The 71,692-nt window shown below is 46.6% G+C and overlaps 1 protein-coding gene across 1 annotated transcript; it reads left to right on the forward strand.

The window, feature by feature from the left end:
• Nucleotides 1–22,498: 22,498 nt before the first annotated feature.
• On the forward strand, nt 22,499–44,290 carry LOC116523550 (plexin-A4-like). Its single transcript, XM_032238662.1, has 2 exons — nt 22,499–23,680; nt 44,024–44,290. Exons 1-2 carry the CDS (start codon nt 22,499–22,501, stop codon nt 44,288–44,290), a joined length of 1,449 nt encoding a protein of 482 aa, XP_032094553.1.
• The last annotated feature ends 27,402 nt before the right edge of the window (nt 44,291–71,692 follow it).

Below are 71,692 nucleotides of genomic sequence, written 5' to 3' on the forward strand. Positions count from 1 at the left end.
AATTAAATGGGGAAACCTGGATTCACTTAATGGCCATAGATTCACCATCATGGAAAGAGAGATTCATTTGAGGGATGCCAGCAGTTGGAGGAGAAATGGGCACAGAATATGAACTTTTAACACAACGCTACAGACTTTGTTCTGTCTTGGAGAATGATGGGCACAGATGTCCATCATTAGATGCTTTGATCGGCAGAAACGTTCAAAGCCTTAGAGACCAGAAAACCTGGGGTAAATGAGACAAAGCGGCTTTTGTTGACAACATTTTCTTTGAAACAATCCCATGAGGACAAAGGGGGGGGGGGCAGAAATAGGAAAGAAAAATGCGCAGGAGAAGATTTTTTGGGAGGGAATCCTCCCCCATTTAAGTTTTTGACTTGCCACTTTTCATTTGGGATGAATCCAACGTTTCAACATCTGGTTCTTCAATTCGGGGAGGAACAAACTGTACCAGGGACTCTTCCATCCCTTGCATTGAGAGTCGAGCAAGAAGATGGTGAGGGACATGTTCTGCAGAACTTCTCAGGTCTTCTCCATTGAAGCTCACACCTACTGCTTCGGTGACTCCATCCAGCCTCCTCCTTCTCTTTCGTCCCCGTCTTCTTCTTTTGCCCTCCATCGTTCCCAGCACGAGGCTCTTCTCCAGGGAATCCTTCTTCCTTCTCCTTAGGTGGCCGAAGTCTTTGAGTTTCCTCTTCAGGATCTGGCCTTCTAAGGAGCAGCCAGGGTTGATCTCTTCTAGGACTGACCGGTTGGATGGCCTTGCAGTCCAAGGGACTCAATGCAGGAGTCTTTTTCTAAAGCACCAGAGTTCAAAGGCCTCCATTTAGGTCAGAGATGGTATTCAGGAGGTTCTGACCAGTTCTGGAGAACCGATAGTGGAAATTTTCAGGAGTTGGTAGAATTGGTAAATGCCACCTCTGGCTGGCCCTGCCCCCATCTATTATCTGCCTCCCGAGTCACAGCTGATCGGGAGGGAATGGGGATTTTGCAGTATCCTTCCCCTGCCACGCCCAACAAGCCACGCCCAACAAGCCACGCCCAACAAGCCACGCCCATCAATCCAGGCCCATCAAGGCATGCAGACAGAACCGGGAGAAGTTGTTTTTGAATCCTGACACTAGTCTATGTGCCAGTGGCCTGTGATAAATCGACAACCCTTTTCGACAGTGGGACATAACACTCTAAAGGACAGGTGGCTCTAGTAAGTGAGCCTAGTTGCAAGCCTAGAGGGGAAAGGGGCAACTTCCTTTGCAGCAGATGGGGAAGATTTCCCCCCTCCCCTCCACTGAAATAAAGGGAACAACAATTGGATTATCCCAAAATAGTTTGCAGTTTGCAAAAGGCAGTTTGGGATGTTTTTCCAGGCAATAATTCGTCCTCGTTTGCTGAAACAGACTGACTGACTCTAGCCAAGAATGCATTCCTTTCTGTTTTTTTAAACCATTGTTCCTTGCTCCCTGGTTGGCGATGAATGGAAATTGAAGGCTAATATATCTGGAATTTATTTGCAGAACACAAGTTAGAAGCACTGAGTAGCAGCATTGCTTGCTAATTTCTGGCTGTGGTTGATGGTTTAATAATGTTCTCCTCTCTTTTGGGAATAACAGCTTCCAGGAAAAGCTCTGGATCCACGTAGCCAGAGTTCGAAGGGGCCTTGGGAGGTCTTCTAGTCTAACCCCCCCTGCCTCAAGCAGCAGACGGGTAGTCTTCCACTTACAAGAAAAAACAGATGGAAATGAATCAAGGAGAGAAGCAAAATGGAATTGAGGAGAAACTTCCTAAGAGGGGAGGACAATTAACCAGTGGAACAGCCTGCCACCAGAGGTTGTGGCTGCTTCATCACTGGACATTTTTAAGAAGAGACTGGACAGTCACTTGTCTGAAATGGGATAGGATCTTCTGCTTGAACAGGGGACTGGACTAGAAGACCTCCAAGGTCCCTTCTAGCTCTGTTCCGATTCTGATGTAGCAACCGTTCAAAGTTTCAAAAAAGTGACTTAAAACCAGTCCTCCCTTAATGACCATGGATGGAAGTATCTCCACAGTTACGTGATCCAAATTCGGGCCAACATCTGGATCTTGGATCACGTGACCTTGGAGAAGTGTGAAAACGGTCATAAGTGACTTTTTTTTCACTCCCACTCTAACTTTTAATGGTCACTAAATGGTCACTGTTGTAAGTCGAGGACCACCTGTCTCTCCATGGCCATATGATCAAAATCCAGGCGCTTGCCCACTGACTCATATTTATGACCGTTGCAGTGTCCCCAGGGTTACACGATCCCCTTTTGCGGCCATCCGACAAGCGAGCTCAACGAAGCCAGGTTCGCTTAACAACCAGGTGACTGACTTGAACATCCACAGTGATTCACTTATCAACGGTGGCAAGCAAGGAAGGGGGCAAAAAGGGGGCAAAAGATCCCTTAACACATGTTTCATTTAGCCACATACATTTTGGGCTGATTTTGGTCATAAGTGGAGGACTACCTATTCGGGTGTTTCTTTTACTTCCAAGAAATCCCTTTTTTTTTATTGTCTAACTGCCTCCTTTATTTCTCTTGCAACAAAAGGGGAAGAATCTTGATTTAACTTGCTCCGAATCTCTTAGGGGGGCTTGAAGTTAAAAACTCTCAGGGTCTTCATGTTCATATGGCTTGATGTTACACTCCAGGAAAAACTCAGGAGACCGGATATATTTCACAAATTGGAAAAGGGAGGGTTTTTTTGTGCCATGACACCAAGATTCTAGGATTTCAGCCGGCTTTTGTTGTTGTTGTTCAGATATAATGGAGTTTTGCTTGATTTTGACTTGCGGAGTGGGAGAAGCCCATTGTGGTTTAGTTAACAAACTAGGGTGTTGTAAATCATGATTTAGCTGGGTGTGTGATCCTGGCCTGGGGTTCAGAATTGTTTCTTGTGGCTTACTGGCCCCGTTGAATATGGGACTGTTTTGGGACTGTTTGTTTGTTTATTTATTCATTCATTCATTTATTAGACTTATATACCGCTTCATAGGGCTTTCAGCCCTTTCTAAGCGGTTTACAGATTTTTTAGCAAATTGAGTCAGCAACTTGCCCCCACAGTCTGGGTCCTCATTTCACCCACCTCGGAAGGATGGAAGGCTGAGTCGACCTTGAGCCGGTGAGATTTGAACAGCCGAACTGCAGATAACAGTCAGCTGAAGTGGCCTGCAGTACTGCACCCTAACCACTGCGCCACCTCGGCTCCTGTCTGCCTTTTTCCCCTCCTTCCTCTCTTCCTTCCAACTTGCCTGCCTGCCTGCCTGCCTTCCTCCCTCCCTCCTTCCCATCCTTCCTGACCTTTCCTTTCTCATCAAAACCTTCCTTCCTTCCATGTTTTCCTTCCTTCCTTCCTTCCTTCCCAAGCAATAGCAATAGCAATAGCAGTTAGACTTATATACTGCTTCATAGGGCTTTCAGCCCTCTCTAAGCGGTTTACAGAGTCAGCATATAGCAATAGCAGTTAAGACTTATATACCGCTTCATAGGGCTTTCAGCCCTCTCTAAGCGGTTTACAGAGTCAGCATATTGCCCCCAACAACAATCCGGGTCCTCATTTCACCCACCTCGGAAGGATGGAAGGCTGAGTCAACCTTGAGCCGGTGAGATTTGAACAGCAGAACTGCAGATCACAGTCAGCTGAAGTGGCCTGCAGTACTGCACCCTAACCACTGCGCCACCTCGTCTCTTATGTTTGGTGCGATGTTTTGTTTTTAGGTGATTATGAAGTACAGGTAGTCCTCAACTTATAGCCATTCATTTAGTGACTGTTCGAAGTTACAACAGCCCTGAAAAGAGTAACATACAAACAGGCAGGGGGTTGGACTAGATGACCTACAAGGTCCCTTCTAATTCTGTTGTCCTGTCCTGTCCTGCTTTTGCATTACAGCATCCTGTGATTTGAGTGCTTGGAAATCGGTATGTATTTACAACAGTCTCACTTAGCAACATAAATTCTGGGCTCAGTTGTGGTTGTAAGTCGAGGACCGCCTGTAACTTTGAATGGTGAATAAACATATGGTGGTAAGATGCAGACTACATCTAGTGTTGGTTCACTAATATCATAATCTGAAATTAAAGCATGCTGGCTGGGGAATTCTGGGAGTTGAAATCCACCCATCTTAAAGCAGGCTGGCTGAGGAATTCTGGGAGTTGGAGTTCACCCATCTTAAAGCATGCTGGCTGGAGGAATTCTGGGAGTTGAAGTCCACCCATCTTAAAGCATGCTGGCTGGAGGAATTCTGGGAGTTGAAGTCCACCCATCTTAAAGCAGGCTGGCTGGAGGAATTCTGGGAGTTGAAGTCCACCCATCTTAAAGCAGGCTTGCTGGAGGAATTCTGGGAGTTGGAGTTCACCCATCTTAAAGCAGGCTGGCTGGAGGAATTCTGGGAGTTGAAGTCCACCCATCTTAAAGCATGCTGGCTGGGGAATTCTGGGAGTTGAAATCCACCCATCTTAAAGCATGCTGGCTGGAGGAATTCTGGGAGTTGAAGTCCACCCATCTTAAAGCAGGCTGGCTGGAGGAATTCTGGGAGTTGAAGTCCACCCATCTTAAAGCAGGCTGGCTGGAGGAATTCTGGGAGTTGGAGTTCACCCATCTTAAAGCAGGCTGGCTGGAGGAATTCTGGGAGTTGAAGTCCACCCATCTTAAAGCATGCTGGCTGGAGGAATTCTGGGAGTTGAAGTCCACCCATCTTAAAGCAGGCTGGCTGGAGGAATTCTGGGAGTTGAAGTCCACCCATCTTAAAGCATGCTGGCTGAGGAATTCTGGGAGTTTAAATCCGCCCATCTTAAAGCACCCTGGCTGGGGAATTCTGGGAGTTGTAACCCACCCGACTTAAAGCCTGCTGGCTGGAGAATTCTGGGAATTGAACTCCACACCTCATAAACTTGACAAGCTTAAGAGACACCGATGTGGTGAATATCTCCTGGCTGTCACTCAAGGTTGCCTTCAAGTTGAGTTCAGTCCACTGGGCCTTCAAGGACATCCTGATGTCACTTTCTTGGCAGACATCCAGAGTTGCCTCGCTATCAACTTCATCCAGGGGATGGTCCTTTTCCCCTCCAATTTTCGTATCTGGGTTTCCAGTTTCGAGGGTCCCAGTGGGTGGTCTCTCCCAGGCCGTCCGGCCGCCATTCTGAATCTGTCTCCTCCGTTTTATAGTTTTCAGCATCTCTCCTGTTGCCAAAGGAGGTAAAACAGCCGTGTCTCAGCATGACCAGGATATAACTTCCAAGCTGAGATTTGCTTGCGATGTGTGAACGGGCCCCAAGACTCGCAGGCTGACATTTACTCTTTTCCAAGGATTTGAACTCGTGACCCAGAGGAATAATTTTATTTTACTTTTTATTTTTTTTTATTTTTTTTTTTGCAGCCAGCCAATCTCAAGCTTGGCTGCTTGTAATTTCCCCTCTGGTCATCCTTAGCCATGAATTAGCCAGAAGTTGACAGGAATGCCTTGCTTTGCGCTGGGTGTTGTGGCGGTAATGCCGGGCATCTGGAATCAGTTTGCATATATATATATATATATGATGTATCCTTGCGTCTTACAGTCACAAAGCCACGCAGATTGGGTGCCTGAGAAGTGATTGTAAATCTTTTATGTTCTAAATTTGGGCGCCCTGATGCTCACAGCGGGGACTTGCATGCAAATATTTGCAAAATGCATTGGCTTGTGACATGGTTCCAAAGGAAAATAGACTTGGGGAGAAATGGTGTGCAAGTAGAATATAATATACACACACACACACACACCACACACACACAGACACACACACACACACGAACAACAAAATGCAACCTATCTTCCTTTTTCTAGTAAGAAATTGACTCAATTTCTAAATTCTATTCTGTTCCATTCCGTTCCAGCCTAGCTTTGCTCTATTTTATTCTATTTTATTCTATTCTACATACTCCTATTCTATTCTATTCTATTCTATTCTATTCTACATATTCCTATTCTATTCTATTCTATTCTGTTCTGTTCTACATACGTCTATTCTATTCTATTCTATTCTATTCTATTCTATTCTATTCTATTCTATTCTATTCTACATACTCCTACTCTTATTTTATTTTATTCTATTCTGTTCTGTTCTACATACCTCTATTCTATTCTATTCTATTCTATTATTTTATTCTATTCTCTATAGAGCCGAGGTGGCTACTTGAGCTGACTGCAGTTCTGCAGTTCGGCTGTTCAAATCTCACCGGCACAGGGTTGACTCAGCCTTCCATCCTTCCAAGGTGGGTAAAATGAGGATCCGGATTGTTGTTGGGGGCAATATGCTGACTCCGTAAACCGCTTAGAGAGGGCTGGAAGCCCTATGAAGCAGTATATAAGTCTAATTGCTATTGCTAAAAAATTGCTACATACTCCTATTTTATTCTAGTCTACATACTTCTATTCTATTCTATTCTATTCTATTCTATTCTATTCTATTCTATTCTATTCTATTCTACATACTCCTAATTTATTCTATTCTATTCTACATATTCCTACTCTTATTTTATTTTATTCTATTCTGTTCTGTTCTACATACTTCTATTCTATTCTATTCTATTCTATTCTATTCTATTCTATTCTACATACTTCTATTCTACTCTATTCTGTTCTGTCCTATTCTATTCTACATACTCCTATTCTATTCTGTTCTGTTCTGTTCCATTCCGTTCCGTTGCGTTCCATTCCATCCCCTCCCCTCCCCTCCCCTCCCCTCCCCTCAGTCTCCTGCAGAAGCACAAAGTTGGTCAATAGTTTTAAAACTATTTGATGGCTGAATTTGCAATTACTGGGTTCTTGCAGTGCGTGAGTCATAAATCAGGCTGTTCCTGCTCTTTGAACTTGTCAGCTGAGATCCACAGTCCTTGTAAATCAAGCATAAAAACTTCCGTCAGGCTGGTTTGTGGTAAGGGAGCCGCAAAGCTCCCGTGCAGGAGAGGAACCCCCAGGAATAAGAGCAGGAGGCATCCCAGGACTGGATGGCTGCTACCTCACTACCATCCTGGGCTATTTGGGGGGGACGGGGTAGGTTGGCATTTGCTATTTTCTCTTTCCCCGCGGAAGGGAAAGTTTGGAGGAGAAAACCCCTATAGGTCCCCAGGACAGGGAGTCCTTGAGTTAAAACAGTTCATTTAGTTACAACATCACTGAAAAAAGTGACTTATGGCTGTTTTTCACACCACCCCATGCAGAATCATAATGGTCACGTGATTAAAATTCAGACACTTCACAACTGACTATCCTATCCCATCCCATCCCATCCCATCCCATCCCATCCCATCCCATCCTACATCCTATCCTATCCTATCCTATCCTATCCTATCCTATCCCATCCTACATCCCATCTCACCCTATCCTACATCCTATCTTATCCCATCCCATCCCACATCCTATTCTATCCTATTCTATCCTATCCTATCGTATCCCATCCCACATCCTATCCTATTCTATCCTATCCTACATCCCATCCCATCCTATCCTACATCCTATCTTATCCTATTCCATCCCATCCCCTATCATATCTTATCCTACATCCTATCCCATCCCATTCCATCCTATCCTACATCCTATCCTATCCTATCCCATCCCACCCCCTATCATATCCTATCCTATCCTACATCCTATCCCATCCCATTCCATCCTATCCCCCCATCCCATTCCATCCTATCCTACATCCTATCCTATCCTACATCCCATCCCACCCTATCCTACATCCTATCCTATACTATCCTATCCCATCCCATTCCACAACCTATCCTATCCTATCCTACATCCTATCCCATCCCATCCCCTCCTATCCTACATCCTATCCCATGCTATCCTACATCCTATCCTATCCTACATCCCCTCCTCTCCTCTCCTACATCCTATCCTATCCTATATCCTCTCCTCTCCTCTCCTACATCCTATCCCATCCCATTCCATCCTATCCTACATCCTATCCTATCCTACATCCTATCCTATCCCATCCCATCCCACCCTATCCTACATCCTATCCTATCCTACACCTTATCCTATCCTATCCCATCCCACATCCCACCCTATCCTATCGTACATCTTATTCTATCCTATATTATCCTACATCCTACCCTATATCCTATCCGGCCCTGCCCTGCCCTGCCCTATCCTATCCTACCCTACATCCCATCCTATCCCATTTTCTGTGCTGTTATTATCAGTATTGTATGCCGCCGTAATCCGCCCCCCCCCCGAGCCTGTTGGCTGAGATCCATTGAGCAGCTACACGAGTTCATCTTTGAAATCCCTTTCAGAGAAAAGAGACATTCAGCTTTGTGTATTTTGTAAGAAACCATTTTCCAGGATTCCACATTTTTTCTGCTGTTATTAAAAAAAAAAAAACTTTTCAGGTTAATGCGGAAATAGGGTGGAATGAATGGTATATGGGAACTACCTGGGGAGCAGATTTGCTGTCTCTTCTTAGATTAGGAGCTCATCGCTGTATTTCTAAACGATTCAAGTACTCATTTCTATTTTGGAAAGATTTTCAGAGAAGGGTTGTCAATGAATAGAGCAGGCGTCCTTGGGAGTTCTCCACATTTAACTGGCGGAATTGTGAAGGCAAAAATGACATTTTCCTAGGGCCGGATTTTTCTACCCGCATCACTGAAATAAAATGTCGAGTAGAGCAACAGCTACCGATTTGGCTTGCATAGAATAATAGACCTGGAAGGGACCTTGGAGGTCATCTAGCCCAACCCGCTGCTCAAGCAGGAGACCCAGAGGTGAAATGCTACCAATTCGGTCCGATTCGCCCCCAAAAATGTAGTAAAAAATGCTTAACAAGGTAAAAAAAGAGTTCCGATGATCAGCTGGGCTGCGCGATGGTAGGGACTTTTTTTTAAAATTTTTTTAGCATTTGGTGTCCATTTTTGCTCCCAGGAGGCTTCCCTGAGGCCTGCTAGGCCAGAAACAGGGTGGGGTGTGTGTGTGGATGCTGAGAGAGAGAGACAGAGACAGAGACAGAGACAGAGACAGAGACAGAGACACAGAGAGAGAGCGGGAGGGGGAGGGAGGGAGGGAGGGGGAGGGAGGGAGGGAGAGAGAGAAAGGAAGGGAGAAAGAGAGAAGAGAGAGAGAGAGAGGAGAGAGAGGCGGAGCCTGGGCTGTCAATCAGGCCTCCGATGGAGAGTCAACAGCCCCCAGGTCTGGAGGTGACTGATGAGGAAGAGGAGGAACAGCTGAGTCCAGTGCCTGACTCACAGATGTGCAGAAGGCAGAGGAGAGGAGAGCAGTGGAAATCTATGGGCTGGTCCTTTGGACGGAAGACTCACCGCTGCTAGTGAAGCCACACCCTAGCTCTGGGGATCAAAGGCAGGGGGCAGAGATGAGTAGCTGTGCAGAAGACAGAGGGGAGAGGAGAGCAGTGGAAATCTATGGGCTGGTCCTTTGGTCGAAAGACCCACCGCTTCTAGTAAAGCCACACCCTAGTTCTGGAGATAAAAGGCAGGGGGTGGAGATCAATAGATGTGGCAGACAACTATTCATCTCCCTGCCAGATAGACTTGTTAACCTGGAGAGAGAGGGGGGGAGGGAGGGAGGGAGAGAGAGAGGGAGGGAGGGAGGGAGGGAGACTGTTGGTGCTCCTTTGTTGTGTTTGGGACGTGACCCGTCAAAACCGCGTTCCACAAAAGCGCGGTCGACGAAAGCGCGTATGTGACGTCATCACAGCGCGACGAAAAAGATCGAAAAATTGAAATAAAAATTAAATTACAGCAAGCCGATTCACATAAAGGTAAGGGTTAGGTTAAGGGTTAGGGTTAGGTTTAGAGCATTAGCGTTACCTTTAGCGTTAGGTTAAGGGTTAGCGTTAGGTTTTTCGTTAGGTTAAGGGTTAGGTTTAGGGTTAGGTTTAGGGTTAGGTTTGGGGGGGTTAGGGTAAGGTTTTCGCTTTATTTTTACATTTTTCGATCTTTTTCGTCGCGCTGTGATGACGTCACATACGCGCTTTCGTCGACCGCGCTTTTGTCTACCGCGGTTTTGTGGTGGAACCGTTTGGGAAGCTGGGTCAGGACACAACCACCCCCAAAGACAATGCATCACCTGGATCACACAATAGCTCTGGGACAACAGGAAGAGACTGTAATTGTTTTATCCGGCTTGTATGAGTCTAATGCTGGTTTACAGCAAGGAGAACTGAGGCCTATTCCAGGAACCGTCCTCCCTATGATGATTCATGGCATTCATGTAGTTGCCAGATGGATGAAGAAACCGGGGATGGCTTGAGTCAGACAAAGCACTTTCTCCCTGATTCTTTGACAGTGAGATCAAGGTTCACGCCCTTCGTTCTGACTCTGGTTGTCGGCATGCGTCAGTGATCCACCCAACAGCTGGATTTGGGGCTTAAAGTGTGATCGGAGCTGCTGTCTTTCTATAAATCTTGATGTGTGTGTGTGGAGTGCTGGCTTTGTTTCAGTAGGTGGAATGATTGGTTGTGCGGTTGTATCGTGATTGGTAGATTGGTGCTGATTGGTGCTGGCTGTGTGTCTATTGTGTGTGTGTGTGTATATATGTGTGTGTGTGTGTGTGTGTGTGTGTGTTGCAGTTGTGCTGATAAATAAATAAAGGGAGACTAGTATAGATCTATTTCAAGCTATTTAGCTCTCATCAGCTAGCCATACCCTTACTGGGAATCGAACCTGGGAATAAAACCTACCACAGTAAGGGTATGGCTAGCTGATGAGAGCTAAATAGCTTGAAATAGATCTATGCTAGTCTCCCTTTATTTATTTATCAGCACAATTGCAACACAAATGTAACAAAGGCAACATTAAAAAAAATGGCTTTCTGCCTGGATGGCTTCCAGAGTGAGCCGATAGACAGAAAAGGGAAGCAGTATGCTCCCTCCCATGTTTGGGCATACCAGGGGTTGTGACACACACACACACACACACACACACACACACACACACACACACACACACTATATATATATATATATATATATATATATATATATATATATATATACACACATACATACACACACACACACACACACATACATATAAAGATTTTTTCAAATGACCATCAAATCATCACTATTTGTTATACAGTATTATATTAACACATGTCGATGCTAAGGAGTTAGACGTTCTACTCCCCCTCCTCACCTGAAAGGAATTCTGTTCCAACTGCCAGGTGCCTTATATTAACACGCTCTGATGCTAAGGAGTTAACACATTCTACATTAACGTTCAAGCTTTATGTGTCAATGCATCAATCCCGATCCTAACTACTCCTTAATTTTCAAGCTTTTAAGTTTATCAAGACTGATTACATAGTTTCGTAGCGTGTATATATAGTGTAGTTTCGTATGTATATGTGTATTTCTTTGTCTCTCTTCACATGCAAGCTTTGTAAAGTTTACTTCTTCAGGTTGAGGTCCAAAGCAGGGTTGCAGGAGATCAAAAATGTTAGCTCAAAAATAGGAGGAGGGAGGACTTCAGGTAGCCCCTGACTTACGACAGTTTGTTTAGTGACCGTTTGAAGTTGCAACGGTAATGAAAAAAGCGACTTAGGACAATTTTTTCCACACTTACGACCATTGCAGCATTCGGATGCTTGACAACCGCTTCATATTTATGACGGTTGCAGTTTGCCAGGGTCGTGTGATTACCTTTCGCCACCTTCTGACAATGGGGAAGCCAGATTTACTTAAAACAACCATATTAATTTACTAATTTAACAAACTGCAGTATTTCACTTAATCGATGTGGCGAGAAAAATTGTAAAACGGGGAAAACTCACTTAGCAAATTTCAGTTGATCAATCAATCAGAATACAGCTGGAAGGGACCTTGGAGGTCTTCTAGTCCAGCCCCCTGCTCCAGCAAGATAACCCATACCACTTCAGACAAATAGCTGTCCCATCTCTTCTTAAAAACCTTCAGTGATGAAGCACCCACAACTTCTAGTTGCAAGCTGTTCCACTGGTTAATTGTCCTCACTCTTACGAAGTTTCTCCTTAATTCCAGCTTGCTTCCCTCCTTGTTTAGTTTCTTCTCACTTAGCAATGTAACTTCTGGCCTCTAGTGAGTTCTAGTCCCACTTTAGGCATGATAACCAACTAGGTGACTTTGGGTTGATTACTAGGAGCTGGTGAGTTCTAGTCCTGCCTTAGGCATGAAGGCCAACTCAATGACTTGGGGCCATTCACCAGGAGACGATGAGTTCAGGGGTGGGTTGCTGCCAGTTTTACTACTGGTTTGCAATCTGTACCGCAATGTGCATGCAATACGCATGCCAGACGCAGTGTGCTGTTCACCGTAAATTGTTCTTCGCGCATGCGCAGAACTATTTACGGTGAACAGCGCATGGGCAGTCACTAAAAATCAAAATGGCACCGGCCCAGCCGCCAGTGAGGGACCTGGTTCGGGGGCGGGGCGGGCATGAGTCGCTGCCGGTTCTGTGACCCAGGCCTAAATTCCACTATCGGTTTGGCAACCCACCTTTGGATGAGTTCTAGTTAGCCATGAAAGCTGGCTGGATGATTTGGGGCCAGTCCCTCTCCCTCCGCCGAACCCGCCTCACAGGGTTATTGTTGTGAGGAAAAAGAGGAGGAGAAAGTTGTGTTGGATACGTTGAGTTATTGAGTTATTGTAAAAATAATAAAGGCAGGATATGCCATATTTTTCAGAGTATAAGACGCACCAAGATTTTGAAGAGGCAATTTAAAAAAAAAAAAAAGTTTTTGCACTCTGGAGACCTCCCAAAAATGGCCCATTTTTTGCAGAAACGGGCGCTTTTTTGTAAAAACAGGCCCTTGTTGACAAAAAAGGGCATAAATAGCCTTTAGGAGCCGTGTAGAGTGGTCCTGGGGGCTGGGGGGGGGGCAAAAACGAGCAAATTACGGCCCCGTTTTTCACTCATTTCTGCCCTCCTCAGCCCCCAGGACAGTGGTGGGTTTCAAAAATTGTTCGAACCTACTCTGTGGGTGTGGCCTCCTTTGTGGGAGTGGCTTGCCACCCATGTGACCAGATGGGAGTGGCTTGCCGCCCATGTGACTGGATATGAAATTATGAATTAGTACTTAGGTCGGTCCAAGTAGCTATTCAGAAACTCTGGCATTGAAGCATGCAGGTTTTAAAGCTGTCAAGTTATACGATTCTTGCACCCCTAACCCTTTAGAAAAAAAAACCCCAGGGGTGTTCAAAGTTGACAGCTTTAAGACTTGTGGACTTCAACTCCCAGAATTCCTCCTCCAGTCACGTTGGCTCACGAACTCTGGCATTGAAGCATGCAAGTCTTAAAGCTGTCAAGTTACAAGATCCTTGCACTCTTCTGTAGGTGTGGCCTGCTTTCCGGGTCCACTGGTGGAACCTCTTCTAACCGGTCTGGTAGATTTGACGAACCGGTTCTACCGAATAGGTGCGAACTGGTAGGAACCCACCTCTGCCCCAGGAGCACTCTGTAAGCCTCCTAAAGGCTATGCATGGCCATTTTGCAAAGGGGGCAGGGTTTCGGGAGGCCACAAATGCTGTGTTCAGTGTATAAGACGCACCCAGATTTTCACCCTCTTTTTTGAGGGAAAAAGGTGCGTCTTATACTCCCAAAAATAAGGTAAACAAATTAGTAAGGGTGAAACGTAAACCAGTTTTGCTTACGTCCCATTGTCTTCCATGGGAATGTCCAACTGACGGAATTCATATTCAGTGACTTTTGCATCCCGGTGTTAGTCAGAGCCCAAACAAATGCGTCTGTTGTATCCCCCCCCCCCCCGGATACGGTGTGTGTGGGTGTGCTATAGAACTTGCCAGTTAAGGTTGTGGACAAAGCTGGCCCTAACCCCTGTTTTCCCCTTCTCTAGCGGTTAGCGATGCCAAAACCAGCAATGTCAACTTCGCTTCACCGCCTGCTAATTGTTGCCAATCAAACAGATGTTTGCAGCCTAGCTGAAGAGCTCTATGCCTGTTTACATGAGGTACAACAGCCGGAGCATCTGAGCTGTGGCGAGGAAGATTGATAGATCTCATCCTTCCCCAACCTAGCGCCCTCCAGCTGTGCTGGATGCCAGCTCCCCCAGTGCTGACCCAGCATTTTGGAGTAGTAGGTCGTGGTGGCGGGATGCAAGTTGCCGCCAACCAGGTAGATGTTCCAGGTGTGGCCAAAGAGCAGAGTAGACCCTTTATGTGCTCTGGGGAAGTGTCATAGTTTAGTTCAGTTCGGAAATGCATATGCCTCTCTTTGTGCATTTGGATCAGATTTTGCAACCAGCTTCTTTAGTTCTACTGTCTCCAGATGTTTCAGGCTTGCCCAAATCCCTTGATAGTACGATGTTTGGATCACAGGAGCTGAAGATAGAACATTTGAAGGGCATCAGTTGGAGGAAAGTTTGCTGAAGATAGTTTGATGCTTGTATCTCAGATTACTCCTACTACTACTACTACTACTACTACTACTACTACTACTACTACTACTACTACCACCACCACCACCTCCTCCTCCTCCTCCTCTTCTTCTTCTCCTCCTCCTCTTCCTCCAACTCTGTTACTGTTTAGTGTTCCTCCTCCTCCTCCTTCCTCCTCTCCTCCTTCCTCCCCTCCTCCTCCTCCTCTTCCTCCTCCTCCTCCTCCTCCTCCTCCTCCTCTTACCCTTCCCCTCCTCCCTCCTTCCCCTTCTCCATCAGCCAGAATTCATGGATTCCTGGTTACTAGTCTAGCATCTTCACCAGGGTCGAGAGAGATAAGACATCTCTTTTAACCTTGATCAACTAAACCAACTTTATAATCCCTCCTTCTTCTTACAACAATCTTTAATCCCTTGAAATAATCTCCAACAGGTAGAAGTTTATTTCTTTTCATTTCTCTTTGCTCCTTTTCTCAAAAATTTTCAAAATTTAAAAAGCGCCCTTTCGCCTATATGGAAGCATTTTCCAGGCCTTTATTTTGATTTATCATTTGTGTTTCCCTTTTCATTTTTAAACGTTGCCCGGTTTATTTTTGTCTTTTTATAGCCAGTAAGCCATTCTTTTCCAAATAATTCTTGTTTCCACTTTCGATATTTCTTCTGTCTTGTTAGATAAAATATGTTCCACATCTGTCATTCCTTCATTAAATCTTTGAGACATAACTGAGCCAGAGAATCAGACATCATTACTGTTAATATTGATATTGTAATTATTAATTTCTGGTTTCATTCTTCAAGGATCTCCTTTAATATTTCTGAGGTTTAAACACTTTATGTCATGTTGCAAATCTCAGTATTAATTGTCAAGAACAAGCTTATTTTTTTCTGCTTTGAATCTTCAGTGTCCAGTTTCTAAAATCATTGTTTTATGCCATCTTTGTTCTGACTTACAACAACCAAAATAAGCCTCTTTCCTACAACAAGCTGTTTAGTTTCTATAATTAATTTCAAAATCATACAGTAAATGTCAATATTCCAAATTTATCTGGACCCTTAATCCACTGTTAACTTTCTTAGATCAATATCCAAATGTAGGGTGTGTTTTTTTTTTTGCTGGTTATTTCATAGTCTTTACGTTCTTAAGCTTATAATTACTTTTTCTTTTGTTCAGCACTGAAGATAAATTCGCCTGACAAAAACTTTTCAAACTTGTCATTGTGAAGGTCGCTAATAGCTTCAAGATGAATTAAATTAAAAATTAAGATTCAATTAATTGGCAGTTTGTGAAGGTGATTAGAAAGTGAGGTATGCAAACTTAACGCCATTTAAAAGTCTCAGCAGTGGGTGTGAGCAAAATATTTATTTATTTATTCATTTATTTACTTACTTACCTAATTTACTTACTTAACTTACTTTGTTGTTGTTAGTTGCAAAGTCATGTCCGATCCATCGCGACCCCATGGACAATGTTTCTCCAGGCCTTCCTGTCCTCTACCATCCTCTGGAGTCTATCCAAGCTCACGCCGACTGCTTCGGTGACTCCATCCAGCCACCTCATTCTCTGCCGTCCCCTTCTTCTTTTGCCCTCCATCGTTCTCAGCATGAGGGTCTTCTTCAGGGAGTCCTTCCTTCTCATTTGGTGCCCAAAGTCTTTGAGTTTCCTCTTGAGTTTGAATTTATTTGTCTTGTATGCTGCCCACTCCCGAAGGACTCCGGGCGGCTTACAATAAACAAGGGAAGGGGATAAATAAACAAAACAACACTTTAAAATAACACAACAGTCACAGTTTCCGTGGGGCTGGATATTTCGAAAGCCCCCTGGCCTGCTGGAGCAGCCAGGACTTAACGGCTTTGTGGAAGGCCGGGAGGGTAGTAAGGGTCCGGATCTCCACGGGGAGGTCGTTCCAGAGGGCTGGAGCTGCGACAGAGAAGGCTCTCCCCCAGGGGGTCGCCAGCCGACATTGGCTGGCAGATGGGATCTGGAGAAGACCTAACCTGTGAGATCTAATCGGTCTATGGGAGGTAATCGGGCTCTTCAGGATCTGGCCTTCTAAAGAGCAGTCAGGGTGGATCTCCTCTAGGACTGACCGGTTGGATGGCCTTGCAGTCCAAGGAACTCAATGCAGGAGTCTTCTTCTCCAGCACCAGAGTTCAAAGGCCTCCATTCTTTGGTGCTCAGCCTTCCTTATGGTCCAACTTTCATAGCCATACATACTGGGAAAACCATAGCCTTGACTATATGCACATTTGTTGGCAACTTATAATGCTACTTACTTACTTACTTACTTACTTACTTACTTACTTACTTACTTACTTACTTACATACATACATACATACATACATACATACTTATATATTTACTTACCAAATTTATATGACTGCCTAACTCACACAGAGGACAGCTTACAATATTACAAATCCACAATATAAAAATGACATGCCCTGACCCTATATGGTAATATTATTTATTAAACAAATTTATATGGCTAATTCTGTCATTCCCGTGGCGCTCAAACCTGCAGAAAATTGCTGCCCTGCAGTCTCCTTGTGTGGAGCAGTCATCCAGAGCCCTTGCGGGCAATCTCCTGTCTTCTCCTTACCTGGAGAGATTCTATTTCTAAGGAACCTGTTTACCTACCAGTTTCTTAGTCTTTGTCGTTGTATAGTTAGCTTTGCTGTCAGGGAGCGGCGTTCAGTTTGCTTCAGGGGTGGTTTGCTGTTGGTGTTACTGCCGGTTCGCAACCCGCACGCTCTCTGCATGCGTGCACTCTTCAATGTAAATTGTTCTGCACGCATGCGCAGAGCAATTTACAGCGAACTGCGCATGCACAGTCACCAATATCCAAAATGGCAGCGGCCAAGCGGCAGCGAGGGAACTGGTTCAGGGGCATGGCAGGCCTGGGTCGCTGCTGGTTCTGCAACTCAGGTCTGAATTCCACTGCCGCTTCGGCTGAACCGGGCCGAACCGGCAGCAACTCACTTCTAGTTTGCTTGTTCTCAAAGTCCAAGGCTCCACCTATGTGCTATGTTATTCTGTGTTTCTCAACCTTGGCAACTTGACGAGGTCTGGACTTCAACTCCCAGAGTCGCCCCTGGGGAATTGTGGGAGTTGAAGTCCAGACCTCGTCAAGTTGCCAAGGTTGAGAAACACTGCTGTAATCTGTCACTCTCACCAGAGTGTGTTTGGCCACAAGGGACCACTGTCAACATAAATGTAAAATGTTTATTGGACAGTTTTCTTATGCCATTTCTGTTTCTAATTCTGGATCTCAAGAGGAGAATCTCTCTTTTCAAGCAGGGAGGAGGAGAGGCAGTTTTCTTGGGAAAAAGGGAGGGAGGCGTGCCGCGTGACACTTCTCATTCATTGTGAGCAAGAATTCTCTTTCCTGGTTTCTTCGTTTCCTTCTCCTACTGCTAAACTGCTCATTCCCCCCCCCCCAAAATAATATTTCATTTTCTTTAGAGCCGCCAAAGCAGTCGTGCCAATTCAGAAAGGCAAATTTTCAATCGCCTCACTTTATTTTCATAACAAGCGCTTCTTGATTTACAACCATTTGTTTAGTAATCATTTGACATTACAATCAGAAGTGGTATTCAGCCGGTTCTGACTGGTTCTACCGAACCGGTAGCAGAAAATTTGAGTAGTTCAGAGAACCGGCAAATACCACCTCTGGCTGGCCCCGCCCCCAATCAATTCACTGCTGTGGGAGTCAGACAACAACCGATAGGATGCATGTTCTTGCACAGGAACAGGAAGCTCAGGTGCAAAGCCCAAGAGAAGGTATAAATACCCCTCCCACTCTCAACTCCATGTGGTCAGCTGAGAACCATGTGCTTGGTGGTTCTGCTTCATCATTAAACCACCTTTCCAATCAGCCGCCATGTTTCCAGGGTCTTTCTTCTGGCTTGGAACTGAACCAGATGGACATTTCTTCCAACAATGTCAGAAGCATCACAATTGAAATACACAACATAAAATTTACAATATTCAAACACAAGATTAAAACGGGTACAAGTGAAAAGAATCTTTCAATCCGGAAGTATCCGAAGCGTAGCGAGGTGTACATTCCTACCTGTAACAGCGGCAGCGATTCACTTAACAACCCTGGGAAGAAAGGTTGTAAATGGGAGCAAAACTCACTTAACTTACTGAACAACAGTAATTTTGGGGGTCAACTGGGGTCGTAATTTGAGGACGACCTGTAAAATTGTTTGAGTAACTATTTGTCTTGCCTCTGTTTCTTTGCTGTCTTTCTATCCCTGTGTGGGTTGTGAAAATCCCTGTCAGTGGTAATCAGGATTTATTAAAAGAAACCAGCGAGAGGCGGGAGAAAATGTTTTGCAGAGATTAAAGAGGATTGTGAGCTGATCTTGGGCTGAATTGCTAGGCAGCTGGATCTGTTTGCTTAAGTCAGCATCTCGCTTAAGGAAACTGCTTCTCTCTTTCTCTCTCTGCCGTCCTTGAGTGCAGCTCTAGAAGAAGGGAGACAGACAACATCAGAGACCTAACGTTGAAGGTAGAGGTAGTCCTTGACTTACAAAAGTGTGTTGAGTGACCGTTGAAGTTACAACAGCACTGAAAAAAGTGACTTAGGGCCAGTAGTTAAATTCAAAGTTTTTTACTACCGGTCCACAAGGACTGGACTTTGGGCCAATCATCAACAGATTGTGAATTCTAGTCACACATTAGGCATGAAAGCCATCTGGGTGACTTTGGGCCAATGACCAGGTGACCGTGAGTTGTAGCACTGCCTTAGGCAGGAAAGCCGACTGGGTGACTTTGAGCCAATCACCAGGAGACTGTGAATTCTAGCGCTGCCTTAGGCATGAAAGCCGACTGCGTGACTTTGGGCCAATCACCAGGAGACTGTGAATTCTAGTGCTGCCTTAGGCATGAAAGCCGACTGCGTGACTTTGGGCCAATCACCAGGAGACTGTGAATTCTAGTGCTGGCTTAGGCATGAAAGCCATCTGGGTGATTTTGGGGCGATTACCAGGAGACAGTGAGTTCTAGTCAAACAGTAGGCACGAAAACTGGCTGGGTGACTTTGAGCTAATCACCAGGAGTTGGTGAGTTCTAGTGCCACCTTAGATGTGAAAGCCAGCTTGGTGATTTTGGGTCTCTTTCTCACAGCCCAAACCACCTCATGGGGTTTGTTGTTGTGGGGCAAACAAGAGGAAGAAGGATTGTTAGATACATTCACTGCCTTGAGTTATTGATATAAATAAACATGGCAGAGTCCAAATAAAGTAGGTAAGTGTGAAAATGTTAAGTTAGCGACTTTAGTACTTGGAACAGTAAAGTGTACAAGAAGCCAGAACACACAAAATTGTAGTTGATTATTTAGACAGCGCTGACTCACGCCTGAGGCAATCTACGCTCGGATTGGTTGCTGTGGGTGTAAAGGGGGAGTTTCCCTTTTTCCCCGCCTTTTTCTTCTTTGTGTTCTGTACACTGTAAACATTTACCTCATGATGATGTTGCAGTGCTCCTGACTGCCTTGTGTTCTTCCTTTTTCTGGATGATGACAAAGACTTAAGCGTTAAATATATTTATATTTCTAGAAAAGTCAATTTAAGCGTTAAATATATTTATATTTCTAGAAAAGACTACAAGTTTATGTCAACGTCTCCGACTTCATCTGGAGAGCTGCTGTGCAATTCCCTCACAGAAGACATGAAGGGGAAAAAAATGACTGGCTTCCCACAATACAGCTCTCCAATTTAATTTTAGCTATTATAAAGTCAAGCCTTAATTTGATTTTCTCTGCCTTCTTTTGTTTCTTTCCTTGTTTATACCTGCAGCCAGCCCAGAGTAGTGTTTTTTTTTTCAAACAACCGCGACTAACCTCACTTAGAGATGTGAGGACAATCAAAACATGCAAATCTCCCCAAAAGGCATAAGATTAAGGAAGGATACGTTTGTTTATCCAAATCGGGATAAAGTTCTTCTTGCATCTTTTAAGCCTTTTTGTTCTTCTCCAGATTTTTCCGGGAAGCAAAATGTGGAACTTTGAAGCTTCTGCTTTGGGGGAGAAAATAGAAAATAATAATAATAAAAAAGAAAGCCCTGAAAACTCGAGGCACAGTAAAACATGCAGAAATACAAAGTAAAACCTCTCAGGCCGTGCGTCTGGGTGCGTTTGTGGGGAATTTGCAACTCATCTCCATGTTTCAGCCATGTCTTTACAGCCGCAATCTTGGCTGTAGTTTTAAGCCGGATTGAATTTTTGAATCGACAAAGCCGGCGGAATCCTGAGCCTCCGGCTTCATTTCGGCTGCCGTTTTTATCTTTTTGTGTTCTGGGGGTTGATTTGCAGTGCGTTCCCATTATCCTTCTTTCCTTCTCCACCTCTCCCAAATCTTTGGAGGGAGACAATGTAATTTCACCGTTCTTGGGCTGTCGGGATTTGGGCGAGAGGCTGCGCTTTGGCTGTGGTTTCCCCAAAAGACAGAGACACAGAGCAATAATAGCAATAGCAATAACAGTAGACTTATATACCGCTTCATAGGGCTTTCAGCCCTCTCTAAGCGGTTTACAGAGTCAGCATATTGCCCCCAACAACAATCCGGGTCCTCATTTACTCACCTCGGAAGGATGGAAGGCTGAGTCAACCCTGAGCCGGTGAGATTTGAACCGCTGAACTGCTGATCTAGCAGTCAGCCTGCAGTGCTGCATTTAACCACTGCACCACCTTTGCGGAGTTTCCTTATTCCGTAGTCCTCGACTTAGGACCATAATTGAGCCCAAAATTTCCACTGTTAAGTGAGACAGTTGTTAAATGAGTTTTTCCTCTATTTCACGACCTTCCTTGCCACAGTTATTAAGTGAATCACTGCAGTTGCTATGTTAGTGGCATAGATTTGGATTTACCCAAAGTCACCCATCAGTTTTCATGCCTAAGATAGGACTAGAATTCACTGTCTCTTGGTGATTGACCCAAAGTCAGCCACTTGGTTTCCATGCCTAAGGTGGGACTAGAACTCACTGTCACCTGGTGAGTCACCCGGACAGCTTTCATGCTTAAGCCAGGACTAGAATTCACCATCTCCTGGTGAGACACCCGGACATGCCTAAGACAGGACTAGAACTTACCGTCTCCTGGTGATTGACCCAAGTCAGCTACTTGGTTTCCATGCCTAAGGTAGGACTAGAATTCATAATTTCCTAGTATTTGGCCCCAAATCACTCAGCCGGCTTTTGGTGCCTAAGGCAGGACTAGAACTTATGGTCTCCTGCTTTCTGGCCTGGCGCCTTAATCACATATGAACTGTTTTCTCCAATGTTCTCCAGTATGAAGGCCTTCAAGTGCCTTCAGCTTTCTTAGTCAGCAAGTCATTTCATTCCATTTCATTCATTTATTGAATTTCTAGGCCGCCCAATCCCGAAGGACTCCGGGAGGCTTACAGAAATGAAAATTATTAAAAAGAATTAAAACAATGAGACACAACAAAGTTAAGAAAAAGCACAACATACACCCAATCAGAGAGGGGCCGGACCTCAATCAAAAGGTCAACGGCCCCAGGCCTGCCGGCAAAGCCAGGTTTTAATAGCTTTGCGGAAGGCCATGAGAGTGGATAGGGCCCGGATCTCTGGGGGGCAGCTCATTCCATAGGGCCGGAGCGGCAACAGAGAAGGCCCTACTCCTAGGTGTCGCCAGCCGGCATTGTCCCGCTGAAGGCACTCGGAGGAGGTCCACCCTGTGCGATCTTATTGGTCTAAGGGAGGTATGTGGCAGAAGTCTGGGAACCAAAGTCTCAGACATCTGGTGAAGGACCAGGTTGGAGAAGGTGGTTGGGAAGATGCAATGCTGAGTCCCTTTTTGCTGTTTTGACATGAGTCGAAATGTTTGCTTATTCTGGTTTCGGATGCCTTCCTTCTCCCTTTTGGCCAAGGATAAGTCTGATTTTTTTTTTGAATTATCGAACCCGTCTTGAAGGTCTGAATAGGAGGGGGAAGGAAATGCTTTTCAATAATGGTCTCTCTCTCTTTTTTCTTCTTTTCCTTTAGGATAAGTGGTACCCCGGGATCTGCACTCTGGCAACCTCGCTGATTGTTCACCACGTCGCTTCCAAACTAGGAGTACAAAAATACTTTTGGTCATCATGTCGGGAGACATGTGGAGATGGACCTGCCTCGGCCTGCATCTCGTCTTCTGCACTGTGGGGCCATCTTCGGCCACTAGGCAGCTGCCCTCTCACCCAAAGAAACCTTTCTTGACCTTCTCCTCGGAGGCCACCGAGATCTCCTTCAATCACTTGGTGGTCGACAAAAGGAAAGGATCTATTTACTTGGGGGCTATCAACTGGATCTACAAGCTCTCCGGCGACCTGGTGGTGGAGGCCCGTCACGAGACGGGTCCGGATATCGATAACCCCAAATGTTATCCTCCTAGGCTGGTCCAGCCTTGCAACGAACCGTTGATATCCACCAACAACATCAACAAGATGTTGCTGATTGACTACAAAGAGAACCGGTTGATCGCTTGTGGCAGTTTATATCAGGGGATCTGTAAACTCTTGAGATTGGATGATCTGTTTAAACTTGGGGAGCCCTTCCACAACAAGGAGCACTACCTCTCCGGCGTGAACGAGAGCGGCTCGGTGTATGGAGTCATCGTTTCTTACAACAACATGGATGACAAGCTCTTCATTGCCACTGCAGTCGACGGGAAGCCCGAGTACTTCCCCACCATCTCTAGTCGGAAGCTCCCCAAAAATTCAGAGGCGGAAGGAATGTTTGCCTATGTTTTCCACGACGAGTTTGTGGCTTCCATGATCAAGATCCCGTCGGATACGTTCACCATCATCCCCGACTTTGATATCTATTATATCTATGGCTTCAGCAGTGGTAATTTTGTCTATTTTTTGACCCTTCAGCCGGAAATGATTTCTCCGTCGGGTTCCACCACCAAGGAGCAAGTCTACACCTCGAAACTGGTCCGCCTGTGTAAAGAAGACACGGCCTTCAACTCTTACGTCGAGCTGCCGATTGGCTGCGAAAAGAACGGGGTGGAATATCGGTTGTTGCAAGCCGCCTATTTATCGAAGGCGGGATCCATCTTGGCTAGATCTTTGGGGATCCTGCCGGAGGACGATGTCCTTTTCACTATCTTCTCCAAGGGGCAAAAGAGGAAGATGAAATCCTTGGACGAGTCAGCCCTTTGTATCTTCCTCCTGAAGAAAATCAACGACCGGATCAAGGATCGTTTGCAGTCCTGCTACAGGGGAGAAGGCACGCTGGATTTGGCTTGGCTCAAAGTGAAGGATATCCATTGCAGTGGCGCAGTAGGTCTCACTTCTGGCTAGATTACAAAAATATCAGGAAATATTATTTTAGCTGGCTGAATTTTGGATTTGGATTTTGGATTTTATTGTATTTATATGCCGCCCTTTTCCCCCGAAGGGGACTCAGGGCGGCTCACAACTCAAATCAGGGAAGTGGGGTACAGACAAAAAAGAAAGACAAAACATAGCAATACATAATTTAAAAACACACAACAGTCACACCATTCGAGACGGGGGCAACAGCTCTTTAGCCCCAGGCCTGTCGGAACAGCCAGGTTTTAAGGGCTTTGCGGAAGGCCTGGAGGGTGGTGAGGGTTCGAATCTCCACGGGGAGTTCGTTCCAGAGGGTCGGAGCAGCCACAGAGAAGGCTCTCCTCCGGGTAGTCGCCAGTCGACACTGTCCGGCGGATGGAATTCGGAGGAGGCCTAATCTGTGGGATCTAATCGGTCTAGTGGAGGTGATTGGCAGCAGGCGGTCTCTCAAGTACCCAGGTCCAATACCATGAAAGGGCTCAAAGAACTGAAAATCCAGCCCAGGTTTAGGGAGAGGTTGGTGACGAGTGGGTTTTGTGAGTTGGGAAAAACATTTAAGAAAAAGCTTCTCTTGAATATGGATATTTTATTTGTGTAAATATCCATAGCAATTTGATTCCTGATTTAGTCGCTCTCATGGGGTCCTTGAGCTTGGTGGTTTATAAACTTCACCCCCTTCTAGCACTGATGATGTTACCTAGTTGGGTAATGAAATGTCTGCAAGAAAACAAGCAAGCTCAGAGAACACCAAAGACGCCACAATCCTCCTCCTCATTGTCCTCCTCTTCCTCTTCGAGCTGTTTGGACATCAACTCCCAGAATTCCCCTCTGCTGGCTAGGGAATTCTGGGAGTTGAAGTCCACACAGCTCGAAGTGGCCAAGATTGGGAAACGGTGGTTTAATCAATATACTACCCTTGTTATCAAAACAGCAGTAACCAGAGACAAAGAAGCAATAAGACGAACAAAGAATATGGGGAATTCTCGAACTATTTCATCTTTTCCCTACTGATGTTTGAAAACAAGCGGCAAAAATCTAGTTAGGATGCAAAGCAAGTTGTGCACAAGAGATTGTCTCATTCTTCCTGCCTCTCTCCGATCCCTCAGATGATACAGTGCACAAAGCAAAAATAAATTGGTTTTAGACCCGAGATTGCAAACAGAGTAATGGATCATATCAAGGTCTTTATTTTGATTTCCTCAGATGGGAAAAGCTTTGCATGATCGGCATAAAAATATTGACATTTTCTTGCGTGATGTACGGTACTCAGATAGTGGGATATTTTTGTGGGGACCGAAGCCCCTACATCTTAAAGCAGGCTGGCCTGGGGAATTCTGGGAGCTGAAGTCCACATACCTTAAATGAGGTTGAGAAATATAGCTCTAGCTAGCAGAGCCATTATGGGCCATGGGCAAAGCAGTGTACTGGGCCTCCTATGACAACTACTCATAGGAATAAAACTATAAATGATCGACAAACATATATTTGCATGTCAGTATTAATAAAAAGGGGCATGGTGGCTCAGTGGCTAAGATGCTGAGCTTGTCGATCAGAAAGGTCGGCAGTTCGGCGGTTCGAATCCCTAGCGCAGCATAACGGAGTGAGCTCCTGCTACTTGTCCCGGCTTCTGCCAACCTAGCAGTTCGAAAGCAGGTAAAAATGCAAGTAGAAAAACAGGAACCACCTTTGGTGGGAAGGGAACAGCGTTCCTTGCGCCTTCGGCATTGAGTCATGCTGGCCACATGACCACGGAGACGTCTCCGGATAGCGCGCTCTTCGGCTTTGAAACGGAGATGAGCAACGGCCACTAGATTCAGGAACGACTAGCACATATGTGCAAGGGGAACCTTTACCTTTAATTAATAAAAAAAATGCAGTAAAATGTAATTTGTTGCTGTATTTATATGATAACAAGGTGCATTGAAAGGTTAGCATGCCCAGATTAATATGGGCCCCCTATGCTTGTGGGGCCCGTGGGCATGTGCCCATCAGGCCCATGCATTAAGACAGCCCTGCATAGCCAGCATAAATAAAAATAATATTTAATCTTTTGTGGAATTTATCTCATGCTCTGGGCTGCCTCGTAGAACTGGTAGAACCATGGTGGTGTGGTGGTTAGATTGGGCTAGAAAAGAGAGGGCTGAAAAGCACTGTGGAGCAATATATAAGCTTAAGTGCTATTCCTATTGCTATCTATCATCTCTCTGTGGTAGCGCCATGGTTAGAACATAGCAAACTCTGCCCACTGCCTGGTATTCAATCCTGACTAGCTCAAGGTTGACTCAGCCTTCCATCCTTCCGAGGTGGGTAAAACGAGGACCCAGATTGTTGAAGGCAATAGATTGACTCTGTAAACTGCTTAGAGAGGGCTGTAAAACACTGCAAAGTGGTATATAAGTCTAAATGCTTAGAGAAGGCTGTAAAGCAGTATATAAGTCTAAATGCTTAGAGAGGGCTGTAAAGCAGTATATGTCTAAATGCTTAGAGAGGGCTGTAAAGCGATATATAAGTCTAAATGCTTAGAGAGGGCTGTAAAGCAGTATATAAGTAAATGCTTAGAGAGGGCTGTAAAGCGGTATATAAGTCTAAATGCTTAGAGAGGGCTGTAAAGCGGTATATAAGTCTAAATGCTTAGAGAGGGCTGTAAAGCGGTATATAAGTCTAAATGCTTAGAGAGGGCTGTAAAGCAGTATATAAGTAAATGCTTAGAGAGGGCTGTAAAGCGGTATATAAGTCTAAATGCTTAGAGAGGGCTGTAAAGCGGTATATAAATCTAAATGCTATGGCTAAGTGCTATTCACTTAATGATTGCTTCATTCATTTAATCATTGTTGCATTCACTTATGGCTCTTGCATTCATTTAACGGCCACCACATTCATTTAACGACTGCTGCATACAATTAATGACGACTACCGCAAAAAAAAGAGTCATAAAATTGGGCACAATCATGAGATGACCCGTTTAATGACCCGTGTGACTTACAGCCATCATTCCAGGCTCAATTGCGATTATAAATCGACACCTACTGAAAATTGTATAATTTGTGTAATGCTAAACAAGTTACAGCTTTGGCCTCCGTCGATCCCTTGTAGTTCTTGGCTGCCAGCCTGGAACCATTCAAAGTTCCAGGGGCACTGAAAAAAAGGAGCGACGACTGTTTTTCACACTCATGACCATCTTCACACTTACCAGCATCCCCGTGGTCACATGACCAAAATCCAGATGCTTGGCAACTGATTCATATTTATATCCTCAGCCCTGGTGCCACAGTGGTGAGACTACAGTATTGCAGGCAAATTTTGTCCCCTGCTAGCAGTTCGATCCTGACAGGCTTGAGGTTGACTCAGACTTCCATCCTTAAGAAATTGGCAAATGAGGACCCAGATTGCTGGGGGCAAGAGAGGCTGACTCTGTAAACCACTTAGAGAGGGCTGCAAAGCACTGTGAAGCGGTATTTAAGTCTAAGTGCTATTGCTATCTAGCTATCATCTATCTGTGGTGGCGCAGTGGTGAAAATGCAGTATTGCAGGCAAACTCTGCCGACTGCCAGGAGTTCGATCCTGACCGGCTCAAGGTTGACTCAGCCTTCCATCCTTCTGAGGTGGGTAAAATGTGGACCCAGATTGTTGGGGGCAAGTAGGCTGACTCTTTAAACCATCTAGAGAGGGCGGCAAAATACCGTGAAGCGGTATATAAGTCTAATTGCTATTGCTATTTATCATCTCTCTGTGGTGTTGCAATGGTTAGAACACAGTATTGCAGGCAAACTCTGCCCACTGCCTGGAGTTCGATCCAGGGTTGACTCAGCCTTCCATCCTTCCCAGGTTGGTAAAATGAGGACCCCGATTGTGAGGGGCAATACGCTGACTCTTTAAGCCATTTAGAGAGGGCTGTAAAATACTGTGAAGCCAGAGGTGGTATTCAGCCGGTTCAGACTGGTTTGCCTGGACCGGTTGCGAAAACTGTTGGGTGGGCCTGCCCCCACGCCCCAACTCTGTGCCGTCCTATTTGGGCACATGTGCAGAAGGCACACATGCGAGCAAAGCACATGCACGGAAGAGGCACGTGTGAAGCGAGTGGGCGCGCCGAGTGGGTGGGTGGGGGTGAACCGGTGGCGACAAAACGTGAAACCCACCGCTGTGTGAAGTGGCATATAAGTCTAAGCGCTATTGCTGTTGCTAGAGAACCATCTTTCTTCGTCGGTTTCATGAAGGGAATGTAAACCGTCGGAGGCCCAGATCCGCTGCTGTGTTTTGTCCCTCTGGCTTCCGGGGGAGACGAGAGCCAGAGGGAAAGAGGCTGAGCCTGAAATATCAAACCGCGACTTTCAAGGAACGAGTTGGAAGACTCTTCGCTGCCGATTCGGAGCAGCAGCTGTGACAGTACGAAGCAAGCCAGGGGGAAAAAAAGAAGCCGGCAACTCCGCCGTGCTGTGCTGTTGGCGCAGCAGCTGGGAAGAAGAGTCTGGGAACTGGGGCAGCCTTTGCACGAGTCAGATTGCAGCTGCTGCTACAAACTGTTGCAGAGACAAAAGATTGGCAAGAGGCTTCCTGCAGAACAGACTCCTTTCAGTTTAGACACGGCCAGGGAGCCCTGGTAGCCAAGGTTTTCGGGGTGGATTCGAGCAATCTGCTAAAACAACGTTTTTCGGCCGTTCAGATGGGTGGGCTTCCACTCCCAGGGTTCCCCCAGACATCAGGCTTTAAAGGTGGGCGGACGGTGGCAGCGATTCGCTTAGTAACCGTGGCAAAAGTCATACAATCAGGGCATGATTCAGTCAGTTGTTTTGCAGTGGAAATGCTGGTTTCAATTCTGGTCATAAATTGAGTATTACCTCCCTCCCTCCCCCCACTCTCACTCCCACACTCCCTCTCTTAAAAATGGAATGTGGAAAAATCTTGAATTAAGAGAGCAACAGAGGTCATCTGTCTGCTTGCCTGTCTATCATCCATCCATCCCATCCATCCATCCGTCCATTCCATCTATCCCATCCATCCATCCATCCCATTCCATCCATCCCATTCCATCCATCCATCCATCCATCCATTCATCCATTCATCCATCCCATCCATCCCACCCATCCCACCCATCCCATCCATCCATCCATTCCATCCATCCATCCATTCCATCCATCCATCCATCCATCCATCCAACCATTCCATCCCTCCCATCCATCTATCCCATCCATCCATCCATCCCATCCATCCATCCATCCATCCCATCTATCCATCCATTCATCCATCCATCCATCCCATCCCTCCCATCCATCTATCCCATCCATCCATCTATCCCATCCATCCCATCCCTCCATCCCATCCCTCCATCCCTCCATCCATCCATTCCATCCATCCCTCCATCCCTCCATCCCATCCCTCCATCCCTCCATCCATCCATTCCATCCATCCCTCCATCCCTCCATCCCATCTATCCCATCCATCCACCCTCCCATCCCATCCCATCCCATCCCATCCATCCATCTTCTATCTTGACTGGTCTATTGCTGTCTTAATTCTAGACTTTTTTACTTTTCATTTTTAATGTCTGTCTGTCTATCTGTCTGTCTGTCTGCCTGCCTGCCTGCCTGCCTGCCTGCCTGCCTGCCTGGATGACTCTGGCCCCGTTACTCTCTTAATTCTAGTTTGTTTTACTTTCCATTTTTAATCTCTCCCTTTCTTCTCCCTCTCTCTCTCAAGAGGGGGTTGGAGTTAATCCTCAATTTATGACCACAGATAGAACCAGAATTTCCACTGCAAGACAATTAAGAGAATTATGCCTGATGTTATGACTTTTGCCAACATTATTAAGGAAATCACTGCAGTTGTCCTATGGGCTAGGTGGCCCAGTTGCTCTCTTAATTGTAGATGGAGAAGTCAAAAGGCCCCTACCTGACAGGCCATGTAGAGCATCCGGCTGGGAGGGGATTCAAACCTGGGTCCTCTCCCCTTTCTAGTCTAGCCCCGTCACCAATGAACCTCATTGGGGCAACTTTGGGTTGAACCACTTGCCAAGCATCCGAAGTTTGATCACGTGACCATGGCAAGGCTGCAACCGTTGTAAGTGTGAAGAACAGTCATGTCACTTTTTTCAGTGCCGTTGTAACTTTGAATGGTCACTAAATGAAAGGTTGTAAGTCGAGGGCTACCTGTCCTTTCTAAGAGAACTGCCTGGATGTTTGCACAGTTAAGTCGTGACTTTTAAACACAGGGTTAGTGTGTAGGGTGCACTACACGCTACTACGTGGTGGCTCAGCGGCTAAGACGCTGAGCTTGTCGATCAGAAAGGTCGGCCATTTGGTGGTTCGAATCCCGAGTGCCGCGTAATGGAGTGAGCTCCCGCGACTTGTCCCAGCTTCTGCCAACCTAGCAGTTCGAAAGCATGTAGAAATGCAAGTGGAAAAATAGGAACCACCTTTGGTGGGAAGGGGACAGCGTTTTGTGCGCCTTGGCGTTGAGTCATGCCGGCCACATGACTACGGAGACATCTTCGGACAGCGCTGGCTCTTCGGCTTTGAAACAGAGATGAGCACCGCCCCCTAGAGTCGGGAACGACTAGCATATATGTGCGAGGGGAACCTTTACCTTTACACAATCTGTCTGGTTTTTACTACGTCGGTCCACTCTGTAGATCTCCGAATGTTTCTGCCAGCAGGGAAAATCATGTTTCCAATTTGTCTTAAGGCGCTGCAGAGGCAAACATTTTGAGCCTCTTTAACTGGTTACCCCCCACCCCAATCTTCCTCTTTCGAACATTCCTGGGTCTTAATTCCTTGTTTTACTCCTATTCCAGTTTACACAGCTTGCTGATTGAGGATGAAGCCCCCCGGGGCACTAACTGAGGCTCCTCTGTCTGGGCTATTTTGAGCAAACTCGCTGCCCTCCAAGCAAGCCCAGATTAACTCATCTCTTTATGCTTTGGGGACAGAAGAGCCCTCCCAGACGGAGTGGATTGATGTGGGTCTGTGCAGGCTGTGAGTCGGCTCCGCTTGGGAGAATCATAGAACATAGATGCCCCAAAGGGGCTTTTTTCAAGAGGCAACTGGTCTTCTTTCTTTTGAAGAAGTTTCACTTCTCATCCAAGAAGCTCCTTCAGCTCTGGCTGGATGGTGGGGAATGGAAGGATTAGTATTCCTTGAAGACGCTGAGCTTGTTGATCAGAAAGGTCGGCAGTTCGGCGGTTCGAATCCCTAGCGCCGCCTAACCGAGTGAGCTCCCGTTACTTTTATCCCAGCTTCTGCCAACCTAGCAGTTCGAAAGCAGGTTAAAAAATGCAAGTAGAAAAATAGGAACCACCTTTGGTGGGAAGGGAACAGCGTTCCGTGCGCCTCTGGCATTGAGTCATACCGGCCACATGACCACGGAGACGTCTTCGGACAGCGCTGGCTCTTCGGCTTTGAAACGGAGATGAGCACCACCCTCTAGAGTCAGGAACAGCTAGCACGTATGTACGAGGGAAACCTTTACCTTTTTAGAGAGTTGTCGAGGTTTGTCTGTGTGCCTTCTAGGTCACCTGAGTAGTGTTCCTGGTTCCTTGTAGCCTGCAATTTTTGTGGAAATTTGTTCACACTCCCACACCATTCCAAGGGTGTTCAGCCCAAAGTGGCTAAAATCTGTGGGGACACTCAGTCATCTAGATCATGGTTGTCCCAAAGGTGCTTTTTTCAAGAGGTAACTGGACTTTCTTGCTTTTTCTCTTTGAAGACATTTCGCTTCTCATTCAAGAAGCTTCTTCAGCTCTTGGATGGTGAGGAATGGAAGGATTGATACTCCTTGCAGACAGCTGGCTGTTTGCATCCTGTCTGAGAATCCTTGAGGCCACTTGGAGGTTTCTCTGTGTCCTCGAGGTCACCTGAGTGATGCAAATGGGTGGGGAGCCTTTGTGGAACCGCTGAAAGGACTGCGTTGTGGAGTTGTGCTTCCTGCTGGATGTTTTCTGCTCTGGCATTTTTCAGTGCCGTTGTAACTTCGAACTGTTGTAAGTCGAAGACAGTAATGGGTCCCTACCGGTTCAGCCCTGTTTGGCCGACCTGGTAGTGGCATGCTGGCCTGGGTCGCAGAGCCAGCAGCGACCCAGGCTGGCCATGTATCTGAACCGGTTCCCCAGTCGCCGCAGTCACTGCCGCCGTCTTGTTTTTGAGTTCTGTGCCTGTGTAGAACAATTTCCTTTGAACTGTGCATGCACGCACAGAGCGTATCCAGCGTACGCAAAGCACGCCCACGAGCGAACCGGCAGTAACGCCGACTATAACCCACGCCTCGTCAAGGACTACCTGTATTGGAAGACAGCTATCCTGTCACGCCAGTCCTTCTCTTCGTTAGACTTAGGCGTACCCAGTTCCCGCAACCGTTCATTGTACGATGTTGTCTCCAGACTTCTGTTCATTGTTCCTTCACTCATTCTTGTCGCCGACTTTCCCCCAGGGAGACCGCAGTTGGAGAAGTGGATGAGAAGAAGCTGGGAGTGATCTAGTGGTGCGGATCCCATCGCAACCGGTGCGCTGCTAACAGGGCCTCATGTCCTGGTCAGGCATGTGCGCTGCACGCACCTGCGTACGCCACCGCCCTGCGACACCCAGCTGCTCGGCAGTGGTGTGCATGTGTGTGCAATTGGCCGGTCGCGTTATAAACAGCCATAGAAGGTGGGCGGGTGGGTGGGCCAAACGAGCCACCATAGTGGTACGGTGGCCGCTGCTGCCGGCTACTACTGGTATGCCTGTATCGTGCCGTATTGCCTGGAGCCCACCACTGGAGTGATCCCGTGCTTGATTCTCGGTGTGTGTGTGTTGAGCCTGCTGTCCTCAAAGAGCTCTTGACGGATCACTTAGGGAGTCCAATCTTGACCTCCGATCTCCTGGGCTGCCTTGCGGCTTTGCAACTTTGCAAGATGGCCGGCCAGCGAAATGAAAAAAGAAAGAGGAAAGGTCAAAGGACGAGAGTTATTGGAGAGTTGGCATGCCGGGGGCAGCGATGGTGAGGCTATTCATAGAGGGGATTAGAGGCTATTTTAGGCAGGGCTGGCCTCGGGGTCAAGGCGCAGCCCAGTTGGTACAATAAGGACTTTGTTTGGGAATGCGGTAATGGTCTTGGATGGGTTTCACTTCTGTCCTGGGGCCAAGTCCCTTATTTGGACCCACAATTGCAGAACCCACAGGGAGCTGGATAATTCCTTTTCTTTCTTTCTTTCTTTCTTTCTTTCTTTCTTTCTTTCTTTCTTTCTTTCTTTCTTTCTTTCTTTCTTTCTCTCTCTCTCTCTCTTTCTTTCCTTCCTTCCTCCTCTCTCTTTCTCTCTTTTTTCCCTTTCTTTCTTTCCTTCCTTCCTCCTCTCTCTTTCTTTCTTTTTCTTTCTTTCTTTCTCTCTCTTTCTTTCCTTCCTCCTCTCTTTCTTTCTCTCTTTTTCCCTTTCTTTCTTTCTTTCCTTCCTTCCTCCTCTCTCTCTTTCTTTTTCTTTCTTTCTCTCTCTCTTTCTTTCGTTCCTCCTCTCTCTTTCTTTCTCTCTTTCTTTTTTCCTTCCTTCCTTCTTTCTTTCTTTCTTCCTTCCTTCCTTCCTTCCTTCCTTCCTTCCTCCTCTCTCTCTTTTCTTTCTTTCTGTCTGTCTTTCTTTCTTTCTCTCTTCCTTTTTCCCTTTCTTTCTTTCCTTCCTTCCTCCGCTCTCTCTCCTTCTTTTTCTTTCTTTCTTTCTTTCTCTCTCTCTTTCTTTCCTTCCTCCTCTCTTTCTTTCTCTCTTTCTCTTTCTTTCTTTCTTTCTTTCTCTCTCTCTCTCTCTCTTTCCTTCCTTCCTTCCTCCTCTCTCTTTCTTTTTTCCCTTTCTTTCTTTCCTTCCTTCCTCCTCTCTCTCTCTTTCTTTTTCTTTCTTTCTTTCTCTCTCTTTCTTTCCTTCCTCCTCTCTTTCTTTCTCTCTTTTTCCCTTTCTTTCTTTCCTTCCTTCCTTCCTCCTCTCTCTCTTTCTTTTTCTTTCTTTCTCTCTCTCTTTCTTTCGTTCCTCCTCTCTCTTTCTTTCTCTCTTTCTTTTTTCCTTCCTTCCTTCTTTCTTCCTTCCTTCCTTCCTTCCTTCCTCCTCTCTCTCTTTTTCTTTCTTTCTGTCTGTCTTTCTTTCTTTCTCTCTTCCTTTTTCCCTTTCTTTCTTTCCTTCCTTCCTCCGCTCTCTCTCTTTCTTTTTCTTTCTTTCTTTCTTTCTCTCTCTCTTTCTTTCCTTCCTCCTCTCTTTCTTTCTCTCTTTCTCTTTCTTTCTTTCTCTCTTTCTTTCATTCCTCCTCTTTCTTTCTCTCTTTCTTTTTTCCTTCCTTCCTTCCTTCCTTCCTTCCTTCCTCCTCTCTCTCTCTCTCTCTCTCTCTTTCTTTCTTTCTTTCTCTCTCTCTTTTCTTCTTTCTTTCCTTCCTTCCTTCCCCTTCCTCCCTTTCTTTTCTTCCATATCTCTCTTCCTTCCTTTTTTTCCCCCAGACTGCAACTAATTATACCTGTATCGACTTATGCCCATTTGCTTAAAAGCCATTTGAAGTTGCAATAGACCCCCCACCCCAAAAGCTATTTACGACACGATTTTGAAATTGTGACTTCTCTCTCTCTCCCTCCCCCTCTCTCCCTCCCCCCCTCTCTCTTTCTCTCTCTCTCTCTCCCCCTCCCCTCCCTCCCTCTCTCTCACACACACACCCACCATGGTCATTTTGAGGACTGCTTGGCAACCAGCCACATATGAAGCCAATTTGCAGTGCCCCACAATCACATGATCACAATTTACCCATTTTGTGAGAAATCAACATTCACTTCCAGTTTCCAGCAAACAGATTCCCCTGTTAAAAAAATACAATGCTTCATTTAACAACCTTAGCTTTGCTTATGATGACGGCGTTGCTTTACAGCTGCTGCATTTCCTTAACAACCATGGCGGAAGAGGTTATAAGCGTGGGTCGGTCACACGGTGACCCGCTTTGCAACTCTCACATGACTTACTACCTCAATTACGGTCATAAACGAAGGACTAAAAGTCTAGGGTTACGCCTGGCACTATTCCTAGATGTAGTCAAAAAATTCAAGATGGTGGGAGCTTAAAAGCCCCGCCCCTAAAGAATAGGCGGAGCTTCATTTGCTGTGTTGATAAAAAAAAATTTGGCTGTGTCCCACACAGACACTGCTTTTGATCCATCCTTTATTTTCTCATAGCCCGATTGACGTTTCCCCATTTTCAGTTTTAACTTCCTTTCTCGTCTTAACAATTTGGTCCTTGGTGACGGATCCGTGATCCCTGGATGAAAACTCACACAGACACACAAAAAATATGATTGCTTTCTGTTGTGGTTTCGATTTTCTAAAAAGCTCATTTATTTGTGTGCGTGGCGCGGTGTTCAGGAGCCCAAGTTACAATTTTGACTGGGAAACAAAATAATAATTATGCTAATTGCTCCTTGGCAGAGGGAACGCTCTGCGCTAGGTTTCCTGACGCACCTGGGCTGGCGCTGAGACGTGTGTGCGAATTTCACACCCACCGATCCAGAAGTGGGGTGGGACCGGAGCGTTTTGTGTCTTGAGTGGCATTAAAGAGAGAGCTGGCAATGACCTCTCTGCTCCTCCTTTCGTGTCTTTTTCATTGAAGACATCTGAAAAAAACCCTTTTGTTCAATTGGAAAAGTGCAACAAAATATTTCCAATAAATAGAAATAAACATCGGTGAGCCTAGAAGTGCAGATGGTCTCTGTTTATATATGAGTTTGTCCTCTGAGTGTTGGTGTGAGCTGCCAAGGAACTAACAACACTCCCACCAACACTGATAGAGGAAGTCAGTGTATTGTGTATTTAAATAGAGAGCAAACCCTACTAGCACTGATGATGCCACCTAGTTGGGTCATGAAATGTCTGCAAGAAAATAACCATGCTCAGAGAGCATGGAGGATCCCACAGTTCTCCTCTTTCTCCTCCTCCTCTCCCACTCCCTTCTAGCACTGATAATGTTATCTAGTTGGGTAATGAAACGTCTCCAAGAAAACAGCCAAGCTCAGAGAGCATCAAGGACTCCACAGTCCTCCTCTTCCTCTTGCTACTTCCCTTCACTCCTTCTTCACTCCCTTCTAGCACTGATAAGGTTACCTAGTTGGGTTATGAAACATCTACAAGAAAACAAGCATGCTCACAGAGTCCCAAGGATCCCATAGTCCTCCTCCTATTGCTATTCCTCTTCCTTTTCTTCTTCCTCCTCCTCCTCCCCTTCTCCTTCTCCCCCGTTCCTCAAACCACATTCCCTTCTAGCACTGATGATGTTACCTAGTTGGGTCATGAAATGTCTGCAAGAAAACAGCCAAGCTCAGAGAGCACCAAGGACCCCACAGTTTAGCCCTGAGCTACAAATATTCTCTCCCATGTCCTCCTTTTTTGTCTGATTCAGACCAATTTGGAAGAGGTCATAGGCTAAGAATATCTTTTATGAGGATGCAGAGATTGAGTTCCTCCATTGAAATGGAGGAAGGAGATCATCACGTTAGCCGAAGGTTCATTTCCCTCTTCATAAAAATGTGGGGATTCCAATGTGGTTGAGTATTTTGTCTTGTGCGATGGCCAGTCAGATGCTTCTGAATTGATTACAAGCAGAAGATACCCAAGAATATGAAACACAACACCTTTCCAATGTGTTCTTTGTCGCCCTTTCTATGAAGTTGGCATTAAAGATCTGTCGTTCAGAGGTGGTATTCAGCCGGTTCTGACCGGTTCTGGAGAACCGGTCGTGGAAATTTTAATTTGGAGAACCGGCCAATACCACCTCTGGCTGGCCCTGCCCCCATCTATTCTCTGCCTCCCGAGTCGCAGCTGATCAGGAGGGAATGGTGATTTTGCAGTATCCTTCCCCTGGAGTGGGGAGGGAATGGGGATTTTGCAGTATCCTTCCCCTGGAGTGGGGAGGGAATGGAGATTTTGCAGTACCCTTCCCCTGGAGTAGGGAGGAAATGGGGATTTTGCAGTATCCTTCCCCTGGAGTGGGGAAGGAATGGGGATTTTGCAGTATCCTTCCCCTGGAGTGGGGAGGGAATGGAGATTTTTCAGTATCCTTCCCCTGGAGTGGGGAGGGAATGGAGATTTTGCAGTATCCTTCCCCTGGAATGGAGAGGGAATGGGAATTTTGCAGTATCCTTCCCCTGGAGTGGGGAAGGAATGGGGATTTTGCAGTATCCTTTCCCTGGAGTGGGGAGGGAATGGAGATTTTGCAGTATCCTTCCCCTGGAGTGGGGAGGGAATGGAGATTTTGCAGTACCCTTCCCCTGGAGTAGGGAGGAAATGGGGATTTTGCAGTATCCTTCCTCTGGAGTGGGGAAGGAATGGGGATTTTGCAGTATCCTTCCCCTGGAGTGGGGAGAGAATGGGGATTTTGCAGTATCCTTCCCCTGGAATGGAGAGGGAATGGGGATTTTGCAGTATCCTTCCCCTGGAGTGGGGAGGGGATGGAGATTTTGCAGTATCCTTCCCCTGCCATGCCCACCAACCACGCCACCCAAAACATGCCACGTCCACCAAGCCATGCCCACAGAACCGGTAGTAAATTTTTTTGAATCCCACCACTGCCCCACCTCTCTCTGTTCCACCAAATTTCCCTACCCCCCCCCGTTGTATTCATGCTCTCATTCATCGCCAACTTCCACATCTTGGATGAGAGGTTTCTACGGTTGGCATAGAAACCCTCAAACATCATGTCCTTTCTCCTGATATTGGCATGAGCCTTTTTCGCTGCCTTTTTTGTCTATGAAGTCAGGCTCACCAATTCCAGGGATGGGTTCCGACTTCTTTTGCTGCCAGTTTGCTCAGGGATGCGCTTCAGGGGCCGCGCACGCTTGATGCGCACTACGCAAGCATGCAGAGTAGGCTAAAAACTGAAACAAGAAACAAGATGCCCATGGCATCACCAATAGAACCGGTTTGGGGGTGTGGCCAGCCAAGTTACTACCTACTCATCCAAACCGGTCTGAACCGATAGGAACCCACCTGTGACCCATGAGTGTGCATCAATGCTGGCCATATCCATTTGTTTTGAGGTTATGTACCTGCACCCTGGTTCCATTTTGGTTCAAGGAAAGCCCATCTTCTTTGTACAGATTTATGTTGCTTTTTCACCATGATGCAAAAAAGATGTTGAGATAGTGGTGAAATTCCAAATTTTCCCCCCTATCGGTTCTGTGGCCATGGCTTTGTGGGTGTGGCTTGGTGGTCATGTGACCGGATGGGCATGGTTTGGTGGGCATGTGACTGAGTGGGCGTGGCTCGGTGGTCATGTGACCAGATGGACATGGCTTGGTGGTCATGTGACTGGATGGACATGGCTGGTTGGTCATGTGACCGAGTGGCGTGGCTTGATGGTCATGAGACCACATGGGCGTGGCTTGGTGGTCATGTGACCAGATGGACATGGCTTGGTGGTCATGTGACTGGATGGACATGACTTGGTGGTCATGTGACTGAGTGGCGTGGCTCGATGGTCATGAGACCACATGGGCGTGGCTTGGTGGTCGTGACCGGATGGGCATGGCTTGGTGGTCATGTGACCAGATGGACATGGCTTGGTGGTCGTGACTGGATGGGCATGGCTTGGTGGTCATGAGACCACATGGGTGTGGCTTGGTGGTCATGTGACTGTATGGGCATGGCTTGGTGGTCATGTAACCGGAAGGCCATCTCAAGCAGCCACTCACAATACATCAGCAACTAGCTGGGGAATTCTGGGAGTTGAAGTCTACACATCTTCAGGTGGTCAAGGTTCAGGTGACACACCCTAGTCTAGACGTTGATGGTTTCAGGTTTATTGGACTTATGAAGAACGGTTGGAACAAGAAGCATTTCTGTGAAAGCTACCCTGGCATTCTTCACCTCCCACCTGCTAATTAGCACTTTGAGGATGATCTCTGGGACTCGTTGCTGAGATCCTTGGTGCCAACAAGAACTCGGGAGTACCAGCTCCTCTCTTGCATTATCCCAGCAGGCTGTCCAGATCAGGGCTCTCCAAACTTGGTCACTTTAAGACTTGTCGGCGTGGCTACCTGAGGAATTCTGGGAGTTGAAGTCCACAAGTCTTAAAGTGGCCAAGTTTGGAGGCCCCCCTGATGGACGCTGATGCCTATAAACTTTGCATCAGGTAGATCAATTCCCATGCATCCTACCTGTTCGTCGTAAGCCCTTCTATTTGTGTTTCTAATTATCCAATCACTCAAAACCAAGAGTCCTCAGCTCCCTGGAAGAGCATAATTAGTATAATTAGTTCAAGAAGATGGGTGTTCCTCTCTCCAACATTGCCTCTTCCTCAACATGACGCTACTCTTCTTGAAGACTCTCTTCTCCTACCAAGCGAACAGGAGCCATCGTCTCTGCAGTTGGAAGAAGTTGTCGCAGCCTAGAGAATCTTACTAAGCATCTACAACTTGACCACCGTTTCAAGGAAATAAGTGGCTTCCGGAGAGCCAAATGGTGTCCTGCTCATTCACAGGCACACTTAACAGGTGTTTATTAGCAATAGCAATAGCAATAGCAGTTAGACTTATATACCGCTTCATAGGGCTTTCAGCCCTCTCTAAGCGGTTTACAGAGTCAGCATATCGCCCCCACAGTCTGGGTCCTCATTTCACCCACCTCGGAAGGATGGAAGGCTGAGTCAACCTTGAGCCGGTGAGATTTGAACCGCTGAACTGCAGATAACAGTCAGCTGAAGTGGCCTGCAGTACTGCACCCTAACCACTGTGCTACCTCGGCTCTTCTGTTAATGTTATTAATGTCCCTGTTGTGGCTCGCCAGCGACCAGCAGAGCTGGCAGCAGATCCGGACAGTGAGGAGGTTGGGGAGGAACCTGGGCCAGTCCTGGAGTCTGGGGAAGGCTCTGAGGAGGGCTCTGTGTTGGAGGCAGAGAGGGGGCCAGAGCCCTGTGCCAGTTATCAGCTGCCTTCGAAGTCAGACATCAGTGAGGCAGAAGAACAGCTGGAGCCTGTTCCCAGTGTGCACATGCACAGAGCTGCCAGACGAAGGGAACAGCTAAAGAACAGGGGTCGACTTGGGAGCAAAGCCACAGGTGGACGGTGAATGGCCCCTCCCAGAGGAAATAAAAGAGGAGCGAAAGGGGAGTGGAGGAGGAGACAATTAGTTTGCTTAATTAGACTATTGGTTGGTGACTATTGTTTAGGAATAGGGACACGATGGCTCAGTGGCTCAGTTTAGCTAAGACGCTAAACTTGTCGATCAGAAAGGTCGGCAGTTCGGCGGTTCGAATCCCTAGCACCACGTAACGGAGTGAGCTCCCATTACTTGTCCCAGCTTCTGCCAGCCTAGCAGTTCAAAAATACAAAAAATGCAAGTAGAAAAATAGGAGCCACCTTTGGTGGGAAGGTAGCAGCGTTCCATGTGCCTTCGGTGTTTAGTCATGCCGGCCACATGACCACAGAGATGTCTTCGGAGAGCACTGGCTCTTTGGCTTTGAAACGGAGATGAGCAGCGCCCCCTAGAGTCAGGAACGACTAGCACATATGTGTGAGGGGAACCTTTACCTTATTCTTTTTTTTTTAAAGTTTTTATTAGGTAAACATTAAAAACGTTGGACACAGTGCGACGTTTCTGGCATAGTCATTTCCATGGAATTTTTTTTTAACCTTACAACAATAACAGTTAGTATCCATTATGTAGGTATGCGTGGCCAGTCAAATTATCTACACATTAATCCCTTTACCTTATTCTTTAGGAACAGGTTAAAAAAAAGCAGCTTCTAAAAACACTGGTAGGAAATCTGATTTCAAATCACAGCCATAGATTGATATAAATTAGGTAGACTTTTCTGCTGCAGATGTATTCAAGACCTCTGGGCTAAACGGATATGTATTTTCTCCAAGGAAGAATGGGAAAAACCAATAATGACCTTGTTGTTTTTATATACGACATGCAAATGATGCCAAAGGGCAGTTGGAAGCGCCAGAGAATAAAACTTCTGTCCCTGCAAGAAATGCAATTTTTTCCCCCTTTAGGAAACGAAAACATTTTATAATGCACAGTGTCGGTGATATTTTTGCCTGGAGCCATGTGTTGGAAAGTGTGATTGTAGCAAAGGCAGGCCTTGAAGTTTGCGGTGCATTAAGATTCTCCAGGTCTCTGGAAACCTGAAACTGGTCCTTTGATCTGGGGCTGGTTGTGCGCGCGTGTGAGTTTGTGTAATAAAACGAGGAAAGAAACCCCGAATAGCCACAGACATGAAAGCTAATAAATTTGAGGAACTCAGTTCTGTTCCTGCCTAAATTACATCTGAATAAAAAGCCTCTTAGCTCCAAGGTTAAAGTTCCTCTGTTGGGACTTGGAGATGTAAAATAACAGCCCGTAAAAATCTTTGCATGACTGACACATGTGAAGGTCGAGGAGGACCCAGTTCTAAATGCCAGTTTCTCCTCTGCCTTCCCTTATGGGGATGGAGGTCTGTTTGGATAATGCGATGCATCCTTACCAAGCGTATGTCTTGTCAATGAAGCTTCATCATTATTCTATGTTCTATGTTCAACCTTCAGGGCTCTCAAGGATCACCCATGTAGATCTCTCTCTCTCTCTCTCTCTCTCTCTCTCTCTCTCTCTCTCCCTCTCTCCCTTTCACTTTCCCTTTCCCTCCCTCCCTTCCTTCTTCCTCCCTCCCTCCCCCCTCCCCTATACACTCTCAATTTCTTTCCTTCTTTCCTTCCTTCCTTCTATCCTTCTTTCTTTCTTTCTTTCTTTCTTTCTTTCTTTCTTTCTTTCTTTCTCTCTCTCTCTCTCTCTCTCCAATACACTCTCTCAATTTCACTCACTCATTCACTCTCTGTCTTTCTGTCTGTCTATCTTTCTTTTTGTCTGTCACTTTCTCTCTCTCTACAATACACTCTCTCAATTTCACTCTTCTTCTTTCTCTCTCTCTCTCTCTCTCTCTCTCTCTCCAATACGCTCTCAATTTCACTCACTCATTCACTCTCTGTCTTTCTGTCTGTCTGTCTTTCTTTTTGTCTGTCTGTCTCACTTTCTCTCTACAATATACTCTCAATTTCACTTACTCACTCTTTGATTTTCTTTCTTTCTTTCCCTTCCCCTTCTTCCTTCCTTCCACCCTCCCTCTCCAATATACACTCAATTTCTTTCTTTCTTTCTTTCTTTCTTTCTTTCTTTCTTTCTTTCTTTCTTTCTTTCTTTCTTTCTGTCTGTCTGTCTGTCTGTCTTTTTCTCTCTCTCTCTCTCTCCCTCCCTCTCTACAATGCACTCTCTCAATTTCACTCACTCCTTAACTCTCTGTCTTTCTGTCTGTCTCTCTCTCTCTCCCTCTGTGTCTCTCTGTCTCTGTCTCTCTCTCAGTTTCACTCACCCACTCACTATCTCTGCCTTTCTCTCTCTCCCTTCCTCTCTTTCTTTAGCTTTCTTTCTGTTTCTCTTTCTGTCTCTATCTGACTTGTCTCTTCTCCTAGAAGCTGAAATAAGCGAAAGACTAGTTTTATTACCGGGGTGGTGGTGGTGGTGGTGGTGATGGGGGAAACGAGAGGGGAAAAGTACAAATCTCTTTATTAGGATTTCTTGTGAAAATCATGGGTTTTGGCTGTGTTTAGTTATCTGAAGAGGTATGTTTAACGCAGGTTTTAGCAGCAGTGGAGGCATATGGCAACATTTGCTTCAGGCAAATACGCCATCTTGTCTGGCTCCTCAAATACTACTATTTGGCCAAGTCTGTTGTTTTTTTAAAAAAGCTTTGTGCACCAGTCATTGCTGTGAGGTGGGCATCCGTATATAAATTATTCAAACATCTAAATAAACAAGCAGATATACTGTTTACTAAGTTGTGTAGGAGGAAGAGTGGCAGAATCTGTGAGGTGGAGTGAAGAGAGGGCTCAGCCTAGAATTCCTACATAGCCAGAAACACAATCAAACCCTCCTTGAGGGCTGTTAACCCTTGTCTAATTCCCACCAGGTGCTGATTGTGAGTTGAGTAGATTCCTGTGCAGAGACTTTTAGCAATAAATCAGCTTAGTTAAGCCTTCATATGCAGACCTCATCTTTCGTGTCTTGACAGTTTGCGCATATTCATCGGGGAAAAAGTCACCATGGTTTTAATTCCTGCCCGGCCTTAACAGAATAATGGAGTTGAAAGGGACCTTGAAGGTCTTCTAGTCCAACCCCCTGCTGAAGCAGGAAACCCAATACCATTTCAGACAAAGAGCCGAGGTGGCGCAGTGGTTAGGGTGCAGTACTGCAGGCCACTTCAGCTGACTGTTATCTGCAGTTCAGCGGTTCTAATCTCACCGGCTCAAGGTTGACTCAGCCTTCCATCCTTCCGAGGTGGGTGAAATGAGGACCCGGATTGTTGTTGGGGGCGATATGCTGACTCTGTAAACCGCTTGGAGAGGGCTGGAAGCCCTATGAAGCAGTATATAAGTCTAACTGCTATTGCTATTGCTAAATAGTTGTCCAATCTCTTCTTGAAAACCTCCTGTAGTGGAACACCCACAACTTCTGGTGGCCAGCTGTTCCACTGGTTCATTGTCCTCGCTGTTAGGAAGTTTCTCCTTAGTTCTAGGTTGCTTCTCTCCTTGATTAGTTTCCATCCATTTCTTCTCGCCTGCCCTCAGGTGCTTTGGAGGATAGCTTGATTCCCTCTTCTTTGGGGCAGCCCCTGAGATATTGGAAGATGCTATCATGTCTCCCCTAGTCCTTCTTTTCATTACAGTAGACATACCCAGTTCCTGCAGCCAATTTTTCATATTAGATTAGATTAGATTAGATTGTTTATTTGTATGCCGCCCTTTTCCCTGGGGGGACTCAGGGCGGCTCACAATCCAAAGGAAGGGGGGGAAAACAGACTTTTACATATAAGACAGTACATGATTAAAACGCAACATTCATACCATTCGGGTGGGTTACAGTCTTTAGCCCCAGGCCTGATGGGATAGCCAGATTCTAAGGGCTGTGCGGAAGGTCTGGAGGGTGGTGAGGGTACGAAGCTCCACGGGGAGATCGTTCCATTGGGTCGGGGCTACCACCGAGAAGGGTCTCCTCCGCGTGGTGGCCAGTCGGCATTGGCCAGCGGATGGAACTCGGAGGAGGCCTCAGCGATGAGATCTAATGGGTCGTGTGGAGGTAATCGGCAGTAGGCGGTCTCTCAAGTACATATGTTAAATAGCATTTGATGGAATAGCAGCAAGAGAGTTTTGATTCGAATAGTTTCTTAGAACAGAATAAATCTACTTCCTTTAAACATCTTGGATGTAGCATAACTTGGTCCAGATTCCTTAATGTTCCCCAGTGGGCTTGACAAGACCTAGAATTCTCACGTAATATTGTCTGTACTTCCCTCCTTCTTTGTCTTAGCTGTTAACCATCGATGACAACTTTTGCGGTCTGGATATGAATGCCCCTCTCGGAGTGTCCGAGATGGTACGAGGACTGCCCATCTTCACCGAAGACCAGGACAGGATGACCTCCGTCATCGCCTACGTCTATAAGAACCATTCGTTGGCCTTCGTGGGGACCAAAAGTGGCAAGTTAAAGAAGGTAAGACTGGCATTTTGTGAAGTCATTGATTGTGGCGCGCCGCAAGTCGAATTTGTTAATGGTCTTGAACCGATGGAAGGATGAGCTTCTAATTTTCCAAGGATTGTCGTCGTTTTTGGTGAAGCTTTGCTAGTGGTTTGACGAGAAAGTTGTTCTGTGTAAATCGGTCAACGTGAGAGTAAGCGATTTTGAGAAATTCTTCAGAGTCCGTCTAGGTAGCTGGCATTGTGTAAATCATCATGGAATACAACCGGAGATATGGGACATGTAAATTTTTTCCCCATTTTTTCCAGAGCATGGAAAGGAACCTGATCTTCTCGAGATTGGTGTTTTATTGGTTCCACCACAAAACCGCGCTCGACTAAACCGCGCTTGACTAAACAGCGCCCGGCTAAACCGCGTCGCTGACGTCATCAACAGGGCGACAACAGCGCGGAGACAGAAGCATGCTGTAAACCCTAAACCTAAAATTAACCCCTAAACCTAAACCTAACCCCCCCCTAAACCTAATCCTAAACCTAACCCTAAACCTAACCCTTAACCTAACCCTAAACCTAACCCTAAACCTAACCCTTAACCCAACCCTAAACCTAATCCTAACCCTAACCCTAACCCTAACCCTTAACCTAACCCTAATCCTAACCCTAACCCTTAACCTAACCCTAAAGCTAACCCTAAAGCTAACCCTTACCTTAACTTGAATCGGCTTGCTTTCAAAGCGCTATTTAAAGCGCCCTTCTTTCTCCGCGCTGGCTGTTGTCGCCCTGTTGATGACGTCAGCGACGGGGTTTAATCGGGCGCGGCTTAGTCGAGCGCGGTTTTGATGGGTCACGGTTTTATTTATTACAGAAGTCATGGTTGTGCATTTGGACAATTGATCTAAAGTTTGGTGGGCCAGTAAAGACTTCACAAATTGTCCATTGCCTAAGTTGTCTTGTGGCCAAGCTCAGCACAAACATACATGGTGGCCCACAAGAGTGTATCTATAGATGCTCCCAAGAGTTTATTTATTGATTATCCAAGAGTTTCTTTTATTATCCGAGAAAGTACTAACCAACTACTTTCACTTTGGGTTTACTGAATTGTTAATGCGACGTCATCTCATTAGAAGTCCGTTTTTCAGTTTTGGTTGCTATTGTGTATTGTTTGTGGAGTGGGAAGCTCATTGTCGGCTCAAATATGTGATTTTAGACTTTTACAAGAATGGAGTATTTGCATTGTGAACTCGGAGGTCGGATTGAAAAAGGCATTTGACTCTGTAGATTTTTGACAGTTTTTGATTATCTCTCAAGATCCATTGGAGAGGACATTCCAACGGAGGGAAACTGGTCTAGTCTGGAGTGTTAATTGTCAGAGTTTAACTGTCTGCTCCTTTATTTTATCCTTGTGTGAGTATGTACTTTATCCTTGTTAATATATTCTAATGCTAGATGTAAAATCCTCTAGGAGTAAGTTTTTGCCACACAGTGAGAACCCGACTGGACCTCGTAATGGTTTCTTGTCAATTATAATATGATTTTGAAACTTGCAGCTTGCTTTTAATAGTCTGGATCTCTTTGGATGTACCATTCCACAATTCGTATATTCACTGAATAGATGACGGATTTATGAATAAAATGAGATTTTATTATTATGCTCTTGGATTTTGGATTTTGGACATTCTTGGGCATGATGTATCACTCATCCATGTGAAGTTGTGTTCCTTCTTTGGTATGCGTAGTCTAAGCCTAACCTTTGACCTCTAGTCAACATTAAAACCATGCCTATGTCTCTTAAATGCATGAAATTATTCTTTATGAACTTTTTTCCCCGAGTGTGTTACAAAATGCTAAACGCAGTGCTCCACATGGAGGCAACTTTTTAAAAACTCCGTGAATGCATTTCTCATCTTTGAAACAGATCACGATGTCTCGGCGGGCATCACAAAACATTTGTTAAATGACAAGGAATGTGATTGCTGTCCACCATTTGCCTAAAATGCCAGAATACTGTTATTATCGCGGATAATTTCTGAGAAAGACTTGCCACCAAACCACAGATTTCATTGCTTCTTTCTAGCAACACCTTGGAGATCTATGAAAGCTTCTCGGAAAATAAAGATGATGATGCTTTTGTTGTTTGTTATAAATCACTGTCATGCCCCCATCAGTCTGACTCTGTCGGGAAAGATGACCTGGAACAAGAGCCAACAAAGATAGGGAGGGTGGCTCCTTTGGAGGAAACTGGGGAAGGGCAGAGTCAGGCCAGGGAGGGCTTTTCAGGATTAGAAAGGCTTGTAGACAGGAAGGAGCAGGAGAGACAGAGCTCAGGCGAAGAGCAAGGGTCACCCCCTCCTGATCCGAGAGCACGGAGAGAAGAGAGAAGGCGAGAACAACGCAGACTGAGCCAGCTACAAGGGAGAAGAGTGCCCCGCCCCACTTTCACAAGGCACACCTGGGGATGGAGGTGTAAGGAGGTGCCGGTGGGAGGGGTATTAGTCGAGAACAAGCGCTGAATCTGTGGAGTCTCATGTACACTTGCCAACACCTGGAGATGGCTATACTCTGCCTTGTGGGAATTACCTGCTTTGCTGAATTTCTTGCTCTGGTTACTGTTTAGCTAACTTGGTTTATTAGACTGCTGGCCCTAGTTAATATTCGGGCTAACCTGGCTTATTAGACCACTGACCCTGGTTAATATTTGAGCTAACATGGATTATTAGACTGCTGGCCCTGGTTAATGTTTGGGCTAACATGGCTTATTGGACTACTAACAGCCAGAGGCTGTTGAAGGTCCGTGTGAGAGCTTTGCTCCAGGAATTGTAGTGAATGTGGGAATGTTTGGGGGGGGGCAGTCGGAGCAATCAAAGGGAGCTAGACCTGCTCTCTGGTTGTGTTGCTTTCGTGCCACACCCCCGGGGTCATCACAGCCACCTTCTTATTTAATCTTGAAAAGTAGAGCATCCTAAATCAAATTGAGGCGCGCAGGCTCCAAGGCTGGGTTCCGTATCCTTTTTAACTTGTCTCAGCACTATCTCCAATTGTCCTAAACGTTTTGGGGTCCCCCCCCCCATATTTGTCTTCTCTCCAGTTTAGAAATCACAATGTATTGAAGAATCCCCCCCACTTTATTTTGCTTTGTTTTGAAACGATTCCCTCTCTCTTTCCCCCCTTTCCAATCCCTTCAAGTTGAACATTTCACTGCGGGAAGATATAAATAATACTTCTGAGTTTAGCTCATTGCTATTCCAGACTCATCTGATTGGCAAGGACCTTAGAAGTGCAAAGTGGGGGGAAAAAATAACTTTCTGCTGGAGTAAATTACTTGTTCTGTGTCATCATCTTCTGGCTGGTTTAAACAAAACCACATCCCAGCATAGAATACAGGTATATTATACAGCAGAGAATACTGGACAGAGGTGGGTTCGTACCAGTTCGTACCAGCGACCCAGGTCTGCCGCACCTCCAAACCGGTTATCCGGTCAGCGTGGCACGTCCCCCCCATTTTTAATGTTCTGTGCATGCTCAGACCTATTTATGGGCAACTGCACGCATGCACGGGGGGCAGCTCAGGCACTTGCACGAGCAAAGCGAGCACAGGCGCATAAAATTGGACATGCACCGAACCGGGTGTAAGAGGGGTGGGATGCTACTGGTTTAACAACCGGTTCTCTAGGGCGTGCTTTGCGCCCGCTCGCTTCTCTCGTCCATGCGCCTAACGCACGCCGCATGTGTGCGCGCAGTTTTGAGAAGACTTACCTTCCGGATTACTGCTTGGGGAGGAAAAGAGCTGAGGTGTGGCAATCCCCTCGGCTGTGCGACTCAGCTGAGAAGATAAAGGTAGATAAAGCGCAGAGGCCGGCCAATTTACTCGTGGGAGCGAACCGGTTCGCTCCCAGCTGATCTTCGGAGCTACCGGTTCGCCTGAATCAATCCGAACCGGTAGAATCCCACCCCTGCTCTTGGACTTACGACCGCAGTTGAGCCCAGCATTTCTGCTGACGGCTCCAGAATTGAAGGCGGGAGGAAGGTTGTTTCTGGTTAGTAACAACTAATTCCCACAACACTGTCAAATAATTTATTAAAACTGTATTCCTATTCTTCTTCTCTTCCTTCCTAGTATCTATCTCTTCCCACTTATGACTATAAGCATGTTGCTTGTATCTTTCAATTTATACTGGTGCATTTGTTTACTAGTACAATTTGATAGCTTATTAGTAACCTATGATTATCACTAAGTGTTGTATCTTTTTATTCTTGATGAACGGAATTTATTTTATTCTTTGGAGCTTATGCACCAAAGATGAGTTCCTTGTGTGTCCAATCATACTTGGCCAATAAAGAATTCTATTCTATTCTATTCTATTCGAGCCAAAAATCTGAATCATAACATTTAAAAACGCTCCAGGATGGGTTTATGCAACAATTTTAACCCAATTGCTGAATTATCCTCATCTGCGGGAGCTTAAACCAATAAGTCGAGCCAAAATGTACTTAAAAATGGCCTCAGTTTGTTACTGGCAAAATGCAACCTATAAATGAATCATGAATCACCACGGCTCAAAAATTATTTTCTGCACAAGTGTTCAATCAAAAAAACCCAAATCTTTGTGGTGTCAGTTGGACTGGGAACCAGGGACCCAAAGTAACAAAAGGCAGTGGAAATTGTTGACATGTTCACTGATTTTTAGAAACTTACAGCATCTAGGCAATCTTAGATCACTTCAGCGTGCGACTGGGCTGCAGGAAAGATTTGGAGAATTGTAAAGGAAGCGGTGGCCAGAGCAATAATAAAAAAAAAACCCACATTGACTAATTGCACTGGGAAATGTTGCTGTATCATAAATTTAAATGCAATGAAATGTGGCTTCATACAGTGATTGTAGCGCCTGGACCGAGTTCATTAAGTGGCTCGAGACAAGCAGGCACGAAGCTAGAAATATGGACCTATCCACTGGTTTATTGTAAAGATTGCATGATAATGTATGCAAAGTACTCGCACACTCGATAACGTGCCATATAAATTATTATTATTGTCATTGTTATTATTGTCCCAGTGATGTATTTCCGCTTCCATGCTGTCTTTCGCCTTGTCGGCCCTTGGCGGCGAACAGGTTTTTGAAAAACCCACCCACTTTTTATTATTTCCTCTTCCCCGTGCAGTTTTAGAATTGATGGATGTTTGTTATTTATGGGTTTTATATAAAGTTGATACAGATCGTATTTCAAACTCCTGAGGTGTCCTGTTCGCGAAGCTGTTCCAAGCTACCCAGAAGCATAAAACAACCTCCGTTGGTTGATAAACAAATGTCATCCATGCCAAAGGAATTTTTTTCCAGTGACACACGCAATTGAAGTAAAATATTGTGCTTTACAAGAGTATATTATTAAAATGAAAATGCAGAGTGCATTGCCAGCCTGCAGACGTAACCAAGACAACAAAGGAAGAGGCTGAGAAAGCTGGGATGGAGAAGAACAGGGAGTTAGAAAAAGGAAGTAGAGAGGTTAAAAACACCCATCCATGGTCATTGCTGAAGGGATCTGAGCAGTGGTCCTTGACTTACGACCACAATGGAGACCCGGATTTTGGTCGCTAAGCAAGACAGTTGATGTGAACATTATGACTTTTCTTGCCACAGTTGTTAAGTGAATCACTGCAATTGTTAAGTTAGTCACATGGTTGTTAAGTGAGTCGGGATTCCCCGTTGACTTTGCTTGTCAGAAGCTCCGAAAAGGGGATCGTGTGACCCAGGGACACTGCAACTGTCATAAGTACGGGTCAGTTGCCAAGCGTCTGAATTTTGATCACGTGACCATGGAGAATTCTGGAAAGTGTGAAAAGCATAGTCCTCAGTTCATGTAAGTTTTGAATCGTCACTAAATGAATGGTTTTAAGTTGAGGAGTACCTGTGTTGTGCTCCTTCGTTCAGCTCTTCCCTCTGTCTGCAACTGATGGCCACAAGGTATAAGGTACCTGTAGTGACTCATCAGAGGTTCGCTGTGAGTTGAGTTGGTATGCAGGAATAACAATGCAGCTGGGGCTCGTTAATGTGGTCTTCTGGAGATAAAAGGACTGATGGTGCCACTCCCTGGTTGCAGAAGTCAACGTTCGTCATTCGTTCATGGTTCATGGTTCATTGGTCGTGGTTTGTTTGTGAGAGGCACTTGGATAAGTGATTTGCTTTCTGTAACCCTGATTCAAAGAGACACTTGGAGAAGTGATTGGCTTTCTTTCTGTACACCTGGTTTGGCCATGAGATCTTTGTCTTTGCATTCTGTTATCTTCTTGCCAGAGACTTTATTTATGTTTATTTTGGGCTCGCAGCCAGTCTGAGCCGAGGACTGATAAAGTTATTTCCTTTTAAGTCTGTCTGACTGTTGTCTGTGAATGAGCAAAGAAGGGGGGACAGAACAGTCCATGTTCCCCCCCAAAATAAGACCAGGTTTTATATTAATTTTTGCTCCAAATGATGCAGTTGTCAGCGTTCCAAGTATCATGTAGAATTAAATCAGAGTCCAAGGGAAATTGATCCTTAAAGTTCCAATTTAATAAATCAGACATCTTAGCACATCTGTGGAATCCCAATTCTGGATGTTACATCAGATTCCCACCCGGTTGAAAGTTCATGATCTTGTCCCCACACCCACAAATCAATCACATGGTCCAATCTTCTTCGTCCACGCTGGCATCTCCATCCAGTTGCTTCCGGTCAGGTGCAAAGGTGCGGAGACAAAAGATGACCTTGGCTTCTAGAAAAGAATGACAACAACACATTCCACAATTCTACTCCTTTCTATTCCCCCCTCCCATCTACTACACTAATGAAACAGCATAATGAAATAAGAGAGTGTGTGGCAGGTCAAAGATCCTAAAAGGGATATAACTGCAGGCCTGACAGCAGAAGGGCTAATTTTCCAGTTAGGCCTTATTTTTGGGGAAATATGTTTTTTTTTTTTTGGAAATTTAGTAATGCATCTTTCTGGCTGATGATCTTAACTGGGGCTTATTTTTGGGGTAGGGTTTATATTATGAAGATCCTGGAAAAACCATGCTAGGGGCTATTTTCTGGTTGGGTCTTGTTTTCAGGGAAAAGGGGTATCTGGAGTGAATGCTCTTTGAGATGCAGGAACCCCATGTCAGTGGAAGAAGAACTGTGATTAGCAAACACGGGACAGAATGTTCAGTGCACATCACGATTCAATCAAAGTTCAGCATCTTCCCCTTTTCTCCATGACCCATAACAAATTCTCCTTGACCAAGTGGATGTCCACCAAAGGTCTAAGTACTTAGCGTTAACATGCCCAACGTGTAGTCTTCGGTCATTCCCAGGGTAGTGATTTACGGTGCTCTTCTCACATCGCTATAATTGTTGTGATGAGATAGAGCCCATCTTCATTGCTGATATATCCGCAGAGCGATGCTAGAAAGTGCTATAAATCACGAGCGCCTACGCTGGAGTTTCCAATGTCATATGCAACGCCATGTCATTGTACAGGATTGGGTGGTGCCAGGGATGGGATTCAGCAGGTTCGGAGCGGTTTGGGCGAACTGAATGCTAATTGTACATCTGGTTCGCCAAACCGGTAGCCTCAAGGAGTGGCTGGCCTCGCCCACCCTGTCTCTTCAGGAGTCTCCACGCAGCCCATTTTCGATGCCTGGTAAGTGCAGGGCCCACACGGAGGCTCTGGGAGGGTGAAAAACAGACCTCCCGGAAGTTCCCGGCCTCTGGAGGGCCTCCGGAGCCTGCGGGAGGTCATTTTCATCCCCCCAGAGGCTCAAGGAAAGCCTCCGGAGCCTGGGGAGAGCGAAAACACATACCCCTGCCATGATGCAGGAGGCTGAGTAGTCCATGCCCATCCAGAAATCAAGCAGAGAACCAGTTGCTAAAATTTTTGAATCCCACCCCTGGATGGTGCAGTTTTGGATGACGGAGTGGTACGATTTGGCTATGCTAGTGTGGTGGCCAGGCCAAAGACCACTGTGATTTCAAGGAGTTATTTTGATTTCTCCTTCATATTAAGAAAAGTTCGGTGCTCTCGCCTCACAGTCAAGAGGCTGTAAGTTCAATCCTAGGTAGAGACAGATATTTCTCTCTCTGGGCATGTTGAGATTATGTCTGCTGAATATAACTCAGCACTGGTGACAGGAAAGGCATCTGGCCAGTAAACACTCGGCTCCATTCTGTTGCCCTGAACTCCACCCTGCAAGGGATTATGGGGTAATTAAAAGACAATGTTTAAGGGAAGTTTAGAAGTTTAGAGCTCGTTCTGAGTTACCCTGCTCGCTTTCTGCCCTTGTTTGGTGTAGTGATTAAGGCACCAGGCGACAAACTGGGAGGCCCTGAGTTCTAGTCTCAGCTCAGACATGAAAGCTGGCTGGGTGATCTTGTGCCAATTACCAGCAGTCGCTGAATTTTAGTCCCAGCTCAGACATGAAAGCTGACGGAGTGACTGTGGGCTCACTGTGGTGAGTTCGACTCTCTTCTTAGGCATGAAAGTGGTTGCATGACTTTGGGCCAGCCCCCCTCTCCCAGCCCAATACACTCACAGGGTGGGGGAAAAGAGGAAGTGCCAGCATTCCAAGTATCATGTAGAATTAAATCAGAGTCCAAGGCAAAACGATCCTTAAAGTTCCAATTTAATAAATCAGACATCTTAGCACATCTGTGGAATCCCAATTCTGGAAATTACATCGGATTCCCACCCGGTTGAAAGTTCATGAATCTTGTCCCCACACTCACAAATCCATCACTCCTCTTCTTCCACGCTGGCATCTCCACCCAGCTGGTTCCAGTCAGGTGCAGAGGTGCGGAGACAAAAGATGACCTTGGGCTTCTAGAAAAGAATGACAACAACACATTCCACCATTCTACTCCTTTCTATTCTCCCCTCCCAACTACTCCACTAATGAAACAGCATAATGAAATAAGAGAGAGTGTGGCAGGCCAAAGATCCTAAAAGGGATATAACTGCAGGCCTGACAGGAAGATCTGTTGGATATGTTTGCCAGCTTGAGTTATTTCTAAAAATAATGTGAAAATATCTACAGACCCCTCGCATCCTGGACATAAATTTTTTTCAACTCCTACCCTCAAAAACGACACTGTAGGGCACTGCACACCAAGACAACTAGACACAAGGACAGGTTTTTCCCCAAACGCCATCACTCTGCTGAACAAATAATCCCCTCACCACTGTCAAACCATTCACTAAGGCTGCCTTACTATTAGTCTTCTCATCGTTCCGATCGCCCATCTCCTCCCACTTATGACCGCAGGACTGCGACTTCGTTGCTTGTATCCTTACGATTGATATTGATTGTTTCCTGATTGCTTATTTGTACCCTATGACTAGCATTAAGTGCTTTACCTTATGATTCTTGACAAATGTATCTTGTCTTTTTGTACACTGAGAGCATCCGCACCAAAGACAAATTGCTTGTGTGTCCAATCACACTTGGCCAATAAAGAATTCATTCTATCTGCCTGCCTGCCCATCTATCCATCCATCCATCCATCCATCCATCCACCCATCCATCCATCCATCCATCCATTAAGGGTGGGATACAAATATATATATATATTAAAAATACAACTAGACATACCCACTTGTTTAGTCACAGAAATTTTAAGCTCAATTGTGACCATACCCCTATACCAGCTGCATGAATTCTGCATTCAAAGTTGCAATCCACGGATCACGAAGGTACGAGTCACTGCAGAGTTACGTGCATCTTGGGAAATCGAGATGGACTTTATTAGAAGGAATGTGACTAATTTTTTTCTCATCATTTCCATCACTTCCTGGCCTTCGGCTCTCAGGGTGAATCTGCGGGACAGTGCCATCATCTTTGTAGGCATGTACTCTAGAGATGGTGTGAGATTTCGGTTGACACTTGTGATTTGTTTTTTTTTGCACTCATGTTAGAAGCACCGAGGTTCTTCCGGGTTGAAAGAATTAGCCGGTGACATCAACGTTGTGATAGAAGTGTCCAGTTGGGGACTCCTTCCATGTTCCCAGCAGGAGCTGAAGCAGAGGACGGGAGCTTTATACCTTTCCTTCCTTCCTTCCTTCCTTCCTTCCTTCCTTCCTTCCTTCCTTCCTTCCTTCCTTCCTTCCTTCCACCCCACGGGCAGCTCTTGAGTCTCAAACGCGAGATTGCTAACATCCAGGGGTGGGCTTCAAAAATTTTAGCAAGGGGTTCTCTGCTCAGTTGCTGGGTGGGTGTGGCCTTGGTGGGCATGGCCTAGTCGGCCTCCTGCACCACAGTGGAGGAGGGGTGTTTTTGCCCTCCCCAGGTGCCAGAGGCTTTCTTCGAGCCTCCAAAAAGGTGAAAATGGCCTCCCCAGAAGGAGTGGGTCCCGGCGGTCACTACTGCTGGTTCACTTGTGGGCACTCCGCTTATGCACTCACTTGATGTGCATTGTGCGTGCATGCACAGTGCAAAAAAAATTGCTCTGCGCATGCACAAAAGCAAAAAAACAAGATGGCAGCACCTATGGCGCCATCCAGAGAACCGGTTCGGGGCGTGGCAGGCCTGGGTCATTGCCGGTTTCAGCAATCCAGGCTGCCAAACCCTATCGGTTCGGCGGAACCAGTCCGAACTGGTAGGAACTCACCACTGCCCCCCAGGTTCCGGTGGCCCTCTGGAAGCCCTCTGGCCTTCCCAAACTTCTGGGAGGTCAATTTTTCACCTTCCCCAGCCTCCGCAAACGCCCTGCACATACCTATATCCAAAACGGGCCACGTGGAGACTCCTGGGATGGGTAGGGTGGGTTGGGCGTGGCCATCCAGGAGTGGGATTTGAGGGTTCTCCGAACGGCACAGAATCTTGGCTAGAGGTTCCCCCTAGCAGCACACCCCTGATTTCCTCCTGCCTGGTGTTCCAACCCGTTGAGCCTCTGTGGTCAGACACTTGTGATGCTCCCTTCTTATTTTGGCTGCTCCGTGCTTACAGCTGTTTGTTGTTGTGGGTGACAAGGAGGAGCAAACGGACATGTTTATTTCCGAACAGATTTTCCCCAGGATAAATAACGAGCAGAGGAGAAGAAGACGTCCAAGAAATGATCACGAGGTTTGTTGTGAGTGGGCTCGGATAATTGAGCAGAAGGCGCGTAGAATGCAGAAGCAGGTTTTGATGGACAAGTGGCTCGGGTTTCTGTCCCCCCCCCCGGTCCTTCCCTGCTTTCCTTCACATTATGAATACAAGGAGGAAAAACAAATCTCGTAAATCAAAATTCATACAGCAGGAAGCGAGGCTGCAGTTGGAAAGGTCTTGATTTGTCAAGATGCAAGTTGTCAGCCTAAGGAAGGGCTTAAGGCCGGCGTTCCCCCAACCTTGGCCATATTAAGATGCCTGGATTTCAACTCCCAGAATTCCCCCAGCCAGTCATGCCTGGCTGTGGGAATTCTGGGAGTTGAAGTCCATGCTTCTTAAAAGGGCCTATGTTGGAACACCCTGGCCTAAGGGATGGGTGCTTCTTCGTACCAACAACCTGGCATGGACCTTTTCAGCAATCTTGGGAGCTTCCCTAGTTGTTAATTGGCTGGAGTGGAGCATGTGGCTTTATGAGGATGGGAAAGTGTCCTTCTACTATACTGATTGGCTGAGCGAATTATGGAATTTTGGAAGGATTTGGCATAGGGGTGAAATCCAGCAGGTTCTGACAGGTTCCAGAGAACCAGTAGCGGAAATGTTGAGTAGTTCAGAGAACCGGTAGCGGAAATTTTGAGTAGTTTGGAGAACCGGCAAATGCCATCTCTGGCTGGTCCCAGAGTGGCGTGGGAATGGAGATTTTGCAGTATCCTTCCCATGCCACTCCCATCAACCCACTGAGTTGGCAGCATGGAGCCCAGGGACCTCCAGAAATGTTATACCACAAGCAGGATACTGGACCATTTTTATTTGGCCTCACATCAGCACTACAGGATGGTGACTAACAAAATTGTGGCAGTTTATACCTTTCCTTCCTTCCTTCCTTCCTTCCTTCCTTCCTTCCTTCCTTCCTTCCTTCCTTCCTTCCTTCCTATTTTTATAAAAACTCAAGGGAGTGAACATGCCAGGGGAAGGATACTGTAAAATCTCCATTCTCACCCCACTCCAGGGGAAGGATACTGTAAAATCTCCATTCTCACCCCACTCCAGGGGAAGGATACTGCAAAATCTCCATTCTCACCCCACTCCAGGGGAAGGATACTGTAAAATCTTCATTCTCACCCCACTCCAGGGGAAGGATACTGTAAAATCCCAATTTCCTCCCAAGCAGCTGGGACTCAGGAGGCAGAGAATAGATGGGGGCCGGGCCAGTCAGAGGTGGTATTTGTTGTTTCTCTGAACAACTCAAATTTTCTGCTTCCGGTTCTCCAGAACTGGTCAGAACCAGCTGGATACCACTTCTGCTCCCAATTATTCTGGCCTGATATTTTTATTCCCCTCTCCTTTGTCTCTGTAATGTCACCCTTGATTTGAACAAAAGGATGTCCGCTGAACTCTGCGTTGGTGTGCGTGTGTGTGTGTTGCGCTAAACTCGCAACTAAGGACCCCGCAACTGTTCTTGAGGTTGAGGTTGAGGTTTGTTTTATTTATATACCGCCCTATTCCCTGCAGGGACTCAGGGCGGCGAACAACTCAAGCGGGGAAGGGAACATACAAATACAAGACAAGCATTTAAGATAGCCAACAACCACACCTGTCGAGAGGGGAAGGGAGCTCATCAACCCCAGGCCTGCCGATACAGCCAGGTTTTGACGGCTTTTTGGAAGGCCAGGAGAGAGGTGAGGGGCCGAATCTCCGCGGGGAGTTCGTTCCAAAGGGCCGGAGCTACAACAGAGAAGGCCCTCCCCCGGGTCGTAGCCAGATGGCATTGGCTGGTAGACAAAACCCGGAGGAGGCCAACCCTGTGCGATCTAATGGGTCTTTGGGAGGTAATTGGCAGCAGGCGGTCTCTCAAGTACCCAGGTCCAATACCATGAAGGGCTTTATAAGTGATAACTAGCACCTTGAAGCATATCCGGAGGCCAATTGGAAGCCAGTGCAGCTCGCGGAGGATAGGTGTAACTTGGGTGTATCGAGGTACACCCACAATCGCTCGCGCAGCTGCATTCTGGACAAGTTGAAGTCTCCGAATGCTCTTCAAGGGCTGCCCCATGTAGAGCACATTGCAGTAATGGTCAGCACAAAGTCTCTCTGAACTAAGCAGTTTTTTTTAAACTTAAGAAACACCCCCTGTCCCTCTGTTTTTTGTTAAGCCTAGTAGTCTCGGTCCCATTTTATGCAAGGCAAACCACCAAGATAATTGTGCATAATAATTCTGGATTTCATCGCTGCAGAAGATGACCTGTACCTTAGACGGGATGACAAGGGAGATAAGGCCCTGTCACTCTGTTCGTGATAAGATTGTCGCCTGCGAGAATTAATCGATTCATGCTATTCTTGGAGGCAGAATAAATCTCCCCGTCACTAACTTGTCCCTTTCTTAATTATATAACTATCATGTCCTTTCTCTATCCCTGCCAGCTCTTTTTTTTCCTTGCAATAATCCCCGTTTTGCTTGCGTTCGCCGTCTTCCTGTTTCAAAAGGAGGCCGAATGCTATTTAACGGGATGTTCTTATTTTGAAAGACGACGTCGCAGCGTGACATTGGCGATATGGATCTGGTGACCAGGGAAGGAGATTTGTAAATGGAATATCTAATCTCCCCGGGATTCAGCCTTTGCTCAAAAAAGCCTTGGCAGCTCTTCTACCAGGGGAATTGTGCCGTGCATTTTTATGGGCCTCAAGGGGAGAAAGAAGAAAAAAGTCACAGCCAGGGAAGGAAAGTTTGATCGGAAGCCTTGATGGGAAGGAGGAGATGTTCCGTCAGCCTTGCCCGCAACGTCGTAAGGCTACTTACGAGCAAAAAGAAGGCAAGGTGGGAAGGACTGAGGCAGATTTCCCAGAGATAGGGCCTTTTAAGACATCTGGACTTCCACTCCTGGCTGCAGGGATTCTGGGAGTGGACGTCCACCCGTCTCCAAGTGGCCGAAGTTGGCAAGACCTAGCCAGAGGTGGAACTGAAAAATTTCAGGAGGGAGAAAGGAGAGAGGGAAAGAAGAAAGGGAAAAGGAGACGAAGCAAGGGAAGGGCAGTAAGAGTCGGGAGAGGGTTAGGAAGAGGAAGAAGAGGGGAGGAGTGGGGGAGAGGGAGGGGAAGAAGGAGGCAGAGAAGGGAAGTTGGGAGGAAAGGAGACGGAAGAAGAAGTAGGAGGTTCGGGGTGGCAGGAAAGTGACCCCGATTATATTTTTAAAATTTTTAAATGAATCGTGATAAATGTTAAAAGATAGCACATAAATATTAGTAGTTCTTATAACAATGTTGCTGGGTAGGTGTGGGCAGGGGGCATGGCCTAGTTGGCTTCCTGCATCATGGCGGTTGGGGGGGGTGTTCACCCTCCCCAGGTTTTTGACCCTCCGGGAGGGCACAAATCCGGACTCCTGATACTTCCGGTATGCCCGTTTCTCACCCTCCCAGAGCGTCCCCACGGGCCCTCCACTTACATGGATACTCCTGGGGAGTTGGATGGGGTGGGTGCGGCCAGCCAGTCCTTTCAACTACCGGTTCGGCGAATTAACTTTAACATCCAGTTTGCCCAAACAGATCCAATCCTGGGATTGGCTGAATCCCACCCCTGGCCCAGGGGATGGGTGCTTCTTTGTACAAATTAACTGGAACAGGCTCTATGACTTCAAAGCAAGTTCCCTAGCTGTTAATTGGCTGGAGTGGATCACGGGACTTTACGAGGATGGGGAGGTGTCTTTCTCATGGTTGGCTTAGCGGATCACAAGATTTTGGAGGCGCTGGCAGCGTAGAGTCCAGGGGCATTTGCACTGGGGGATGTGATAGGTCCTCACATCGGCATTATGGGAAGGTGAACTAAAGAGGTGGCACTTATACCCTCCTTCCTTCCTCCTGCCTGCGTTATTTTTATAATAATGAACGTGATTAATATTCCTTCCTTCTCCTGTTTTCCCAACAACAATCCTGTGAGGTGAGTTGGGGTTGAGAGAGAGTGATTGGCCCAACATCATCCCGCTCGCTTTCAGGGCTAAGGTGGACTAGAACTCACCATCACTAGTGATTGGCCCAAAGTTACCCAGGTGCTGTCGTGCCTAACACAGTTACACAACTCACCGTCTCCTGGTGATTGGCCCAAAGTCACCCAACCAGCTTTCGTGCCTAATACTAGAATTCACAATCTAGTGATTGACCCAAAGTTATCCAGTCGCTGTCATACCTAAGGCAGTACTAGAACTCACAATCTCCTGGTGATTGGCCCAAAGTCACCCAACCAGCTTTCGTGCCTAAGGCAGTACTAGAATTCACAATCTCCTGGCGATTGTTGCCGAGGTGGCGCAGTGGTTAGGGTGCAGTACTACAGGCCACTTCAACTGACTGTTATCTGCAGTTCAGTGGTTCAAACCGGCTCAGGGTTGACTCAGCCTTCCATCCTTCCGAGGTGGGTGAAATGAGGACCCAGACTGTGGGGGCGATATGCTGACTCTGTAAACCGCTTAGAGAGGGCTGAAAGCCCTATGAAGCGGTATATAAGTCTAACTGCTATTGCTATTGCTATTGCAAAAGACATCCAGCTGACTTTCATGCATAAGGCACTACCAGAACTCACAATCTCCTGGTGATTGGCCCAAATTCATAGCTGGCTTTCATAGCTAAGGTGGGACTAGAACTTACCATCTCTTGGTGATTACCCAATGTCACCCATCTGGCTTTCATGCCTAAGGTGAAACTAGAACTCACCATCTCCTGGTGATCGACCCAAAGTCACAGCTGGCTTTCATGGCTAAGGTGGGACCTTAACTCCCTGTCTCCTAGTGATTGGCCCAAAGCGATCCCTCTGCTTTCATGCCTAAGGCAGTACTAGAACTCGCAATCTCCTGGTGACTGGCCCAAAGTTCGGTTTTTCTTTGCTAAGGCAGGACTAATGCTTGAACTCGGATGGAACACGCACTGTGCATCTCAGTCCTGGCTCGCGATATGAGGAGAGCAGTGTGGTGTGGCTTTCCCAGTTCCAGAGCTCTTCAGATATGGTCGGATGGCGGCTGCTGGATCTCTGGCTGGCGCATTTATTTGCAACAAATGCTTCTATTCCACTTCAGCCGTAAGCGGCTTAGTGGCATCACTGAGCAGAAAGTGAGCGTGGGCTTATCCCAAGGAGGAGCCTGACTCAACCGCTGGGCCCTTGTTAATCTGAAAAGTGGATATAAAATATGTAGCTTAGCAGGTATTTGAACCCAGTTGGAGTACGAAAGTATGGCCGATTCTAGCGGTTCCCCCCCCCCCCCCCCCACAAACATGAGCAATGTAGCTTTCGGTCTTCCCAGACAGCAACCAATGTAGAAGGAAGGAGAAATTTCCTGACAGTGAAATAATTAATCAGCGGAAGGACTTGCTCTTCAGAAGTTGTGGTTGCTCCATCATTGGAGGTTGTTAAGAAGAGACTGGGAAACCGTTTGCCCAAAAAGGACTCCTGCTTGAGCAGGAGACTGGGCTAAAAAAATACTCCAGGTCCCTATTATCTTATGTTCTAATGAAAAGAAGGACTGGAGACATGATAGCCCTTCTCCAGCTGCACCAGAATTCATCAACCAACTTTTCCGCTGCACAACCGCTTGTGATTTGAAAGTCAAGGACATCGTATTAATATGTTCTCAACTTGGAACGCTGCATTGAGTTTTGGTCGCTACAATATTAAAAAGATGCGGAGACTCTGGAAAGAGGGCAGAGAAGAGCAACAAAGAGGATTACGGGACTGGAGGCTAAAACGTACGAAGAACGGTTGCAGGAACTGGGTAGGTCTAGTTTAATGAAGAGAAGGACTAGGGGAGACATGATAGCAGAGCTCCAATATCTCAAGGGATGCCACAAAGAAGAGGGAGTCAAGCTATTCTCCAAGGCACCTGAGGGCAGAACAAGAAGCAATGGGTGGAAACTAATCAAGGAGAGAAGCAATTTAGAACTGAGGAGAAATTTCCTGACAATGAGGACTATTAACCTGTGGAACAACCTACCCCCCCCCCCCCGAAGTTGTGAATGACCCAGTACTGGAAGATTTTAAGAAGATGTTGGATAACCATTTGTCCGAAGTGGTGTAAGGTTTCCTACCTAAGCAGGGTGTTGGACTAGAAGACCTCCAAGGTCCCTTCCAACTATTCTATTCTATTCTATGTCCTCCTTGTTTCCCAGAGGTCTAATATAGAGGTGGTATTCAGACGGTTCGGACCGGTTTGAATGAACCGGTTGCTCTGAGGATTAGCTGGCCCCGCCCACTCCCCCGGCTCTATCCTGTCCTTTATTTCCTGCTTTCTAGCTCATCTCAATCGCGCAACACAGCTGATTTCCCCCCCCCCGCTGTTCTACTTACCGTTGCTGACTTGGAAGGTAAGCCGCCTGAGCTTTTAAATGCTATATTTGCAGTGTTGCCCGTGCACAGCACATGCTCTCTGAACCAGTTGTTAAAACGGCAGCATTCCACCACTGGTCTAATGCATCTGATCACTCTAGCAAAGAGAGAGAGGGAGTCTCAAGCTATTCTCCAAAGCACCTGAAGGCAGGACAAGAAGTAACGGATGGAAGCTTATCAAGCAGAGAACCAGCCTAGAACTAAGGAGGAGTTTCCTGACAGTGAGAACAATTGACCAGTGGAACAACTTGCCACCAGAAAGTGTGGGTGCTCCATGACTGGAGGATGCTCCATCACTGGAGGTTGTTAAGAAGAGATTGGACAGCCATTTGTCCCAAATGGTATAGAACCGTGTTGACGAACCTTTTCAACATTGAGTGCGCGCACACATGCATGCCAGAAACTGGAAGAGCAGCCACCCGGTGCACATGCGCACACTGGGAACATGATGTTACAGTTTAACATGCATCTATGCGCACTGGCCACCTGGTCTTCCAGTTTCTGGCGTGCATGCGGGCACGAAGACCAGGTGGCCGGCGCACACGGACGCACCAGAAACCAGAGGATCGTTTTCCCCATACGGGCATGTGCAGCGGTCAGCTGCTCCTTCAGTTTCCAGCACTCCCGCGCTCCGGATGACCAGCTGGCCAGCACACTGGAACCCAGAAGAGCAATGGGCGAAGCTCATGCGCTTGGAAAGATGGCTCTGCGTGCCACTTCCCATAGGTTCGCCATCACGGGTATTATAGGCTCTCCTGCTCAACCAGGGGGCTGGACTAGAAGACCTCCAAGGTCTTTTCCACTCCTATTATTCTATGTGCTTCGATGAAGTCGGCTGGATGTGATGTTGTGGTGCCTTTTGGTGTTGGTTATTACCTTTAAAGCCCTACATGGCCTAGGACCTGGATATCTCCGTGACTGCCTCCTGCCACATACCTCCCAGCGCCCAATAAGATCGCACAGGGTGGGCCTTCTCCGGGTGCCATCGACTGCACAATGTCGCCTGGCGGCTCCTCGGGGGAGAGCCTTCTCTGTAGCTGCCCTGGCCCTCTGGAACGAACCTCCCCCCTGAAATCTGGACCCTCCCCACTCTCTCGGCCTTCCGAAAGTCTGTTAAGACCTGGCTGTTCCGGCAGGCCTGGGGCTGTTGATCTTGGTTGACCTTCAGCCCCACTAAGATCGAGTGTATGTTGTGTCCTTTTTTAATTCGTTCTGTCTTATATTTTAAATTTTTAATATTTTCTCTTTTAAACTGTTTTTTATGTAAGCCGACCGGAGTCCTCCGGGATTGGGCGGCAGACAAATCCATTAAAATTGAAATTGAAATTGAAAATGTTGGTAACTCTTCACCTAAATTTGCAAACCTCTCCTTGGCAGATTTCTCAGCCCTGGTATGGGCTGAGAACTCAAGGGCTGGTTCTTCCTCCAAGCCATAATCCATATCGATATCCAGCGTGGCACGACAAAACCGCGCTCGACTAAAGCGCGCCCGATTAAACCGCGTCGCTGATGTCATCAACAGGGCGACAACAGCGAGCGCGGAGAAAGAAGGGCGCTTTAAATAGCTCTTTGAAAGCAAGTTTCAAGTTAAGGTAAGGGTTAGCTTTAGGGTTAGCTTTAGGGTTAGGTTAAGGGTTAGGGTTAGCTTTAGGGTTAGGTTAAGGGTTAGGTTTAGGTTTAGGTTTAGGGTTAGGTTAAGGGTTAGGATTAGGTTTAGGTTAGGTTAAGGGTTAGGTTTAGGGTTAGGTTTAGGGTTAGGTTAAGGGTTAGGTTTAGGGTTAGGTTAAGGGTTAGGATTAGGTTTAGGTTAGGTTAAGGGTTAGGTTTAGGATTAGGTTTAGGGGGGTTAGGTTTAGGGGTTAATTTTAGGTTTAGCGTTTACAGCGTGCTTCTGTCTCCGCGCTGTTGTCGTGCTGTGATGACGTCAGCTACGCGGTTTCGTCGAGCGCCCTTTAGTCGAACGCGGTTTTGTGGTGGAACCGATATCCAGGACATCATAAATCACTTCTAGTTTGAAGATGCAGTTCTGGAAGAGCATCAAGCATCACCTTTCCCCTTGAATACCTTTTCGGAGTTATTTGGAGGAAGGGCAGTCGGTTTTGCGCATACCAAATTATTGTTATTCTAGCTGGAAAAATGATTGTTTTGTGTTTTCCATTTGTTCCAATCTAGCTAATGGGATGTCGGGACGGAGGTCATCGTTGCGCAATCACTTTGGATGGCCAAAATGATGCAAATGGACTTAAAGTAGTTAAAGGTCCAGCTTTGGGGCTTCAGAAGCAGATGGACTCGGAGCACTTAGGTTCAAATATGAGAAAATTTGCAATGAACAAGGAATGTCTAAAATGCTCTTTGTCTCCCTGAACTTATTCTGATTCTGAGTATTTCCGCTTATTCATTCGTTTTGTTTTGCTGGTCTATTAGGCGTAACTGTTTTTTTCCCCCTCCAATAAAAGCCTTAAGTAATTTGTATCATTTTTAGCTTGTTGCCAGCGCTCAAGTCGGCATTTAATGAAGTTGTTTTGCTCCAGTTTGTCAGTTTCTGTATAAAATGCACAGAGGTGAACCTACTATGGATGCTCTCGGGTTTATGCTTGAGTCTTTTTATTTTTGCTTTCATTTCCCTTCCAAAATCAACCTGTCTACCGTGGACCTCGCCCCATTCTTAAGAGGTCCGTAAAGGGGGCGTGCATAAGCGCACCAGTGCGCCTACTATCCCTGTCCTCCTGTCCCCATTTATTTGTATTCGTTTATTTCCTTCGTTCATGCCCGTGGATGTTGTAATATAGTTCCTTGTGTAGGTGTGTGTCCCCCATGGCCCAGTTCATACCAGGGCATGCAGAGCCACGCTGAACCACACAGGAGAAAACAAACTCCTAAAACGCCATAACATCCTGATAGTGCATAACATAACATTCTGAGATGTGCCCTACCATTGACGTCCAGGATTTGACCATATATAGACTGAGCAGTAGATTAGAAATTGTACTTTTACAGGCTGTTTTTACTCACATGCTATTGCTCCTCCTGCCTTTGTCCTATCTCAATAAAAGGGGCTCTCAGACCCCCCAATCTGGGTCGCTCCATCCCGAGAAAGGTTGTCTCCTGTCTTTTCTCAACATTGGCCTCATGGACGAACCACGGGAACGTTACATGTGTTTATTCTTAGACCTGCTCTCTCGTACATGTTTGACAAAACAACAAAAATACAAACCCAAATACAGTGGAATCGGGGCTGCTCCGTATAGGATTCTGGCTCACAGTTTTAGGATTAGGGTTTTAGATTTCCCAGCGGCGTTCCTCAAATTCACAGCCGGAGTGCATTCTCAGCTGTTTGAGCTCCCTGGCTGTGTTCCCAAAAGAGACCCTGGCTATTAATGTCCCAGCCCTTCTGTCTGTCCCAGGGTTTGCTGCATTGTCTTAGCAAATTCCAAAGCCTGCTCACATCGCTTTGCATTTTGTATTGCATTTTGTATTTTATTATTTGTATGCCGCCCTTCTCCGGGAGGACTCAGGGCGGCGAACAATTCAAGGGGGAAAAGGGGGAGCATAAAAAGACAAAATACAAATAATAAAAGTAGACAACAGTCGCACAACCATACATGTCGAGAGGGGAGGGGAACTCATCACCCCCAGGCCTGCTGGCAAAGCCAGGTTTTGACGGCTTTTCGGAAGGCCTGGAGAGAGGTGAGGGTCCGAATCCCTGCGGGGAGTTCGTTCCAGAGGGCCGGAGCTGCCACAGAGAAGGCCCTCCCCCGGGTAATAGCCAGGTGGCATTGGCTGGTAGATGGCACCCGGAGGAGGCCAACCCTGTGAGATCTAACGGGTCTGTGGGAGGTAATTGGCAGCAGGCGGTCTCTCAAGTACCCAGATCCAATACCATGAAGGGCTTTATAAGTTACGACTAGCACCTTGAAGCGTATCCATGTTTCCAAAAACATGGTTTCTGTCTTAAAATAAACAAATAAAAAAAAAGGTGTCGAGACTTTGGGAAAAAGTGCAGAGAAGAGCCAACTACAATGATCAAAGAATCATCTTAAGGATCATCTAAGATGCCCGGAGACAAAAACATATGAAGAACGGTTGCAGGATTTGAGTTTGGCTAATCTAGAGAAAAGAAGGACTAAGGGGGTGACATAATAGCAATCTTCCAATATTTGAGGGGCTGCCGCAAAGAGAAAGGGGGGGGGGGTTCAACTTATTCCCCAAAGCACCAGAGGGCAGGACAAGAAGCAATGGATGGAAACTAATCAGGGAGAGGAGCAACCTGGAATTAAGGATAAACTTCCTAACAGCGAAGACAATTCACCCGGTGGAACAGAAATTGCCACCAGAAGTTCTAAGTGCTCCATCCCTGGATGTTTTTAAGAAGACACTTTTGTGAAATGGAATAGGATCTCCTGCTTGAGCAGGGGGTTGGACTAGAAGACCTCTAAGGTCCCTTCCAGCTCTATTCTGATTGATTGATTGATCGAGAACTTACCTCTCCTGGTGCTCTTTCGCACCCTTCAAACTATAAATCTGATTTTTGGAGCTACTGTAGAACAAAGTCCAAACCACATTACTTGGAAACAGTGAGCTCCCAGTCTCCTGATGGTTGTTCCAACGGGATCCATAAGGCAGGACTAGAACGCAGGTCTGTGGTTGTCAATTCACCCTTGAAAGACCGTTTGCTGGGACTTTGTTAGATGTGAAGGAGAGGAATTTGCATTAGCTTAATAAAAAGGTTTTGTTTTTGTCGGGACAAGGAGTCTGCTTCGTGATTTGGGGAAGCCTAGGTTAGAACAGGCTGGGCCTCGCTGGCCTTCAGTTTTCCCCTGGAGGATGAAGTGAAGGATGCCGTATTTTTCCGGGTGTCGCATCACATGTCCAAAACATCCACCGGACGGTCCAGATGAATGATTTCCTTCACTCCTCTGGCCCTCTCCTCCTGCAGAGATCCCCCCTGTGTACTTTTTGAATTCATTCTCATCCTTGAGAAGTTCTCATCACTTCTTCCAAACTGACAGCCGACTATAAATTCCAGGGCCCTGGAGGAAGGGTTATTGCGAGGGCTGGCGGAAATCACTCCGTATTAATTTTTCAGAGCCTTCCTCGTGAAATCTAATTAAACCGAGCAACCCGAGTGCAAATCCTTCCAGCCGTCGGCTTGTTTGTCACCGAGATGATGAAGGGGAGAAAGCCGGAAGCAGGTCTTATTGGGACTCGCTGCCTTGAACGGGGATATTGGAGGTCATCTAGTCCATCCCCTTTACTCAAGCAGGAGACCCTTACAGAATAACAGAGTTGGAGGGGACCTTGGAGGTCTTCTAGTTCAGCCCCTTTACTCAAGCAGGAGATCCTTACAGAATAGCAGAGTTGGAGGGGACCTTGGAGGTCTTCTAGTCCAGTCCCCTTTGTTCAAGCAGGAGACCCTTACAGAATAACAGAGTTGGAAGGGACCTTGGAGGTCTTCTAGTCCAGCCCCTTTACTCAAGCAGGAGACCCTTACAGAATAACAAAGTTGGAAGGGACCTTGGAGGTCTTCTAGTCCAGCCCCTTTACTCAAGCAGGAGATCCTTACAGAATAACAAAGTTGGAAGGGACCTTAGAGGTCTTCTAGTCCAGCCCCCTTGCTCAAGCAGGAGACCCTTACAGAATAACAGAGTTGGAGGGGACCTTGGAGGTCATCTAGTCCAGACCCCTTGCTCAAGCAGGAGACCCTTACAGAATAACAGAGTTGGAGGGGACCTTGGAGGTCATCTAGTCCAGCCCCCCTGTTCAAGCAGGGGTTTCTTCCTTGGACTGTGTCCTGCTTTCCCCCCCCCCCTCTTTTTCTCTCTTCTGGAGTCTCCTTTCTGGACGTGCCTTAAACTGCTTGCCTGTTGGGTAGAAACTGGCTGTAAGTGAGGCCTGTTGAATTAGAATTAGAATAACAGAGTTGGAAGGGACCTTGGAGGTCTTCTAGTCCAACCCCCTGCTCAGGCAGGAAACCCTACACCACTTCAGACAAATGGTTATCTAATCTTCTTAAAAGCTTCCAGTGTTGGAGCATTCACAACTTCTGGAGGCAAGGAGTTCCACTGATTCATTGTTCTGTCAGGAAATTTCTCCTCCATTCTAAGCCTGGGGCTGTTGACCTCATGAACGAGGTCCAGCCCCATCTAGGTTTGAGTGTATGGTGCATCGTTTTAAATTGTTTCCCTATTTTTTCTATTTTTAAATTGTTCTTCTTTTTCTATTTTTAACTCCTTATTTTAATCTTGTTTCTGTAAGCCGCTCGGAAGTCCTACAGGATTGGGCAGCATATAAATTTATTAAAAGTTAAAGTTAAGAAGGCTGCTGTGTGCAAGCAGGCAGAAAGCTAGGATGCTTTCCCACCCTGAGCAGATAAAAAGAGGCTAGGATCAATTTTGGGATTCCCTGGAAGGAACCCAAGGGTCGTTTTCCCTTTGTGCTGGGGGGGGGGGGGGGCTGGCGCAAATGCCAAGTTCCTTATATCAGTGTTTCTCAACCTTGTCAACTTGAAGGGGTCTGGACTTCAACTCCCAGACCCCTTCAAGTTGACAAGGTTGAGAAACACTGCCTTATATGATAGAGCTCTTCCGCTAGAGGCATTTCCCCTGGTTTCTCAGCGGTGTTTATTTTCTCTGATTTTTGGAAAGGAAGAAGGGAGAAGACCCCGGCCTGCTAGGGTGCAGTACTGCAGGCCACTTCAGCTGACTGCTATCTGCAGTTCGGCGGTTCTAATCACACCGGCTCAAGGTTGACTCAGCCTTCCATCCTTCCGAGGTGGGTGAAATGAGGACCCAGACTGTGGGGGCGATATGCTGACTCTGTAAACCGCTTAGAGAGGGCTGAAAGCCCTATGAAGCGGTATATAAGTCTAACTGCTATTGCTATTGCTATCAGTTGTGTGGGATGCAACACTTCTTACAGAGGGGGGGGGGAGATAGTTGTAGCTCAGCGTAGAACTGTGGGCTCCCTGGTGCTCTCTGAGCCTGGAGGCTTTCTTGCAGACATTTCATTACCAAATTAGGTAACGTCATCCTTGTTAGAAGGGAGTGGGGTTTGCAGGGAAGGAGGAGGAGGAAGGAGAAAGAGGAAGAAAGAGGAAGAGGAGGAGGACGATGACTGTGGGATCCTTGATGTTGAGTTGTTTTCTTGCAGGCGTTTCATGACCCAACTAGGTAACGTCATCAGTGCTAGAAGGGAGGGGGCTTGCAGAGTGAAAGAGAAGGTGGGAGGAGGCGGGGGAGATGGAGGAAGAGTGAAAAGGGTGGGGGAAAGGGGCAGAGGGAGGAGGAGGGGGGAGGAGGAGAACGTCCCAACTAGGTAATATCAACTGTGCTTAGAAGGGAGAGGGGTTTGTGGAGGAGGAGGAGGAGGTGAATGATGATGATGGCAGCATAACTATGGCGTCCTCGGTGCCCTCTGAGTCTGGTTGTTCGCTTGCAGACATCACATTACCCAACTAGGTAACCTCATCAGCGCTTGAAGGGAGCAGGGTTTGCTCTCTGTTTATATAGAAGGGGCTTGTGCTGTCTATGTTTCCCTAATTAAGGAACCGCCGGCTTTGAGAAACATTCAAACAATGAACTGCCCAATCAAAGGACCACCAAGAGCAACATCTGATAGGGCCAGCCACTCGTATACAGACAGAGAGCAAACCTCATTCCCTCACAGCACTGATGATGTTACTTAATTGGTTCATGAAATGTCTGCAAGAAAACAGCCAAGCTCAGAGAGCACCAAGGACCCCACAGTCGTCACCACCCTCCTCCTCCTCCTCCTCCTCCTCCTCCTCCTCCTCCTCCTCCTCCTCTTCCTCCTCCTCCTCCTCCTCCTCCTCTTCCACTCCAAAACCCACACTCCTTCCAAGCACTGATGATGTTACTTAGTTGGGTCATGAAATGTCTGCAAGAAAACAACCAAGCTCAGAGAGCACCAAGGACCCCACAGTCATCCTCCTCCTCCTCCTCCTCCTCCTCCTCCTCCTCCTCCTCCTCCTCCTCCTCCTCCTCCTCCTCCTCCTCCTCCTCCTCCCAAACCCCACTCCCTTCTAGCACTGATGATGTTACCTAGTTGGGTCATGAAACGCCTGCAAGAAAACCACCAAACTCTAAGAGCACCAAGGACTCCTATAGTCCTCCTCCTTCCAAGCCAGCTGGAGAAAAAAGCTCACACATTCTCACCATCAGAATCCCGATGGATCAACCCAGAAGCTCCTGGATCAGCCAAGGAGAAACCCAGATGGAATCCCACCAACTCAGAACCTTTGGGGGGTGGGAATAGCGTGAATCCGCTCGGCCCTTCCCTCGCCTCCCAGGCCCTTCCCTCGCCAAGCAAAACTACGGCACTCTCCCTCCCCTTCCCCCCCCTGCCCCCAGGACAACCACCGCAGATGTCCTCCCTTTCACACGCCTGGCCTTCTGTTCTCTGTTGTGTAGGCGCCTGGCTCGGGCTGCCGTGTTACTGGCCTGGCTTCCAGGCTCTTTGTCTCCCGCCAGAGATCTGTTGCCAGACACTGGTGTGACTTTTCTGCGGTTGTTTTCCCCTGTATTGTTAGCCCCCGTCGGTGATTAGATTAACTGCTGCTTAATTGTGTGTAAGGGACTTAGCCTCGGCTGGTGTCTGGTTGTGACTTTTGCCCAAAGAGAATCGCACTCACAGCCGTTCCCTTCCCGGGGTCTCACCTCCCGGCTTTCGAAATCGCTGTCCTGATTAGCGAGGCATGCGATAATTGTTGAAAGTGTGTGTGTGGGGGGGGAGAGTTTAATTCTCTCTAGCATTTAGACAATACGTTTCCCCCAATGCGCTCATGGAATAAGTCGGATCAAAACAAGTTAGCGCAGTGTGAGTGCAAGCTGTGAGTTTTGGGGGTGTTTAGCATCCCAAAGGAAATCAGAGTCCGAGGCAAAGGATTCCTCAAAGTCCCAATTGATGAAGAGAGCCATGTTGGCACATCTGGGAAAACCCGAATCTGAAAGCTTTCCGATTTCCCTTCCTCCCAGTTGAAAGTTCAAGATCTTGCCCCCCACACACACCCACAAGCCGATCCAGTGGTCCAATCTCCCACTGCTATGCTGGCAGCTTCCACCCACCCAGTTCCGGTCAGGTGCAGAGATGCATAGACAAAGGATGACCTTGGTTTTCTAGAAAGAATGTTGTTATGGCTACATATCATCTAACTCCGTACAACCCTCCCTCCCATTTTCCCACAATAGAAAATGCATAGTAGAATAATAGAAAGGGTGGGAGGCCAAAGATCCCAAAAGAAAAGATGGCTGCAGGCCTGACATTTATTTTATATTTTATTTGTTTGTTTGTTTGTTTTGTCAAGCGCATAGAAGATAATAGATATAGGTACATACAAGTGTATGAATACATAAAATGGATATGAATAAATGGGGTTGTTGGGACAGGGGCAGTGTGCACATTGGTGCGCTTATGCACGCCCCTTAGAGACCTCTGAGGAATGGGGTGAGGTCAACAGTAGATAGTCTCAGGCAGTGATGGCAAACCTTTTCGGTATCGAGTGCCAAAAAGGGAGGGCGCGCATGGGCACATAGTAGTAGCAATAGCAGTTAGACTTATATACCGCTTCATAGGGCTTTCAGCCCTCTCTAAGCGGTTTACAGAGTCAGCATATTGCCCCCACAGTCTGGGTCCTCATTTCACCCACCTCGGAAGGATGGAAGGCTGAGTCAACCCTGAGCCGGTGAGATTTGAACAGCCGAACTGCAGAACTACAGTCAGCTGAAGTAGCCTGCAGTGCTGATTGGCCCAAAGTCATTCAAACAGCTTTCATGCCTAAGTCAGGACTAGAAGTCACCATCTCCTGGTGATTGGCTGGTCAACCCGCTGGCTTTTATGCCTAAGGAAGAACTAGAACTCACTATCTCCTGGTGATTGGCCCAAAGTCATCCAAACAGCTTTCATGGCTAATATGGGACTAGAACTCACTGTCTCCTGGTGATTGGCCCAAAGTTACCCAACCTGCTTTCCTGCCTTAGACAGGACTAGAACTCACCGTCTCCTGGTGATTGGCCCAAGTCAACCAGCTGGCTTTT

Source organism: Thamnophis elegans, unplaced genomic scaffold (assembly GCF_009769535.1).
Source record: "Thamnophis elegans isolate rThaEle1 unplaced genomic scaffold, rThaEle1.pri scaffold_44_arrow_ctg1, whole genome shotgun sequence".
In the NCBI taxonomy this organism is placed as follows: domain Eukaryota; kingdom Metazoa; phylum Chordata; class Lepidosauria; order Squamata; family Colubridae; genus Thamnophis; species Thamnophis elegans.

Coding starts and splice junctions, on each gene's coding strand:
- LOC116523550 (XM_032238662.1), top strand. CDS start 22,499: ATGTCGGGAGACATGTGGAGATGGACCTGCCTCGGCCTGCATCTCGTC. Junction 23,681..44,023: donor ATATCCATTGCAGTGGCGCA/GTAGGTCTCACT, acceptor TCTTTGTCTTAG/CTGTTAACCATCGATGACAA.